The sequence below is a fragment of the Barbus barbus genome (assembly GCF_936440315.1).
Source record: "Barbus barbus genome assembly, chromosome: 41".
Classification (NCBI taxonomy): Eukaryota; Metazoa; Chordata; class Actinopteri; order Cypriniformes; family Cyprinidae; genus Barbus; species Barbus barbus.
The window spans coordinates 4,765,032-4,822,897 of NC_136719.1; the positions used below are offsets into that span (position 1 = coordinate 4,765,032).

General features: G+C 36.2%; 1 protein-coding gene across 2 annotated transcripts; it reads left to right on the forward strand.

The window, feature by feature from the left end:
* Positions 1-260: 260 nt before the first annotated feature.
* LOC306860438 (microphthalmia-associated transcription factor-like) lies at positions 261-46,085 on the forward strand. 2 transcript variants are annotated; one of them, XM_079402156.1, is made up of 10 exons: positions 261-520; positions 19,941-20,184; positions 35,782-36,012; positions 37,257-37,355; positions 40,448-40,565; positions 40,730-40,822; positions 42,027-42,083; positions 42,299-42,374; positions 42,499-42,646; positions 43,729-46,085. In XM_079402156.1, exons 1-10 carry the CDS (start codon positions 417-419, stop codon positions 44,128-44,130), a joined length of 1,572 nt encoding a protein of 523 aa, XP_079258282.1. In that variant the 5' UTR covers positions 261-416; the 3' UTR covers positions 44,131-46,085. The 2 variants fall into 2 exon arrangements, with proteins under 2 accessions (XP_079258282.1, XP_079258283.1); XM_079402157.1 differs by lacking the exons at positions 261-520; positions 19,941-20,184 and adding an exon at positions 24,501-24,721.
* Positions 46,086-57,866: the final 11,781 nt, after the last annotated feature.

Sequence of the window (57,866 nt, forward strand, 5' to 3'; positions counted from 1 at the left end):
AACAACGATTATCTGCGGTGAATACAAATTCTAAAAATAAAATAATAAAAAGTTAAATTCTAACTGAACAAGTAATATGTTCCTGTTCATAGCATGTAGATAACGTCCTTTTTGGTAGCCAAAGTCAAAAACGTCGCTGTTAAGGGTAACGCCACATTTTTGGTGCCAGCCAATCAAAATATGCTGACACACGGCTGTCCTCATTCCTGGGATTTGTAGTTCCACGCTTCATAGGGTCGCGTTCGCCGCAGTCACACAGCTCTCCTAACGGACTACAAAACGAAACTAGCGGACTGCTGGAGCGCACTGACAGCTTGACATCGCGGTGGCTGGCACTTCGTGCGTCTGGAAGTACGGCTCTTGAGCTGACGCATTATTTTCCACCTGGGAGCTGACGAAAGTTGACAACTTTGAAAATGCAGTCGGAATCAGGGATCGTGCCCGACTTTGAAGTCGGAGAGGAATTTCACGAGGAGCCTAAAACGTATTACGAGCTGAAGAGCCAGCCGCTGAAAAACAGGTCAGTGAATGGAGCGTTTGACAAATGCATGTTCTCAGCTGCATGCTTTCAAAAGTGTGGCATGCCCAGAAAACACCGCGTCTGGCATTTGTTTGCATGTTTTATGAGTTATTCTGCTAGTTTAGTGTTTTAATAAGAGTCAGCTGCGCGCTCTCCGTCCACGCGCAGCCGCTCGCGCTGTTGACAGACGCGCTTATTATAATGCGTCGTGTCGGGCGATATATGAGTGTTACAATAGACAACGCCTAAGGATACAACATCATCAGCAAATATTTACTCAAGCAGCTGTGTCTGTATGAAGACTTCACTCTTTCTAAGCACTTTCAGAAACATTATGTAAAGCAGATCTGTAGGTTAAGTGCTTTTAGGATAGCTTTCGCCCTTTTTATTCCGGTCAGTATTTTAGAGTGGGATTATTTTTGGAAGGCAAACACAAACCGATATGTATTTTACATATTTGCTCCTGGGCAATAACATGCATGGATAAAATATAAAACCTATTAAACACAAACTGAACTTTTGTGACCAAAGCAGTGTAAGTTTTGCAACAAACTGAAATAGTTGATTTGAAACACAAATCAGTGTTAATTGATCAATAAGTTGTATACGGTTATTTATGAATTATTATAAATGTTAACATTAAAATGTGACAACTTGCCCCGACCTGACACTGCACTGAGAACTCTTGGTTAAATCTACAGTTATTATACATTATCATGGTTATCTCTTGTTACCAACAGCTATTGCAAAAAATATGATGATATTAGATTTTTATTTTATTTTTACTTTATTTTTTTGAGGATAAAAATAAACATAAATCTAATTTAAGAGTGTTTTGAACTGAATGTTTGAAACTAACATATAAAACCACTCTTATGTGTGACAACTAGCCCCGGGCTCACCATATGAACATATTTTCTAACTAAAATAATTACCTATGATCTCTCTCTCTATTATTTAATGTATTGCAAGCTGTTATAAAGTGCAGCCTGCAGTGTTTCATATGAGGTAGACATTTTGCATATTTACACATTTCTGAAGTCAGTTTATAAAAAAAAAAAACTGCTAATTATTATTATGGGCAGTTAGGTGATATTTGCAACTTTATTTTTGCTTTAATTTTTATTTGATTTGTTTTGCTTTGGTTTTTATTTGACTTTATTTTATTTTACGAAACACCACAGAAATGATCATACAGATGAATTTATAGTCAAAACTGAGACAAAGATGTAAAAGTTTTAACAGACTAAGTGGGTTTTTTTATGCTTTTACTGTTCAGGCAAAAGTTTGACCAGATCAGAGATTGCAGTCAACGTTTTATCAGATTCTACATACATTTTGAACTAAATAAGATATATTAGATTATATTGTCATGCATTGTTGATGTTCAGATGCTTGTGTGACTGCAGTGCTGTGTGAAGTCTTTGAGCTGTAAGTTGATGTGATTTTTTTACATCTTTCTGATATATGTGCATATGCAATCACTCTGGACAGTTTCTGAAGCTTTGCTATCTGAACGTTGATGCACGAGTTCTTCTCCATCAGTGTTATATTTATATCAAACGAATGCAAAGACTCATTGAGGCATGCAAATGATAAGTCATATTTTTGCCCATCAGCACTAAATGCATTTTCCCAGGCTGTTTCACCACGACAGTCTTCCATGCAGCTTCATTGGCAGACGGTGAGATCTTAATTTAGATGAGGCAGACGGCTCTGGCCGCCATGAGGTGAAAATTAGCAACATAAATATAGAAGCGCAGGCTAATACCTCAGATGCTCTGGATGAATTTTGGGGGCTATTTTGGTTTGTTGTTAAAATATTGAGCGTAATAACAGGTGTGTTGGATCACAGCTGGATGCAAAATATGCATGTGATTGTCTTTCAGCTTTGGTGATGTTTTTATAGGGGTCCCACTTCCCACAGTCATGGAAAAACATTGTCAGGGATTTTTGTTATTTTAAGTGAAATACTGCAAATTCATAAAAAATTTCTATAGTGAATGTAATTTTTTTGTTTGTTTCTAGTGTAGCTTTTAAAAATCCACTGGAAAAATAACGGAAATTCTTTAGCCAAAAGTTTTTAGGCCCAAACTCATTTTGCTGTTCAAGTTTGCATAAATGCATGTGCTCAAAATGTATCAGAGCGCAATTCATAATTCAGCTCAAGTATGTGTTCATTCAAAGTGATGCTCTTTCTGGCATTAGTGTCTTTTTCTACTACAGAGGTACCCAAGGTTTTTACTACTAAGGTCCAAAAATCCAATGTGATTGAGGGCAGTGGGTCGAAACAGATGTTCCCTATCTGTCGGTCACTGCGAGTTATGTCTTGACCACATTAGTGAATCCCCTAACGTCGTCATGACATAACGTCTCCGTTCCCTCCATCAGGGAACGAGGGTTACATACGTAACCGAGACGTTATTTTATATCCAACTATATAAAATTACATTTAAAAAAAAAAAATCTGATTCAGTTATATTGTCTTTCAATGCAAAATAGAACAACTTGCAATTCTGTAAATGATTTTTCCCCCATGTAATGCGTCATGAATAATCCTATGAATGGCCAACATATAGTAATAAATGAACAATAACTTGGGTTAAGAGAATGTGTTTTGACATAAAAAAAATCATGCAAACTTCAGAAATAAAGTTAAACTGTTGAGTAATGAATAATGATGAATAATGTCCCCACAAGGACAAGGATTTTGGATATTGCCATCTTTATCCCCCATAACGTAGGGTATACCAGAGCCACACACACACACACATCTGAGTAAGCTCAATTTTAAATATGAGCAAAATTGTATATGTTGTGTTTACTTTTTTGTTGTTATTTAAGAAATGTTTTCATTTTAATCTAGCCTGTAGATATATGTACTGTAAAAGAACAAATATACATTTCACTTAAAACTAGTAAAATAATTACACTTACGGTTTTAAATATGTTTAAAAAGTTTTAAACGCATTGTGTGTCACTAAAGCAGATCATGCTGTCTATTGGCTTTAAATGACACTTTAGTTTTATTCTTTAATTTCTTTAAAATAGCCTGATGCTAATGCACCAAAGTGCTTTTCTCACATGAGTAGAAAACTCTTTGGACGTGTTTGTGACAAACACATCATTTTTTACTTCAGAAGAGTTTTTGAAATGTATGACTGAACTTTTCTCATTTGACAGACCTACGTTTCAAATGAGTTATTATTTACCCGTGGTGTTTAACAGCCAGAGGGAATGCATGTTGTTTTCTAATGAAACCTTTATTGGTGTAAGTTTCTCACCTAGAACACAAAACTTGTACATTTTGACTATTTGACTCTTTTGTAGGTATCATGACATTTGAAATGTTTTACTAAAAGATTAAAGCGACAGCATCTCAACATGAAAGAGATGTACAAGGATGTTTCAACTATCATCATTTCTTAACAATCCTTATAAACTGGTAATGAATTTTCTACGGCAAGTGATATAATGTACAGTTCTCATGTGTGTAAATAGCTGTGCTAAAACATTTATCAGTATTTTTGCATGCCAGCAGATTTTGTTAGTGATGTGTCGCATCTAAGAATCACAATCTTTGGTAAATTACATGTTTCTTACACCATGCTACACCAGTTTGAGTCATATTATCAAGATTTCAGATGGCCGTTCACAATTTGTTTGTTGGACTGTGTATGTTTTTAGGCAAAGACCATTTCTTTTAGGCAAGAAATTAAGCTACAGTCTTTTCTGTTTGAGATATTTCTTTTAGTGCAACTTTGTGTTTGTCCACGATGTGCGAACACATGAAGCATCATGAAAATGAAGTCTTGCCGCTTTACCCTTAAAACTATCACAACTGAAACTAATCAAACTATTGCACTGAAAGCTGCACATTCATTTAAGTTTGAACATGTTAAAATTTCCACACTCTTGTAAAGAGTATTGATAAATTTCATCCATAACTTTCGTACATTCAAGAGACAAAATCACTTAGAAAGAGAGTATAGCAAGACAACAAAATGTTTATAATGCAGATAGAATTCAGAAAATCTGTTTCAAAAACAATTGTGAAAGCTTATTAAACGTGGATTTGTAAATTATATTTTTATTACTCCACTGGATTCAGATAGCAGATGACACGATTCACATTTCTTTTGTTTGGCCGTATTTGTTTTACGACTCCTCCACAAGTTTGCATGGGAAAGAGAGCACATACTTATTCATTTAAGAACATTATTGAACACTTGACTGAACTTTTTATTATTTTGACAAACCTCCGTTTCAAATGATTTCCCTTGAGGTGATTGTCCACAGAAACTTTTTCAACACAACGACATTAAACATTAAAGAATGTCATCAGTCACTATCGCCATCTTCTTTGACTCAAATAAAGCAACATCTCTGGTGTACATAAGCATCTACAATGTGTGCGCGTGCTAAACATCTTGTTTCTCCACTTCTGTCATATTTATTTGATGTAAAGCAAACATATTTTGAGAACTGTGATGTCCCACGCTTTTGTAAAGGATATCGAAAGAATTCAAACATAATCTTTACATAGGAACTATCTTTGCACAAAACGAATTGACTAAAAATCATTGAATTATGAAATGCAAAAGTGTATACATCGTTTAAGAAAAATTGCTATAATGCATACAGGATACAGAAATCATCCTCTTGATCTATTGTGACTGATGTTTTACTAAGTCAGACGATCAGGATTATGGATGACGCGGCTCATATTTTGTTTGTCGGACTGTGTATGTTTTAGGTGAAGACACCTCTTTGTGAGCTGTCATCATAATAGGAAAAATTTCTTGAGAGTGTTTGACAAAGTCGGTATTTCTTTTTTACGAAAATGAAGGCGTGCTGTTGTACACTTACAGCTGAAACATATGTAACCAATGTGCTCAAAGCTACACATTCAGTAAAGTTTAAGGTTGTACACAGTCTTGAAAAGGCTACAGACGAAATATCAAGGAATTGTTTTGTGCTCCCTATGTAACTCAAGAGTTCAAGTCACTAAGAAAATGATCATATGAATACAGGAAACCATAACATTATACTACATTCCCTTTGAAAAGGTTATAGACATAGTCGTTTATACAGGAAATATGTTTGCACAACAGAAATATGTATCAATATAATAAATACCTAGTACTGAAATCCTCTCTTCTAAAATATATTGTTAAAGTTTTAATGTTGATTTTGATGGCCTACCCCATTAGCTGATACCACTCTATACTTTTTCATTTTATTTCAAGATTATTCTCAGAATCTGGTCAATCACGTCGCGAGTGTTTGCAGGAAAACATTATAAGATAATAAAAGGAGACTTCTTCTACAAGAGATTATTTAAACTGAAATCGTGATGTACTGTAGAGCCGTTTCTGGTCTGTCTACAAAGCGGCCGCGAGACACAAGCCCCGTACTGTTTCTCCGTTACATGCACATCTATTTCATTTAGAACACAAAGTTGCACATTACAACTTGAAGATGGTGTGGAAACACTATTTTCTTTGTTGGCGTCTCTAAACATGACTTTAATAAATAAATCCCAGATGTAATGTAGTTAATTCATTGAAAAGTGCATGTTTTTGACCGTTTCAGATGCTCTGCACCAGCACACAGACACATGTTTTCATGTCATCTGACCGAAAGGTTTGATCTTGGGGAAGCACGCACAACAGCAGCTGTGTGTTGTCATGATTGTCTTCAGAATTGATCCACTTTTATTAAAACAATGCGGCATGAAGTTACTGTATTCAACAGCACAGCCCCTTGAAATATTGTAGTATATCTTTTTTTCCCTTCTTAATATCTAAACATGGGACTGGCTTCTATGGTCAGATGAAACTAAAAAATGAGCTTTTTAGCAGCAAACACTCAAGATGGGTTTGGTGAACACAGGAATAAAAAGTACAATGACATACTGCTGTATTTTTGATGTTGTGGGCCTATATTTCTGCTGGAGGTCCTGGACATCTTGTTTAGACACATGGCATCATGGATTCTATCAAATACCAACAGATAAAAAATCAATAAGTGACTGACTCTGTTAGAAATCTTATAATGGGCCATGTTTGGATCTTCCAACTGTACAATAATCCAAACACAAACCTCAAAAACAACACAAAAATGGGTCACTGAGCACAAAACCAAGCTTCTATGGCCATTCCAGTCCTCTAACCTGAACCCTGTAGAAGATGAGTGAGGTGAACTGAAGAGAAGAAGCACCATCATGGAGCTGTGAATCTAAAGGATCTGGAGTGATTCTGGATGAAGGAATGGTCTCTGATCTCTTGTCAGGTGTTCTCTAACCTCATCAGGCATTATAGGAGAAGATTTAGAGCTGTTAAACTGACAAATGGAGGTTTCAAAAAGTATTGAATAAAAGGGTGCCGTTAATTGTGGATTTCTGTAAAATCAACAGGATTAACCATGTAGATTAATTTTCTGTCGCCTTTGATCATATTTACCAAGGGTGCTGATATTTTTGGCCTTGACTGTACATATATTAATATTTAGTACCTGTTCACTATTTGGTTGCTCTATTTAGTTGTAAGCAGATACGTATAACTTGAATTTCAGTAATTTGTAATGCACCATTATGGAGCATCTTTAAACAAAAAAGGGGATTGTTCTGTAATTTTGAGATGATTTATTTTGATACAGTGCTACATGCCCTTGAGTTTTAAGAGGCTGGCATGAATTGCAGCCTGTGTCAGAGGTAGTTCTGCGCTCCTGATATTGGTCTGGCAGCAGGTGGCAGGAGCAGGTGTTTGCCGTCAGCGAGAACATCCTCACATCCTCGACTCGCTCACTAGATGAAGTCCAGCACTCCTCACAATCCTCTCTTTTCTTCAAACTCCTGTTTTCATTCATGGAAATGTTTTTGATTACAATGAGGCGGTCAACCTTTTCTTATAAGGGCAGAGACGGAAGATGATTGTTCTCAGAAGTTGATTAGTTGCATAATAACAGATAAGGACATGCAAGCTGCTTTGGTTTTTTTCATAGCTTTGTCGATTACAAGGCCACTGCGGTTAGGAATTTGACGCAAGACATGGAGGTGGAGGAGTATATTTTTAGGTGGTCATCAGCACAAATCCTTAGTCAGATTTCAAGACTTCCTGTTTTTTTTTTTCTGTGATCCTCCCAGAATTCCCAAAAAAGATTTAGGCGTGAACCTTCAAAGGTGCATGTATATGAACCTCCCTCTGGTGTGCACATTTTTGTTTTGTGGTAAAGTTTCCCTGGGAAAAAAAATACATACTTTTATTCAGCAAAGACACATTCATTTGATCAAATGTTATTATTTTGAATAAATGCTGTTCTTTTGAAAGTTCTATTAATCAAAGAATCCTATAAAAATGATCACAGTTTCCACAAAAATATGAAGCATCGCAACAGTTTTCTACATTTATAATAATCATAAATGTTTCTTGAGCAGTAAATCTGCATATTAGACTGATTTCTGAAAGATCATGTGACATTGAAGACTGGATTAATGATGCTGAAAATACTGCTTTGATTACAGGAATAAATAACATTTTAAAGTATATTCCCATAGAAAACAGTTATTTTAAATTGTAATGATGTTTCACAATATTACTGTTTTTACTGTATTTTTGAGCAATTAAACACAGCCTTGGTGAGCAGAAGAGACTTTATTTTTACTAGATGTAAAGACTTTTTATTTATAACATTAAAACATCTTCCCAACCCCAAACTTTTGAAAGGTAATGTAGCTTTAAAACCTCAGTAAGCATAAATGCCTTAAAACTGAGCCAGTGTAATATATTCCATAAAATACAGGAAGCAGACTGATGAAGTATACAGCATACAGTATTTCCAGTAAAAAATTGTATACATCCTTAAAACAAGACCAGTTTACTTGCAAAAAAGCAAATTAAAGAAAATATTAAGACTTGTTTGGATTTTTGCCTAAAGCCAGAAACATATTTGCCAATAGAGAAAGTAAATGAGGCTTCGAGTTAAATTCTTTGTTTCTGAAGTTTTGTGGTGGCGTGAGATGCAGCATGCTCTTGTGAAATCGGTCTTGTGTCATCTGGGTTATGGGACACGGGGAAGATCGATCGGAGATCTTTTGACAGTGTAGGGAAACTTGAACTAGAGTCTCTAGCGTGGGATAAACAACATAGGTTTATGCAGAGTGCTATTACTAGAGTATTATTATGGTCAAATAACAGATATCTGTACATGCTGGTCTTTTGGTATGTGTTATTCATTCATTTAACTTGTACCACAACATGACTGAATGCTAGTTGTTGTTTTTGCTAAAAATATTAATACAATTATGTTAATTATGAATGATGAATTGGTGCCTTATGCTGTAACAGGCCACATTCGGCTGGTAAATATGACCTCTAAGAGGAACATGTAAAATCAAGTTGCTTGTTATGTTAGATTAAAAAAGGTATTATAAGATAAGTTTGTGATGCTGCATTCATGCCATGCTGTAATTACTGTAAGTATAACCTAGACTTTCTATGTGGAGCTTTTTCACATATTTGAACTAATTTATTAGAAGAATACAAAAAGTAAACAAGGTTTTTAAATGGGCTATTTCTGCTCCAAACCAAAAAATAGGTGTATACATAAGGAGACTGTTACTTATGAGTAAGTCTGAAATACACTGGCACTTTACTATTGCTGGCTGCTCATTCAAACAGATGAGGAAGATAACATATACACTCTTACAGCCATCTACAACAAATTACAATATAAAAACCATGGTGTAAACATTGTCATAATTCATCAACAGTATCGTAATCTTTTGATGTAAAATAATTGATGACAAATCAACGAATCATCGCAGAGAGCTGCTGTAATCAGATAAAATCTCTAGAGAGCTGCGTTCACTCAAAATGTTTCCTCCTCGTCACCTCATTCTGTGAAGTGTGAGTGTGTCAGTGTTTCCAGCAGAGATGATAAAAGTTGAGTGTTGAGTGAGTGAGGACGAATACAGAGAAGAGTGGATTGAGTCAAGCAGTGTGAACAGACGAGCGCTCGCTAACCGGAGTAAAGAAGAGCTATGGTAAATGACACAAGCCCAGAGGTAGGACTTCAGTCTGTTCATTTATAGACTTCAGAGCTGAGATTTACAGATTAGCGTAACAAAGAAATGCTTGTATTTGCTTCTGAACAAATATTGGGCCCATTTCCATTAGAGATGCTAAAAGCTAAACAGTTTGATGTAACTTTTTGATTTGCTTGGGCTCCAAGGTTTGTTCTTAGGCTGATGATACATGGGGCAACTTTTTGAGCACTTTCTCATTGAGAATGGGTAACAAATTTCTATCTGGATACTTCAGATCGGTCGTGGGCCCTGTGTGTCACCTGGTTGCCCGTTGAGAGCAACATTAACTAAAGTTGCCCCTTGTATCATCAGCCTTACAGTAATCTTACAGCGGTGCCTAAACAGTAGCGTGTAGCTAACACAAATGCGTAGGGCCCCGCAGTCAAGGGGGGAATGCTTGCTTAGGGCCCCCAAATCTCTAAATACGCCTCTGATTTCAATTTCATGCACTTTGTAAACCTTTGTAAATATCTGGAAGATTTGCAGTACTTATAGACCAACAATTTGAGTCAATTTGAGATGATTGCATTGATCCTGTAATTATTCCAGCTTAGTTAGGCCTGGAGAAGTTAGACCTACTTGCTCCCAATTTTTTTTTTTTTTCAAAATCTATTGATAATTTTATAGTGAATTGTGAATAAATATTGTGTAAAAATTAACCAAGTAAGTTTTATTCTGATGTAATATCATTAAAGGGGTCATCGAATGCCCATTTTCCACAAGTTGATATGATTCTTTAGGTTCTTAATGAAAAGTCTATAACATACTTTGGTTAAAATTTCTCAATGGTAGTGTAAAAATCACCTTTTTTACCCTGTCAAAAACCCCGCCCCTCTTTTCCGTGGAGTGACGAGCAGTACTGTTTACTTTAGCCACGAAACTTGTTAACTAGCACATTATTAGGAAAGACGATTTGCAAAGATTCTTTAAAAAAAAACTTATACTCACTTCTTCTGTAGATGAAGCTGGATCATGAATGATTCGTGCGAACATAGATGCATTTAGGTAGATCGGGGGTGTATTCCCTATAAAAACAAACATAAGCCTCTGCGTCTTCAGCGGCTCAGATGCTGGGAGTAAATGACTACTGCTATGTTCATTGTTACATCCAACAACAGAACACCTCAGTCGCTTATAGGAGCCATTCTTGTCTACATCTGCTCCGGCTTCGAAACAATGGCGGACTGTTGACAGCTGACTCAGGGCAGATCTACATTAAAATAATCGTGGGAGGGGCCTTGGCCTGTGTGACGTCACACAGCCAAGAATCTGAGATTGGCTTGATTTGAGAAAGGGGTTATCATTTATCGGGATTTTAAAAAAGGACTGGATGGATATTTATCCTTATAGGGTGGTTGTGTACAAACACTGCCAAAACACATTTATGTTCAAACGCCATGTAAAAGTGAATTTTGCAAACGATGATCCCTTTAACTAAAACTATGAAAAAAAATATTCATTGAAATAAAGAAAAAAGTAAGCAAAAAATAAAATAAAATAAATTGAAGCAAAACGGAAATATAACAAAAATGACAAAACATAATAAAATGACTACAACTTAAAAAGGAAACTGAAAATATAAAAATAAAAGCTAATTTAATATTAGAGCAGAATATAAATAATACTAAAATAAGACAGTACATTTAGTAACAGTGTCATCAAATAAAATACTCATGGTTTTATTGTGAACTGTTCATCTGAGCACATTATTCTAATAATAATAAAAATGAATATTGTAATATATAATCAAAATATAATAACTTGCTTCACTTCTGAAACAACTTTTCGGCTGAGGTCGCCACGTCTCGTTGTTAAAATCAAGTCCTGTCTGTTTTATGTTTAGTTAAAAAAGTTATTTGTATTGCACACATTACTTAATGGCGTATTGTGCTGACCTAAATTTAGATATCAGCAATTAAAAAATCATATAGGTCAACCAGCACTTGCTGAATAGACTGGCCTACTATGTGTTAGTTTTAACATAGCACACTTGCATTTGACACCATTGAAAATGAGAGTATGAGGATGAATATCTAAAGTGTATTCCAGTACTGTCCAGTATCATAATTGTGTTTTTGTTGCGTGTTTTCTCAGCGTGTGTGTTGTCTAGGCCTCAGTTGAGCCTGAACTGAAAGACAGATTTCAAGCCCAAGTGAGGAGAGAATGAATCAAATTTAATTATGGAAATGGAAGGCAACAAATCGAATGAAGTGCTCCCCACCCATCCTGTAAATATTACAACAAAGAGCCCCACTATGTGACGGCTGACAACAGACTGTAAACATTACTGAAAAGAGCTCCTTCCTCTTTAATGTTTCTTCTCTTGTTAACATACAGCAAAGCCATTTTACCTTTTCACAGAAACTACATTTGTGTGTGTGTGTGTGTGTGTGTGTGTGTGTGTGTGTGTGTGTGTGTGTGTGTTTGTGTGTGTGTGTGTGTGGTGGAGGCCTGTCGAGCTGTGAAAGGAAAGTGTGCTCTCTTACATGCTTTGTTATAATTAACACACTACTGTTTGCCAGGCGAGTTTGCAGAGAGTTGACAGCTGCACCTGTCCTGCTCCTCCTCCTGCTGCCCGCTCCACCTGTAATGACCGGCGTCTCTCACAGAAGGTGACTGTGAAGGTGAAACGTGACAGAGAAAGCACCCTCTAGTGTAGGTGTTCTCAAAGCAAACCTCAAACCACTACACTGTCAAGTGTATAAACATCACCCACATCTGACGCATTGCTTTGTTAGACGTTTGACAATCATAATGTTATTAGTCGATATAAAGACTAAGTCATTAAAATCATGTTATCATTTTATATTTAGTAATGAATCTCATGAAAACATGTCCATTTTTGTCAATATTTGACCCCACAACCAAAATATACACAAACATATTGCATCAATTTATGCATTGCGTAAAGTAAATAAAGTATGTTCTGTTATATACCTAACATTATTATTTCCTGTTATTTTCAAAGGTAATATTTTCAAATACATCACAAATCAAAACATTTAATACACTCCTGGAATACAGTAAAACATTTACAATAACATTTAATGCCATTTAATGCAGTAAAAATATAAATGAAAATAAAATTAAATGTAAAAATGACTATTAAAGTGTTATTAATGTATTGCAGTAGAAATAATTTATTATAAATATATATACATATTTATTATAATTATTTACTATAAATTATTGAAATTTTATTAATAGACTTTAAGAAAACAAATCAAAAGTGAATATGCAAATATGCAAAGTAAAAAATGCAACCTCATCATTTTCAATTTTATTTATTTTTATATTTCCTACTATTTTCAAAGGTGATTCTCCTGATATCGTCATATAACATAAGAAACAAGTCATTTAAAAAAATAAAATATTTTCCTTTTTTATCTGCCACCTCTCTCTATATATAGTCGATCTGCTAATATCCGTCCCGTGCACTTAAATTGAGCACTGTATCATTACAAGACACGCCCCTTACTGCTGATTGGCTGCAAGTGTGTTTTGTGACTCGGTCCGACACAAAGGCGTTTTTCAAAAAAAATAAAATATAATAAATATGAAGTAATGATAAAGATATTTTTGCATTTTAATAATGATCATTTGAAGGGAAAAGAAAATGAAAATACAGTGTCTGTGCAAGAAAATCCTACTGGTCTGGACAGTTTCCATGAGATTCATTCCTCACATGTGTAGCGGAGCGGTGTGTTCAGCGCTGTGGGCTCGTGTGTGACGAGCGCTGCGTTTCTCCCCGCGTCTCCTCTGTGTACGGATTGGCTGTTGGTGCCTCCCCTTTTGACACGCTTCCATGCAGCACAGCCGGAGCAGCGTGACTCTCAGAGCTGTCCAAGGGCGCACAGTGCACCTTCAGCACACCAAATAAAGATGCAAAGACCCTGCGCTTTTCCCTTTTTAAAGAATAGAATTAGAATAGAGAGTGCTAGTTGGAGGGTCAAATAAAGATTGAACAGATGTGTTATCAGTATGAGGTTCCCTTGATGGTGATTTAATATAAAACAGATTTTGTCAGAGGATTTAGCAGTTGGGAGTATGATTTCTTGATTTTCCCTGAATGCAATGTTGTTGCTGCTCTACGTAAATCTCCTTTTTGACAAGTATTGTTTTCATATGTTATCATGGGACTGGTCTCAGATAGTGCTCTAACAGTACATGGCAGTGCTCTGAGGTGAGTGGAGGAGGTCAGCCTCCTTCTGACGCAGCTCTCTGATTGGCTACTGCAGTGTCCGGGTCTGGGGGTGTGGCCACAAAGGACTGTGTACTCATTGTTTTTCCTGACACACACATACACACATCTACTCATGCCGCACGCACACCAAAATGGAAAATTACCCTGAGCATTGCAAACACACACACACATTCTTTTTATAATGACAGCAGAAAATGTGGCCAGTTGAGAGGCAGAGATTTGCTTGTCATGATAAGGGCTGTTGTGTAGACGTAGTGCTGGCGTTTAGTTTATAAGCTCTTAAGGTAGAGACATGGACTTACTATAGTTTTTCTTGTATATAAGTATTGAAAACATATACTTAATATTATATCCATATTAAAAACTAAAGCCTGTATAACTGAAATTGTAAATAACGGTATAAGTAATTTTATATCATGGTATGTTTCCCTTAAGGTTTTAATAAATTATGAGATGGAAGGAAAAAAAAATATTTTTGGCTCACAAAACTTTTGCTCTCTCTCACAAATGTTTTGTGTTCCCTTGAGAAATGTAGCATTCGCTTGTAAAACGCTTGAATTGCCCAAAAACATTTGCTCACAAAATTTTGTTCTCTTGCAAAAGGTTTGCTTCCCTGAGAAACTTTGCGTTCAAATGTTTGATGTTTCCCTCACAAACTTTGCATTCACTCTTAAAAATGTTGAATACCCTAATGATACTGCATTTACTAACAAAACTTTAGTATGCTCCCTAACAATTTTGCATTTGCTCGCAAAGTTTAGTTGTCTTGCAAAAGTTTAGTTCACCCAACACATTTTTCATTTACTCGCAAAACTTTTGCGTTGTCCCTGACTAACTTTGCATTTGCTTTTAAAACTCTTGAATTGTCCGTGCAGATAGCCTCGTGGCCAGTGTGCCGACATTTAGGCGCTTCAGGCATCCTAAGTTTGAGTCCTGGCTCGTGGACCTTGCAGTTGCTCTTTTCTTGCAAGGAAAATTTAGTAAAAGATTTTAGGAAGAAGTTTTGTGAGCAACTACAAAGTTTCATGGGGAATTCAAAATGTGTACGGTGTTGCATTTGCTTGTAAAATTATTCTTTCCTAAAAGTTTTGCGTTCCCTGAGAATATGTGTTAATATCGGATTTAAGAGTCGGACTCGTAATCCAAAGGTTGCAGGTTCGAGTCTCAGTCCGGCAGGGATTGTAGGTGGGGGGAGTGAATGTCCAGCGCTCTCAATACCACGACTGAGGTGAGACCCTTGATCAAGGCACCGAACCCCCAGCTGCATTGGGTGTGTGTTCACGGTGTGTGTGTGTTCACTACTGTGTGTGTGCGCACTTAGGATGGGTTAAATGCAGAGCACAAATTCCGAGCAAGGGTCACCATACTTGGCCACACGTCACTTCACTAATATTAATATAAATTTATGTGCACAAAAAGCTAAATTTGGTGACAAATCATTTCCATGTTATTTTTCACACTTCCTATAAGAGGTAGGCCACAATGCAAAGCATTTGTTGAAGAGATTGCATAAATAGGTTTCATAATTTTAAACTTAAGTAACATTCATTGGTCAATGGTTTCATGAATTTGGCTTAAGCAAAGCAAACATGCACGTTTATTATAATCAAAGAAACAGATACAGTTGTTTAATATCAAACCCCATCAGTGAAGGGTGTTAAAAGTGCTCTGAAGTGGTTTTAGTCCTGTGTGAGTCACTCATTGACTGCTTTGATTCAGTAGTCATGATTCAGTTGTGCCAGACGAGCTATGATCAGTTTTTAAAATGAGGAACTATGATGCATCAAAAACACGCGTGTTACACACCGCTGACCCAGAATCAATCTTCCTGCATTTCTATCCTTTCTTCTTATTTTTCTTCCCCAATTTTTGCAACTGTTGTGTAAGATTTTATTTATTTGACTCAAATGAAACCGCTGTGAGGGACAGAACATTGAGCTTTTGTTTAAGTTTATGTTGATCATTCAGTGAACAAAAAAGAAACGAAGACATAAAATAAAATCATGTCTTGGCAGAAAATTTCCAGTTGGCAAAAAGCACTGAAAAAAAAACAAAAAGTGACTTCGATCATTAGACAGCTATGCTGACCCAGAATCATTTGTTTGCTATAAACCTAGGGCTAAACTATTAATTGAAATAATACAGAAATCGTGATTTATGGCTTAGTGCTATTATCAAATTGCAAAAGCTGTTACTTAATTAAATAATTACATGCGTTGTGTTTGCTTGCCATAGTAATTATTATTATCAATTTAATTATTTTATCTATATTAATAATCACAACATTTTGGCCAAATTGTGCTTCCCTACATAGAAGTACAGCAAACCTGGCTTTTTAAAATTATTGTTTTTTTGTGTGTGTATTTTAAATCACAATTAGATTTTTTTTTTTGCACAAAACGGTGTTAATTTTGACAGCAAATTTAGATTTAGTCATGGTCTTTTGACAAAAATGCCATTTAATTTTAGTCATATTTTAGTCATCTGAATTGTTTTAGTATAGTTTTAGTTGACCAAATATCATAAATTGTAATGCATTATTATTATTTTTTTTTTAATTATTATTTGATTGTGGTTATTTTAGTACATCAGGTTAAGTTGAAGCTTATAAACTAAATGAAATACTTTTTTTTTTATATATATTTATTTCCTTTTTTTATAAATTTGTTCTATAATTTCAGTTTGCATTTATTTTATTTCAATTAATGAATAATATTTTTATGGTTTTAGTATTTATTAAATAATATTTTGAAAAATGTAGTCTGTCCATCCGATGATGGGGAATCCCAGATAAAATAGTTGTTAATTAAATGGAAATTAAATTAAATTAAACTAAATACAGTTTATGTTCCCAAAATATCAATAATGACCAGGAAAAAAGCTTGAAACACACAGTGACTCTTATTTTGAAATGTCTGCACTGTTGATGACGGAAATAAAATATGCATTCTTACAACCATCTAAAACATATTACCAAATAAATATTGTATAGTAAACATTGTAATAATTCATCAACATTAGTTCATAAGCAATCATTTGGCATAAATGTGCATTGATTACAACCCGCAAACTAGTGCTGTCAATCGATTACAAATTTTAATCGCGTTAATCACAGTCATGATTAATCGCAAATTTAAAATACTAGGATTTACCTGTAAATCTGTTGAAATAAAGAATTGCATGACAAACTAGTTAAAGGAAACAGAACCTTTCACACTTCCGCCAGGTGTGAGACATAATCCTCCTCCTTTCTTTTCAGCCATTATCAGCCTTTATATTGGCAAAAAAACATTTACCAAGCCACGATCGCTTCAATCCCAGGACACATTTACCCAACTATTATCAAAAGTATTTCTAAATAAATACAACAAAACATTTTCTTGCGACCTTACATGAAGTAATATGACAAAAAGCATTATGATATCTTTGGATTCAATTAAAATAGTTGGTGCTTCTTGAGGTGTCGCTCTCATGAAAAATTATTGATTTTCCTTTCATGCCAAAAATCATTAGGACATTAAGTAAAGATCATGTTCCATAAGATATTTTGTAAATTTTCTACTGTAAATATATAAAAACTAAATTTTTCATTAGTAATATGCATTGCTAAGAACTTAAATTAATATTTAGATTTTTTTGCACCCTCAGATTCCAGATTTTCAAATAGTTGTATCTCGGCCAAATATTGTCCGATCCTAACCATACATCAATAGAAAGCTTATTTATTCATCTTTCAGATTATGTATAAATCTCAATTTCCAAAGATTTCTCCTTATGTCTGGTTTTGTGGTCCGGGGTCACATATGTCTGTCAGAAACCGAAATGTAAAGTGGTAGTCAATGAGATTACACGTGTTTAAACCACAATGCTAAGCAAGTGCTGTAGTCTAGCGTTTGACAGGGCCAGACAGGCTAATTAGAGCGATTACTGCACAGCTGGATTGGCTGCTCGGCGGAGGGTGCATCAAAAGGATCAGCGGCTAGAGAGGGCCTCATCTCGACAGCTTCTGCACGGCACATCGTCTGGGTTTCTGGTCGGAAAAACGCGCGGCGTTTGGAGCGAGCAGTTCCTCTATTGAACGATGAAGAGAACTGAAAGTGCACGAGGGAGCGTTGTGCAAGTTCCTCTGCGTTTGTCAGCTGGACCTGGGATCGTTGCGGTGCTGTAGAAGAAACGGATGGCGAAAGAGTGGGAGGAAAACTGGGAGAAAGAAAACATAAACAGCTGCAAAACTCAAAACATCAGCTGATGTAGAGGAAGCCGTTTTGGTTTCATTATTTGGGTTTTCACCTTCAGATATAGCTTTTCTAGGAAAAAAGAGAGTCATATAAGGCTGAGATTAGCTTGAATCGTTGTTACGATTCGTCACATTGAATCAGCATCAGGAAGGTCCGGCCCAGTTCTGTGATTACTCTACACACATCAGCTACACACCGCATATTAACAAGGACAGGCAAAACGTCTGAAAAAAAAAACTTTTTGGAGCGGTAAGCATGCTTGCTCCACAAATTTGAAGCCACTTTGCGTCATTTCCCAATTCCATTTCCTCCTCTTTTTCTCTAATTCTTGTACTCTCTACCATGGATATAAGGCAAAAAGTTTTTTTATAATTTTATGAAGAAAGCATCAGTCATGTTTGCCTCTGAAAAATATGCTGACGTGATTCTATAGGATGCCATGGGTGATTACTAACCTTGCTAAAAACAAGTGTGCTTAATTTTATTGAAAGTGCACTTGTAGTGAACTTCAAATCTTAGAAGTACATTTTTGAAAATATTGTACTTGCAAATTATTAATTAAAAGGCCACTTAAGTGTACTTAAAGAAAATTCACTTTCATCACCGTAACGCACGTTAGTACACTTTTAAAAAATGCACTTTGTAATAAATTCAAATTAAAAGTTTTACTGTAAAGTACGTTTCAAACCATTGTTTTAACAATCTTTTGTCATGTTTTAAAGAAGTACACCTATGTGTTGACTGACATACACATGTTAAAGTATGGGACTGTAATTTTAATTGTAGTGTTATTCAATATTACACTTACAGTTAATATATTTGGTAACGCTTTACTTAAAGCCGTTATGTATAATGCATTATAAAGGGTTATTAAAGGGTATAGTGCATTATAACTAGTCATCTTGTCGTAAATAATTGCAACCAAATTTAAAATGCACAGTGTAACAATGAATTGATAAGTGTTATAATGTATTAACTGTGGTTATAATTATTCATGAGACTGTACAATACATTAAAAGTACTTGCATTATATATAAAGGTGTGTGCTAAATTGCAACTTCATTACAAATGTGCAATAAAAATATATTTAAATACATGACAAATGAGTAGAAATGACATTAAAGTATTTTTAGTTTACAATGATTGCTTGTCAGTGCATTCAGCAGTACAGTAAAAGTACAATACATGTAATTACGAAATTTCATATAAAGATACTTAAGCTCAACTTAATATGAATTCACACACTATAATACATTTTCATATAATTGCAATTAACATGCAATTGAGTGTCTGAAAACGTTACATTCAGTTGCACTGATGTGTTATTTTCATAATAAGTATTCTTTTTAATGCTTTTTGTATGCTAAAGTGTTTTTTTCACAAGGGTAGAGCATTACTATGTGATTGTGTGTGTGTGTCCTGATTATATTGTGTGGTTGCTAAGATTGTGATTGTGTTAAGTTTGCTAGGTGATTGCTTACTAGTGTAAGTCTGAGGGATTTTCTTCACTTATAATATATCATCTAATAGGTAAAAATTTGAATCACTTAAAAGACGCACAATTTTCATATCATTCATGTCCGTAGAACAAACATATGTGGTATAAGTTATGCACTGAAGTTTAATTCTTTGGGGTTTGTTCAAGTTCCTTACCGTTTAGTAGTGATGCTTGTCTTCGCTTAGCATTGCTGTCAGTTGTCATGTTTCCAGTCCAACTCTATCCCTTTGGTCAAACCCATTATGCTTCCTAATGAATCACTACCAGGATCTCAAAATAATTAAATTATCCAGCACCTAGTGTACCAAACACTGTCCCTCTACAGAGCCCCACTTTCCTCCCTGAGTAAACTCTCTCTCTCTGTTTGTGTCTGTGGGTCTGTCTGACTGCAGTAATCCATCTGAGCAGCAGCATGGCTCCTCTAAGCCCCCGCTGGGCTCGTCGGCCGTGACCTCTCGTATCCTGCTCCGCCAGCAGCTGATGCGCGAGCAACTCCAAGAGCAGGAGCGGCGAGAGCAGCAGAGACGGCAGAACTCAGCGTACGCACAGTCCTCCGTCACCCAGAGCCCCGCCATCAACGTCAGCGCACCCGCCGGCCTGCCCAGCGCCACCCAGGTGCCCATGGAAGTGCTGAAGGTAACACAGGCCACAAACATCCTCTTAGGATTTAACGAGAGCACTTTTCTAATTCACTGCATGTTGCCTTTATGTTGTAGTGGCTTCACTTTCTAAGCATGAATGTCTCAAATTGCAACCCGACATGAAGTTTTAAAGTGAATTTAAAGTCTGCATTGAGTGTGATGCAATGTGCACAGCAAAATAAGATGCTATTAAAAAAATGAGCAGCATGATTTTCAGGATGTTGATTTGGTACTGTAGAACGTTTGTTAGAATGAACTTAAACTTACTGTAGAATTTTATCCTTTCATTAACTGAAATAATTTTTACACCAAAATCCTAAAATATTCATCACATTTGTCTTTTCCACAATCTAAGGGAAGTACTAATCTATAGAAGGTTTTTATAAGAGCATTTGTATAGTCTTTTACCATTAAAATCACAATCATTTTATACAATAAAAATGTCTTTGTTGAGTTGTCCGATGCATGAACAAGTGACTCGTTTGAGCCAGTTCTTTTTAATGAATCAAAAACTTACAGCATGGCCAGTGCTTCCAAAATAAATTACTCTTATGAGGCTTTTAAAAAAATGTTTTTATGAAAAGCTCAAAATTTGACTGCATCTATAACACTGCCCTATATTGTGCACCATTACAGATTATTATTTTTTTTTTTCATATTCAAGCAAAATCTGCCAACTTTATAACTGAAATGTGATTTTTTTTTTTTTTGTGAATCAAAAACATACAGCATGACAAACAAAGAATTTAAATATTCAAATTAATAATGAAATTAAATGTGAATCAAGATCTTGACTGAATCTTAATCTTACCCAGCATCACAAAATTGGGCAAATTAAATTAAATGTGAATTATTATTATTTTATTATTATTTAGTCATTTAGCAGACGCTTTTATCCAAAGCGACTTACAGCAATCAATTGTAGTATTAAAACAACTAAAAACAGATCCAAAACTAAAAGCTAAAACTTTATAAATACTACCTATACACATTTTAAAAATAAAGAAATTAAATAAAAATGACAAATGCATACAATAAAATTTCAAAACTTAAAATTTAAATGAAAAAAAAAGCTAAAAACTATTCAAAATATTAAAGAACAAAAGGTATAAGAGTATAATAATGAGTCTAACATAACACTAAGCCAAACACCAAAAAAAAAAAACTATGTACAACCACACACATACATAAATACATATACATACACATTTATAAATTCAATATATATATATATATATATATATATATCATTTCCATTTAGTTTGTTGAAGTATTAAAATAACTCAAATTAAATAAAACTAAAACTTAATAAAAGACCTATACAGACATAATAAATTCAGACATTAACTAAAATTAAAATAGATAACAAATACAAATCACGACAGTATAGTTTAACACTGAGCCAAACACACATGCTAAAAACAACAACTTACACATAGTAAGAAATGGTTATAAAAAGTGAAACAAGTAGAAAAGAGGAGAAATCAAAAGTGATACTTATATCCTTTGCCGGTGTCTCATCCCGGTGGAGTCACACGGTAGAGTCGATGGTCTTTACACTCTTTGGTCATCACATGAGGAGGCCTTCACGCGACAACTGCTGCGACCGCTGCCGCGGTAAACTAAGCTTTTTTATACCCATCTAACAAAATACTAATTGAATTTAGCTGAACACACTTTCCTTATTTTTTCACAACAAATGGCCAAGCCAGCGCAGGCACTGACAAGATACGCAAGACAGAACGAGACCAAATGTGATATCAGCACGTCTCCACTCAGTAAAAAAAAAACAAGCGTAACAAAAATAACAAAAATATCGTGAATAAAATCAAGATCTTATAAATCAATATAAAATTGAACGGAATCTTATTTAGCATCATAAAATAATAACTGCATGGTTACTGCTCAAAACAAATAGTAAAATAGTACAACTGTTTCACTTGAATAAATGGACAAATAAAATGGTACTAAAAGTGTGAAATTATGGCAAATTCGCAATAGAAACTGGCAAATGGTTGGATGGGTGCGTTGTCCTGTTTAAAGGTCCGCTCATACTACACTTATTAGTTCCATTGACTTCCATTCATTCACATGATGCGTATGCAGAAAACAAGAAAAGCAAGCAGATTTTCCGAAGTTCACGTTTGGTGAACTTGCTTTGTGAATTTGTATCATTGAAGACATGAGACCAATAAAAGACCAATAGAAATGGCTTCTTAGCTGAATTAAAGAAACATGACCACATCTGTTGGATTGCAGTGCTGCAGTAAAGTGAAGTAGACTACATGTTTACATTACACTTTGGATGCATTATATGTTGTTATGTTTATATATATATATATATATATATATATATATATATATATATATATATATTGCAACCGCTACAGTGTATATCGTAATTGAGTCTAGTTTGGCCACATTTAACTTGTCCTGCAAGATTCTCTTTAAACTGTTGCTTCACTAAGGTAGTATTTGACCAGAAATGGAAAACTGCACATAGAACGTCTCGGTTCCCTGAAGGAGGGAACGGAGACGTCACGTTGGGTGACCGACAAATTGGAATCTCGCTTAGAGAAACCAATCCACTTCGAGTGTAACTAAACGAGTTTTTGCTGAGGAGCCGAGCCGGTGACCCGGCTGCTCAGCGGTGGAACAGCAGCCATGCCGACGGAAAGTAATGTCTCCGTTCCCTCCTTCAGGGACTGGTCTGGCTCACCCTCCGATGCAGTGATCAACATCCAATCGTCGGGGGGAGCACCAAAAGATACAAGTGGTACCCCACGAAAGGGTCCAGCCTGTTCCTTCGGCAGCTCCACAGGCTGCAAAGTGAAAGTGAAAAAGAAAGTGACGTGACCCATACGGCCAAGTATGGTGACCCATACTCGGAATTCGTGCTCTACATTTTAACCCATCCAAAGTGCACACACACAGCAGTGAACACGCACACACACACCGTGAACACACACCCGGAGCATTTATGCTGCGGTGCCCGGGGAGCAGTTGGGGGTTCGGTGCCTTGCTCAAGGGCACTCTCACCACCCTTTTTTTTGAGGGTGGTGAGAGCGCTGTACATTCACTCCCCCCCCTACAATTCCTGCCGGCCCAAGACTCGAACCCGCAACCTTTGGATTACGAGTCCGACTCTCTAACCACGACTTCCCCAAATGCCGGTGGAAGGAGGAGCCCTCGGAGGTTGGTTCCTCGGAGGGGAATTCCTCACCGTCACCGTAAGATCAGTCCGGCTACTACCAGAAGTAGCGCCCCACCGGCTGCCGCCAGGGGGAGCCCTAGATCTAGGCAGAGGCACAGGCACCCCGCCCCTTTGCAGGAAATGGTCCGCAACTCCATGACGGTAATTTTCCCGCAATGAGAGAATGATTCGTCCACGAAAGCCACCTCAGCGTGCTTAATGCCCAGACACGAGAAGCAGTGATCGTGACCATTACCCAGACAACAACCGCATCCAGAAACGCACGGGTGGAAAGGCATCTTTAAAAAGATGTTCCACCCACGAATGCTCTTTTAGAATTCGCTCTTTTAGTGTGCTGAAGCGCACAGGTGAGATGGCCGCCTGCAACACAAACAGGGGTTAGTGCAGCCTGATGTGTGCAATCCACTCGACACGGAAGAACCACCCCCGCTGAAGCGCCGTAACACCAGCACGAGAGCTTCTTTGAGAGTGTTGACTCTTGTAGGCTCTCATAGCAGAGGTCAGGAGTAGAACGATAAGACCACTCGGCTCCGAAGCGGAAAGCTGAATATGCGCTGCACCTGCTGCCTACTTATACTCACGCTGTGATCAGCGACAGCTGGATGCAATAATCGCATGCCAATGTGCATTGGCTCGTTTAGTTACACTCGAAGTGGATTGGTCTCTCTAAGCGAGATCCCAATTCGTCGGTCACCTGACGTGACTCGGAATGACCGACTGAAAGGGAAAGACAGTTTACGCTACTGCTTGCTATAGCGCCCCTTGTGGTGGCACCGAGAATGCAACACATACTTGCATTGTGTTATGAATTCTGACACACATTGGTTTGTAACAGTTTGAGAAATCGAAGAACTGAAGAAGATTTCACAGCAAAGCCTCAGTTGACCATGTTTTTTACGCTGACATTCACCACAACTTGCTGGCATAAGCATATAATGCATTTGTTCTTCAGCGCTGACTGCTGAATTCAACTTGAACTTGAGTCTTTATCAGCTCAAGCGTGTCTGATTATGATGCTGTCCGTGAGGGAGGGAGGGAGCGGGGTGGGCAGGGGACAGTGAAGTGTGTTAAAACGCATATGGGGATTATCTTTCCCCAGAGAATTCCTCTTTAATGCATGCTGTTCTCCAGCCTCTTGGAATTAGCCATCTTTAATCCTATTTGCTTAGCTACATTCAAAATCTTTTCATAGCTTTGATTCCTTGTTAGTCTGCAGAACTATAGACTGTTACTGATTTCTGTGCTATTGTGCACAGACTGCGATAATTACAACTAAATCTGCCGCATCTCAAAGGACTCGGGCTGCTAATGTCACTTGGTAAGAGCCATTATGTTAAATTTGGTCATTTATCAGGGAAAAGTAAGTGTCTTGCTATCAGCTGTATCTGATAGGCATGGGAAACAGTCATGTGCGTTGATTGTTGTTTTATTCTGGTGCTAGAATATTCAGCTGTATTGATTGTTCAAATATGCATCAATAATAGTGATATTGCATGACTAAGACTCATATTTTTTGTATTTGTCTAGTTTGTGTTTGGTCTTTTTACCTTTGTTAAGGTTGCAGCTAACTAACATGCTCTGGTTAATTTTTAAGTTCAGACAACAAGTTCATGGACAATATTATTCTATCTTACAGTCCTATTTAAGTCATAGTTATTGTTTCTTACTCATACCTTTTGTTCATAGTTATGTTTTTTTTCTTAGATGTATTTTAAATTAATCCTAATTTTAGATTAATTCTAATATTATCAGTCTAATTAATATATATTGCTACTTCAAACCTTCCTTTTTTAACTATTACATTTTTGCTTAGGTGTGTTTTATAAATTAACCTAATTTTAAATTTAATTCAAATTTTCTGGCTGAACTTTATAAATTAATTTAAAATAAGACACTCTTTTACGAGTAGAAATTAAAAGTCAAACATTTTCTCATAGGGAAACATGGCTGTATACTCGATGTTAATTAACTTGTCCTTTGCAGTTTCTATTTTGTTCATATTGTGTTGAAACACCTTAGGGATATTTATGAAGCAATTAATTATCCCATATTTTCATCCTCACACAACAGTTTTTGTTCGACATGTGAAATGTACTATATTTATGTGTGATGCTCCCCTGTCAGCAGAAGCTGATCACACAAATTAAGACTGCTACTGTAGCTTTCCGATCCAAATACTGTATCATTAATGAAAATGAAAGAAAAGTGCATGGTACTTTTGATATTTTATGCTGTAGGTCTAGTGTAATTCATGATTTTTTGTAAACACTAATTTCTAAATTCCAGTGTACATTAACCGATCAACAAGACGGAATATAAATGTTTAAAAAAAGGGGAATATTTTAAATATGTGGCTTACAGAGAGAAAATATGCTGTTGAAACCTCGTGTCGTGTTTGAAAACAATGATACATGAGCGTCTGATTTTGTGTGTGGGTTATATCAAAGGATAAAAAGGGCATGGCATGTACTCCGTAACCTTAACATAGTATTTATGTTCAGTCAGTCGTTACTTATGCTAAGCTGATGATGTGCTGGTCATTCAACCCATCGAACGGCTGTCAACAATTAAAACACACTGCCTCCAATCGAACACATGCTTTTATCTTACCACAAACAAGGTCTTACCACAGCGTTTTGGCTTTTAGCAACAATATATACAATACAGACCAGAAAGAAATAGAGTATAATGCATATTTGAGTTATTCACTGTACCTATTAAAGTACAATGTGACGACATAATATCATAGATTGTAACTTTGTAGCCAAATGTCTCTGAAAAATGGTTCCCTTTTGATTTCTGTTCATTCATAAATGAGTAGAGGAGACAGTTTTAAGAGATTAAAGGGACTGAATTCCTTTGCCAGTTTAGTTTGGATTTTTGGCCCTAATCCTGAAAACTGTATTTATATTTTATCCATATTACATTTTAGTGTAGTTCAACAACAGAAATATATATTCGAATCAAGTCATGACAGGTTAGAACTTGACAAACTTAGAAATGTAGTAAAAGTATTTAGAAAAGAGTAGAAACAATTTGTAGAAACTAAGAAATATAGTAAAAAATATTAAGGAAAGTGTAGAAAAACAAGAATCTTAGAAATATAGTAAAAGTATTTAGAGAAGTGTTGAAAAATAAGTAGAAAGTTAAAAGTATAGTCAAAGTATATAGAAAAGAGTAGAAAAAAATAGTAGAAATTTAGAAATATAGTAAAAGTATTTAGAAAAGAGTAGAAAAAATTAGTAGAAATTTAGAAATATAGTAAAAGTATTTAGAAAAGAGTAGAAAAAATGAGTAGAAATTTAGAAATATAGTAAAAGTATTTAGAAAAGAGTAGAAAAAATGAGTAGAAACTTAGAAATATAGTAAACGTATTTAGCAAGGCATAGAAAAAATGAGTAGAAACTTAGAAATATAGTAAAATTATTTAGAAAAGAGTAGAAAAAATGAGTAGAAACTTAGAAATATAGTAAAAGTATTTAGAAAAGAGTAGAAAAAATGAGTAGAAACTTAGAAATATAGTAAAATTATTTAGAAAAGAGTAGAAAAATGAGTAGAAACTTAGAAATATAGTAAAAGTATTTAGAAAAGAGTAGAAAAAAATTAGTAGAAATTTAGAAATATAGTAAAATTATTTAGAAAAGAGTAGAAAAAAATAGTAGAAATTTAGAAATATAGTAAAATTATTTAGAAAAGAGTAGAAAAAATGAGTAGAAATTTAGAAATATAGTAAAATTATTTAGAAAAGAGTAGAAAAAATTAGTAGAAATTTAGAAATATAGTAAAAGTATTTAGAAAACAGTAGAAAAAATGAGTAGAAATTTAGAAATATAGTAAAAAATATTAAGGAAAATGTAGAAAAACAAGAATCTTAGAAATATAGTAAAAGTATTTAGAGAAGTGTTGAAAAATAAGTAGAAAGTTAAAAGTATAGTCAAATATTTAGAAAAGAGTAGAAAAAAATTGTAGAAACTTAGAAATATAGTAAAAGTATTTAGAAAAGAGTAGAAAAAAATAGTAGAAATTTAGAAATATAGTAAAATTATTTAGAAAAGAGTTGAAAAAATTAGTAGAAATTTAGAAATATAGTAAAAGTATTTAGAAAACAGTAGAAAAAATGAGTAGAAATTTAGAAATATAGTAAAAGTATTTAGAAAACAGTAGAAAAAATGAGTAGAAATTTAGAAATATAGTAAAAGTATTTAGAAAAGAGTAGAAAAAATTAGTAGAAATTTAGAAATATAGTAAAAGTATTTAGAAAAGAGTAGAAAAAATGAGTAGAAATTTAGAAATATAGTAAAAGTATTTAGAAAAGAGTAGAAAAAATGAGTAGAAACTTAGAAATATAGTAAAAGTATTTAGAAAGGCATAGAAAAAATGAGTAGAAACTTAGAAATATAGTAAAATTATTTAGAAAAGAGTAGAAAAAATGAGTAGAAACTTAGAAATATAGTAAAAGTATTTAGAAAAGAGTAGAAAAAATTAGTAGAAACTTAGAAATATAGTAAAATTATTTAGAAAAGAGTAGAAAAAATGAGTAGAAATTTAGAAATATAGTAAAAGTATTTAGAAAAGAGTAGAAAAAATGAGTAGAAATTTAGAAATATAGTAAAAGTATTTAGAAAAGAGTAGAAAAAATGAGTAGAAATTTAGAAATATAGTAAAAGTATTTAGAAAAGAGTAGAAAAAATGAGTAGAAACTTAGAAATATAGTAAAAGTATTTAGAAAGGCATAGAAAAAATGAGTAGAAACTTAGAAATATAGTAAAAGTATTTAGAAAAGAGTAGAAAAAATGAGTAGAAATTTAGAAATATAGTAAAAGTATTTAGAAAAGAGTAGAAAAAATGAGTAGAAACTTAGAAATATAGTAAAAGTATTTAGAAAGGCATAGAAAAAATGAGTAGAAACTTAGAAATATAGTAAAAGTATTTAGAAAAGAGTAGAAAAAATGAGTAGAAACTTAGAAATATAGTAAAATTATTTAGAAAAGAGTAGAAAAAATGAGTAGAAACTTAGAAATATAGTAAAAGTATTTAGAAAAGAGTAGAAAAAATTAGTAGAAATTTAGAAATATAGTAAAAGTATTTAGAAAGGCATAGAAAAAATGAGTAGAAATTTAGAAATATAGTAAAAGTATTTAGAAAAGAGTAGAAAAAATGAGTAGAAATTTAGAAATATAGTAAAAGTATTTAGAAAAGAGTAGAAAAAATGAGTAGAAACTTAGAAATATAGTAAAAGTATTTAGAAAGGCATAGAAAAAATGAGTAGAAACTTAGAAATATAGTAAAAGTATTTAGAAAAGAGTAGAAAAAATGAGTAGAAATTTAGAAATATAGTAAAAGTATTTAGAAAAGAGTAGAAAAAATGAGTAGAAACTTAGAAATATAGTAAAAGTATTTAGAAAGGCATAGAAAAAATGAGTAGAAACTTAGAAATATAGTAAAAGTATTTAGAAAAGAGTAGAAAAAATTAGTAGAAACTTAGAAATATAGTAAAATTATTTAGAAAAGAGTAGAAAAAATGAGTAGAAACTTAGAAATATAGTAAAAGTATTTAGAAAAGAGTAGAAAAAATTAGTAGAAATTTAGAAATATAGTAAAAGTATTTAGAAAGGCATAGAAAAAATGAGTAGAAATTTAGAAATATAGTAAAAAATATTAAGGAAAATGTAGAAAAACAAGAATCTTAGAAATATAGTAAAAGTATTTAGAGAAGTGTTGAAAAATAAGTAGAAAGTTAAAAGTATAGTCAAATATTTAGAAAAGTATAAAAAGAGTGTGTAGAAACTTTAGAAATTAATAGTAAAAATATTAGAAAAATCGAGAGAGTGCAATTGATGATCAGAATCAGAAAGAGCTTTATTGCCAAGTGTTTACACACACAAGGAATTTGTCTTGGTGTTAGGAGTACAGAAGTACAAACATAGTGTAGACAACATATAATTAAGGTAATAAAAACACTAATAATGAAGAGAATAGACAATAAATTATAAATAACGACAGTAATAAAAATAAAAATATACAGAAAAGAAAAATGTCCATAGACAGAACTGTGAATGTGCATGTGTCCTATGTACATTGATACATTTGATACAAGATCTTTGATACATTTCAACCGTTTAAATGGTTTCCCACTGAAATCTATAAATGACAGATTTGAAGTTTTACAAGTTCCTGTTATACAAGAGGAGATGAAAGCTTTTCCTCTCTTTTTTATGAGAATAAAACAGCAAATGATCAAAAGAAAGGAGAAAAAAGAAAGCTTTGAGACTGGCAGTCTCTGACTAGCTTAGTCGCCCCCTTCCCAAAGCGATGCGAAATTAGCTTAGGTGTACCAGGCAGAGCCGCTGGACATGGAAAGTGAAAACATTAAGCTCAGATGAGTTTGTCTAAAGACTGATTGGCCCTTAATTAGCCAAGTGACCTTTGATCATTTCAGAAATAAGTACAGGATCAGGTTTGGGAGCGAGACAAAGGCAAGAACAGACTTCGCACACACCGAACGCTAATTCAGCAAAGAATGCCTGTAATTAGGAGCACTCGTTTCATTCCAGCGCATATTTAACGCTGGGAAGAGGGAAAATAAGCTGGAAATGTGGGATGTAGGATCATAGCCGAGGGATCAATTTCACCATTGCCTATTCACAATATTTCAAAGAAGAAACACAAAACACAAGAAATATGTTTAGCGACACAGCTTATGGATTTGTCTTTTGGCGCCGCCTAATACTGTTTCAGTGAAAAGGAGGTCTTAAACATATAGTTTGTACTAGAATGTGAAACCGTTGCCATTGTATCGTAATCCAAATCTGCTTCTAATAACATCATCATCATCAGTAGTGTGTTGTAGTTACTCTTGAGGAAAAGTCTGAAGCTGTGTCAGAGAGTTAAGATTTTCAGTAAATAGTGACTATCATTATTATCTCTTCACATAACACTTTTGTATGTTTTTAGAAAACTTAGAGAATATTATTAGCACACAAGTCAGTGTGGATACTTTTATGGTACTTTAGTGGTAATTATTGCAATTTTTGGAGCCCAACAGCTTCAGTCTCCATTTATTTGTAGTGTATGGATAAGAGCAGCCTGGACATTCTGCTAAAAATGTTCCTTTGTGTTCTCTGTCTAAAAACAATATGGTTTTGGAATGACATGACGTTGAGTAAATGAAGACAGAATCTTCATTTTTAACCTTAATCACTGAAGCCTTGCCTCAAACTTTGCCATATTTAGACCTTTTTCATGAGCATTTGTGAACTCCATAAGATTGCAGACTTCTAAAGTGTCCATATTGGTACCTTAAAGGTACATAATAATACCTAAAATGTGTGTAGTAGTACCTAAAAGGTACAAAAGTGTACCTTTTGAAAAGGCACTGCCCCAGTGACAGCTTTAGTATCTTTTTTTCTGAGAGTAGGGGGTGTTTTGATTTCAGAAGTGTGAATTTTTTTTTTTGCAGATGACACAGAGTCTGACTATCCAAAACTAAAAATACAGAGAAATTGAACTATTTTTGAAACTCATTTAAAACATTTCAGAAAACTGAATCTGTGTTTTTATCCAGGGATATGTTCATTTTTATTTCCATAGTAGGTCATTGCACACTGAGTCTGACATTTTTGCATGCTTTTTTTCACATTCCTTTCCTGTCAAAATGCTTGCTACGGATGCGAAAACGCAGAAAATCGAACCTGATCCGAATTTTTTTTTTTTAAGGACGAAAGTTTCAGAGGCAGTGTGTAAACGTGATTGACATAACGTGTGGTCATATTTATTTTTTAACGTGCAAAAATTTTGACTCGTGTGCAATGACCTTTAATCTTGAACGCTTGGGGTCAGTAAGATTTTTAACAATGTTTTTGAAACAAATCTTTAATGCACACCAAGGCTTGCTTGCTTGCTAGCTGTATTTATTTATTTATTTCACACAATCCTTCAGAAATCATTATAATGTGCTAAATGGTTCTCAATTATAATTTTTTATTACAATTTATTAGTACATTCCTGCATAATTTATTATTATTTACAATTTAATATTAAAATGATTATTGATACTCCGTTATGTTCTTCTTGTTATAATATCAATGTTTTGGTGCTTAACATTTTTGTGGAAACTGTGATACTTTTTTTCAGAACTCTGATGAATTATGCATGTCTTGGCTCTCACTTTTGATCAGTTGATCATAAAAGTGTAGTAATCTTAATCTTTTTTTATTTATTTTTTTTACTTTTGAACCAATCAGTGTATCATATAGTTTCCACAAAAATATGAAGCAGCACAACTGTTTTCAACATTGATGATAATCAGAAATGTTTCTTGAGCAGGAAAGCAGCATATTAGTATGATTTCTGAAGGATCATGTGACACTGAAGACTGGAGTAATGATGTTCATCAATTATGATGCATCGCAGGAATGAACAACATTTTAAAGTTACATTCAAATAGAAAATAGTTTAAATTTTTAATGCTAACAATATTTTTGATCAAATAAATACAGCCTCGCTGAGCGTAAGAGACTTTTTTCAAAAACATTTAAAGACCTGAATTATTCCAAACTTTTGACTGCTAGTATATAAAGTGTGTTTTGAGTTGTATCATCTATCGGCACCATATCCGTCGAGCATTAGTAAGAACCCCTAGCGCACCCGAGTGAATCAATGAGGGTCTTGTCCATGTTAAGCAAAAACATTTTTATACGCATGTGACATGATAGTTCAGTGCTGCACTAGTGCATCTTCTAAACCCCAGACAATGTGTTCTTGCAGTCTCAGCATTGAGGAGGATGTTCTTGTGACAGTATCTAGCCGGCGGCAAAGACCAGCACACAAGACAAGCAAAGACGAGGCGAAGAAGGCCAAGCTTTGTTAATTGAACTTTGCCCTCTCAATTGCTTGAGCGTGTCCTTTACCAAAAACATGCTTCAGAAACTTTCAACCGCAGGAAATGGTTTGTTATTGAACTTTAGATTTAGGACTTCAGTTGGCACATAATCCAATGCGATTGACTTGAATATAGTTCGTGCAAACAGGAAATACATCATTTACTCAGCTTCATACATAACCAAACACTAATTTAGCAAGGGTTTTAGCAGAAGTTTAGCACAAGCTCTGAGCTGCTATTTTCTGTACATTAAAGTGATCTGAGACTGTAAAGCACCAAAAATAACTGGAAAAAAAAAATTTGCAAACAATAAAATACGGCATATCAAGATGTGTTGCTCCATGCTTGACGTCAATCACAAGACAACCCATGTGCGAGCTATTGTCATCAAACCTGACAAGATACCTCTCAATCCATATTTGCAAAGTTGGATATGTGCAGACAAGTCAAATCTGCTACTTTTGTAGTAAGCAAATGATAACAGACTTGTCCTTTGTTAAAGGACTAATTTTACATTTGATGCCCAAGATTGTAACATCTCGAAAACCATTTTACTTTATAAGTAAGCTTTATTAGCAGCACTACACAGAGCATTCAGTAAGCTGTGGTTAATGCAGGGATGTGTTGAGTTGCATTGGCTCAACCAAAGCTGTAAATGGCCTTTTCAACAAGTCATTCATAAAGTCTCATGATTGTTTATGGATGCCATTCAGAAGTATGCATATATAGCACATGCTTTGAATGTGCTCTGCTTAATTCTTGCCTTGGGGTTGAATTGTCATAGCTTTATGGTTGAAGCTTTGACTTCCTCAACCTCTGACTCCAGTCCATCCCTTCAGGTCAATGCTGAGAATAAACCCCTCTTTTTTCAAGAGAAAACATGGAAGGTCTGCCCAAAGAAGTCTCTTATGTGCACCAATGCTACTTTTATTTAAAAAAATAAAAGTAATATTATGAAATATTATTACAATTTAAAATAACTGTTTTCTATGTGAATATATTTAAAATGTAAAATATAAAATTTCAGTTACTATATTTGAATTGTGATAACACTTTAAGGACCAAAGCTCTATTAACTAGCATGCATATTACTAGCATGCTTATTAGTACTTATAAAACACATATTAATGCCTTATTCTGCATGACCCTATTGTACATCCCTTAACCCTATCTCATACCTAAACTTAACAACTACCTTACTAAATATTAATGCACAGCAAATTAGGAGTTTGTAGAGCAAAAGTCATAGTTAATAGTTAGTGAATAGTGAGAATTGGTCCTTAAAATAAAGTGACCAGAATTATTTATATTTGAATTGTATTTGTTTATTTATTGCTAATTCTCTGTTTCTTAGAGATCATACAATCTTATAATTTAAGCAACGAGTTAAACAACTAGATTTTTGTTATGACAAGCTCAACGGCATGCTATATTATTCTGGTTTTCTGTGCTTTTGCTGGTTGCTAGGTGGTCGCTTACTGTCCCAAGTCTAAAAAGTAAAGCCCCGTTCACACCAAGAACAATAACTATAAAGATAACGATATTAGCGTCCACACCAGCGGACGATATTGTTTGTATATCTAAGCGCACGCACGTCTGCCGCTTTAAATTCTCCAGCTCGTGATACCAGGATGGATTCTGATTGGCTGTAAATGTTTTTATCGTTCATCAGCTGGAAAAAAATATTCTGGAAGTGATTCCAGCAATATCGTTTCTCTGTGCCTTTATTATTAGTTGTGGTGTGGACTCTGTTATTCTTTAATATTGAGAACGATTTTTAGAACTATATCTTTATCGTTATCTTTATAGTTAGCATCGTTGGTGTGAACGGGCCTTACTAGTCTATAAGATATTCTGCTCCCTGGATGAAACATAAGAAAAATAGGTCACACTTTATTTTAAAATTCCTCAGAGAACAGCTGGAAATGTAAGTGACGGTTCAGCTGTGAAAGATCACGCGTGTGTTTCGACAGTCTATCTCACGTTTGCAGCGCTCAGATCTGAATGAGGCAGGCAGAGTCTCTCTTCTGTTCACAGGATGGAGGTGGGAGATGTTTGCGGCTGGAGTCACTATGAGCCACAGAAAGACTCCATTGTTTCAACCTGACATTGACGTCACAGTTGCTCCATAAAGGCATATTTTGACATGAAACTGCACAAGTTCAGTAGTGTTTGTTGTGTCTTGTGTTAATTATCCAACAGACAAAACTAATCAGCTATTCACCCCAACCAGATGCAATCTTTATTGGTCAAGTCAATTTAATAGATATCCGCTTCAGTTGATCAAATAGGATTCATTCACAACAGTAAAGTGATCAAACATAATTATAATAATTTATAAAAGTATAAATTGTATAATACCTATACTAAAACTGCAGTCTGTACTCTAGGGCTTGTCCTGTTTGTCCTGCACACTTGTAAAGTGTGTCAAGTGTGGTTTGAGTCGTGACCCCTGAGTGTAAAGGTCATTGTGTTTGCATGGCTCATGTGGAGGAGGAACTTGAGGACTCTTAAGAGATGAATAACTGAGCTATGAATAGAATGGGAGGCTATTTTGGAAAATTACAGTAATTATTACTGATTTGATGAAGGAACAGTGATTACAGAATTCTTGGAAGTTACATGTGGGATAAAATGATTCAGATTATTGTCTTTAGTGTTTTAATCATGACTAATAATTATTATTATTGGGTTACACTTTATTTTAAGGTGTCCTTGTTGCAGAGAAATTATACATTTAAGTACTGAGTAATATTCATTACTTATTATATGGTTAGGGTTAGGATTAGGGTTACTTGCATGTAATTTTGCATAATTGTTATTATTATAGTAAGTACATGTAACGTGTAACATGGACACCTTAAAATAAAGTGTTACCTATTGTTGTCATTGTTGTTAAGTTATATTATGAAATACATTATTAAAAATAAATATTTTATTACAAATAGTGAATTATTGTTTACATGGTTTTAAGTGTCAAAAGTTAGAACATTTTAGCCTTTGCTGGTTGTTTGTCTGTAATTTTTAGATCTACAAAATAAGAATAATTAATAATCAATCAATAATATTTTTGTGGTTCACTGTGTCTATTTTATTTCACAAAGGGGGAAAAACAGCAACAATTTACATAACAGCACCAATAGAGAAAATAACTAAAAGAGATAATAAACAATGTATATTTCGTGAAATGTTTTACCTAAAGAAAATAGTCTATTCTTACAAAATTTGAAATATTTTTAAGTGCAAGATAAAGTTCTAATTTTAATAAGTGGATCTTTTTTTTAAAAAAAGGTGTGTGGTTTAGTGTGCCTTTTATTTCACACAAATAAAAACAGAAAAAACAGCAACGGTTTACATAACAGGAAAATAAAAAAAATATCGTTTTTATAGGAGTTAACAAAAAAAAAAGAATTAAACTCTTACATGGTACTTCCTCCTCATGTGTGATGTGTGATTATTCCCTGTCTGTGATTCTGACTCTTTCTGTCTGTCTCAAGGTTCAAACGCATCTTGAAAACCCCACGAAGTATCACATCCAGCAGGCTCAGAGGCAGCAGGTGAAGGCGTATCTGTCCACCACACTGGGAGGAAAGCTCGGCTCGCAGGCCCTGAGCTTGCCGTGCCCCAGCCAGGCCCCTGAGCACGGGGGAATGCCTCCGGGGCCGGGCAACAGCGCCCCCAACAGTCCCATGGCCTTGCTGACCCTCAACTCCAACTGCGAGAAAGAGGTAATGACAAAACCCTGTCATATTCCTCTTCAGCGCTTTCTATTTATTTATCAGATTTATTTATATCTGATATTTAAACATTTTATTTATATGAATATCATGTATACAGAACACGTTTACAGAGGGTTCTTCTTTATTTTGAGTCCTTGTTAACTCAATTAATTCACAGCATGTAATTACTATAACATTATTGGATAGGGGTTTGGTTTTTAAGGTTAGTTGCTTGAAATTATCCATCATTTTATGTTGTTGCTATATAAGAGTCATTTTATTTAGGGTACACATCAGGAAAGGTGTAAAAACAGTATGGTTTCTCAATAAAACAACTGTTGATTTTAGTTTATGTATTTTATCAGAACATAGTTTGACAGTTTCATCATTTTGACTCATAATTTCAGTGACAGGCCTTGTCTGGCCGACCGAATGTTGTTTTCTTGATCAGGTTAACCACAAATTTGAATCTTTATTTGAATTGGAAGTCATAAAAATATCACACAAAACTGGGCATAAACATATAATGATCACAGCCAAACCAAAAGGCCCTTTGGTAGGGTTTATACCAGCTGGACTATAACAAGACTGACTGACAGGACTGAGAAGACAAACCAGGCCAGGACAAAATACACAAGAACAATATAAAGGGGAGGAAATGAGGAGGCTAAAAATGAGCCAAGATGTAATACTGAGCACATGGCAAATGAACAAAACAGAAAGCATGTGCTCAACACAAAGACAAGAACAAAACAAGAACGCCATAAACAAGACTAGACAGAGGCGGCAGGATCTTGACAGGTTCGCCAAGAGCACAGCAGACATATTTCCCACAAATCCAGCGGCATCAGTAAATGATGTATAAATAGATAGAGACATTATGAAGATGTCATTTCAGAACTCGTTACCTGCTAATCAATAAAAGTGACTCCAGCCTCACGGTTTGCGTCTCTGTGAACGTCTCGCTGAAGCAGCTGGCGTGGATTGCGTCACAGCTCACGGTGTGAGAGAGATAGAGAGAGAGATGTGCTAAAACAAGTGTTGGTAGATTAGAAAGAGTCTGGCATTGGCACACTGAGAGGAAATACACAGCTCTTTAGGATGTGCGTCAGATTAACCAGTGATTTTCAGCATAGCTATGGGTTGATTTGAACTCTTATTCCAGGGTTAATTGACTTCACTATGCGTTATCCTGTAGCTGAGCGGATGAGCTCTGACAGCTGATGATATTTATTGCTTTTGATTTTTCTCAGATGGACGATGTCATTGACGACATCATTAGTTTGGAATCCAGTTACAATGATGACATCATGGCACTGTCGTTGGACCCCGGACTTCAGATGGCCAACACGGTATATACACTGTTTTACTTTCTTCTGTTACCTCACTTATTCATTTTTACATCTTCAGCTCTTTTAAATACTAATCTGAGTATGTGGAAGGAGGCATATTTTCATACTGTATGTGTATGTTGTGTGATAGTGCTGGTTGCCTGAAGTCACCAGAAACACGTGGACATTTCCAAACCCTTGACTAATGACTACCATAGAAAAATATATCACGCTATTTCATGCTTTTAAGAGCCCTATATAGTTATATAATTACATTATTTATTTATTTATTATTTATTACTTATTTATTTGTTTGCAAAAAGAAAAAAAAACTGTATAACAGTATAATTAATTTTTCTTGCAAAACATTTAATATAATGAAATATTTTATTATATAATTTATTATATAATATTCTGTTTTTATCTTTTATTTTTTATTTTGCAAAGAACAGTAGTAATATAATGAAATATGTGACCTTGGACCACAAAACCAGTCTTAAGTCGCTGGGGTATATTTGTAGGAATAGCCAAAAATGATGTTTTATTAACAAAGTTCGGGAGGAGTGTGTCAGATACTTAGCCTAATTAACACAAGAGGAAGTTAATCAACACCATAAGTATAAATACAGCTGACATACCTCTAGCCACTTGAGTTCTTACCACACTTATACGGGGGGGTACTCTGGGTTCGGGCCATTCCCCAGACAGCACGCCAAATATGCATTACTATACTAATTATATGTGAGTGTGAACTCATGAAATACATTTTATGCGTCAAAATTATAGATTTTTCTTTTATGCCAAAAATCATTAGGACGTTAAGTAAAGATCATGTTCCATGAAGATATTGTGTAAATTTCCTACTGTAAATTTATAAAAACTTAATTTTTGATTAGTGATATGCATTGCTAAGAACTTAATTTGGACAAGTTTAAAGGCAATTTTCTCAATATTTAGATTTTTTTTGGACCCTCAGATTCCATATTTTCAAATAGTTCATAAGAAACCATACATCAATTGAAAACTTATTTATTCCGCTTTCAGATGATGTATAAATATCAATTTCAAAATTTACCCTTATGACTGGTTTTGTTGTCCAGGGTCACATATGTATTTATTTAATTTTGCTTAAAAACAGTTAATATAATGAAATATTCATTGTCTTATATTGTTTTGTTTTATTTAATTTTGCTTGCCAAAACAAAACTGTAGTAATATAATAAAATATGTAATTTATTTAATTTTGCTTGCCAAAAAAAAAAAAACAAGTAATGAAATGAAATATTAATTATTTAATTATATTTTATTGTTTGCTTGCTAAAAGCAAAAAACAGTGCTAATATAATGAAATATGTATATAATTTTGCTGGCAAAAAAACAATTAATATAATGATTTTGTTACGCGGTGCCAAGATGAGATGCGCACGATGAAGATAATCCAAACAGATATTTATTAAATCCACAAGAACAAGGAAGGGTTAACACACACACACACACACACACTCGGGGTAACATTCGACAATAACCGGCAACTCAGAGAACTAAAGGAAGGGAATTTATACAAACGGAAGAGGAACTAATGACTAAATTAACTAGACACAGGTGAACTAACTAAGGCAATCAAGGGGAAACAGAAACTAGGGCTGTGTCCAAATTCAGGGTCTGCATCCTCCTTAGGATCCTTCCTACCCGGTTGAAGGAGGAGGGATCCTCCGACGTCCGCAAAACCCGGAAGTCGGTGTTTGTGAATTTGGACAGCCTACCCTTCTTTCAGTTCCCTCCCTTTACCCGTTCATATCCTGTCGCCTAGCAACCGTGACAGCGCCAAGCAAGAAGCGGGAAAATGGACAAACAAAGAGTTATTCTCCTCATTTTAATTCTTTTGGAAGAAATAAAGCAATTAAATAAATTAAATACTTTCTTTGCTCGTTGTCAGAGAGTTTTTTATATCAGACTACAAGACAGTCACATCCAGGTAAGCCATTATAGCCTATTTGTATTTGTTTTTAAGTATTCTACTAATTTCTCCTACAAATTCATTGAGCCGAAGCATAAACTTTAGCTTGTTTTGTCAGAGAAACTCCTCTCCCACTCCGCTACCGCTCGCTTCGTCCGCCATTACGCTCTGCCGAAAAGAATTATGGGATAGGTAGGACGGGAAAGGATCCACCACACCATCCTTCCAATTCGGGGAAAAGGAGGACGTATTTGTGGGCCGCATTTGAAGGATCCTACGAATTTGGACAGCCTTCGTCGCGGCGCTGTGACGTAACATCCTTCAAATGAGTACTCCGAAGGATGCAGACCCTGAATTTGGACACAGCCTAGGTCAATGAACAAAACCGGCAACCAAAGTCAAGACAGGGTGATGGTGCGACAGATATATAGTTTTGTTTTGTTTTATTTTATTTTGTTTGCAAAAAAACAGTAGTAATGTAATTCAAAATATGTATTCAGTTAAAGTTGTTTGTAAAAAATGGTTACTACAGGGTGGGCCATTTATATGGATGCACCGTAATAACATGGGAATGGTTGGTGATATTAAAGTCCTGTTTGTGGCACATTAGTATATGTGAGGGGGCAAACTTCTCAAGATGGGTGGTGACCATGGTGGCCATTTAGAAGTCGGCCATCTTGGATACAACTTTTGTTTTTTCAATAGGAAGAGGGCCATGTGACACATCAAACTTATTGGTAATGTCACAAGAAAACCAATGGTGTGCTTGGTTTCAACGTAACTTTATTCGTTCATGAGTTATTTACAAGTTTCTGACCACTTATAAAATGTGTTCAATGTGCTGCCCATTGTGTTGGATTGTCAATGCAACCCTCTTCTCAATAACTTTCCCCAATATTGTCTACAAATCTCAAGAACTACAGTGACTCGAGTGTATTTTTATATTAGCAGTGAACTTGGTGAGACTTTGTCTCTTTCTGTCATCTCACACAGTCAGAGCTGTGGCTGGTGTCAGTATAGCAGAAAGCTGTGCGATCCAGCTGTCAACACCTGATCTAATGTCTGTCTGACTGCTGTCTGCAGAGCAATAGTGAATAGTCTTAATTTACTCACTCTCATGTCGAGAGACAAAATATACATGTTCTTGTGTTTCTAGATCCCCGTGTCAGCGAACCTCTTGGACATGTATAGTAACCCAGGCATGCCGCCTCCAGGGATCTCTATCAGTAACTCGTGCCCTGCTAACCTGCTCAACATTAAAAGGGAATTCTCTGGTAAGTGTCATATGAATTAGTTAATGCAGTTTTGCACCGTCTAAGACCCTCCAGGCCTTTTGACGATGTACTGAAATGTGTTTCACCTTTTAAAGTCGGTAGAAATGTCATGTGAATGATGATATGAGTGAGAGATTGAAAACATATGCTCGTATGCTACATAGTTACTCCATCTCCAGCCATGATGCACATGATGGACAAGCCCAGCTCCTGTAGCAAGTATGAGAGCTATCAAAGGCCTGAAGGGTTTCCTGTGGGTACGTTTGAAGATTTCTCTCCTTGTCTGCATGCCTGGTAACAAAACAGAAACATAATCGTTTTATGGATTAGATTTACCCATACTGGCACATTAGGTGTGTTAAGTTTATACATTTTTTACACACTTCAGTGTCACATGATCCTTCAGAAATCATTATAATGTGCTGATTTGCTGCTCAAGAAACATTTCTGATTATTATTATTGTTTCTGATTATCAATGTTGATTTTTCTTCTCGAGTTTATATATTGCAATTTGTACTTTTTTCACAATTCTGAGAGAAAAAAGTCAGAATTTCAAGATACAAATTCAGAATTGTGAGATGTAAATTTGGAATTGTGAGAAAAAAGTTCTTAGTTTATATTTTGACTTTTTTTCCTCAAAATTGTGAGTTATAAATTCTAAGGGGGAAAAATTAGCTCACAATTGCGACTTTGTATCACGCAATTCTAAATTTATAACACGCATTTGCGAGTTTATGTCTTGCAATTTTGACTATTTCTCAGAATCGCAAGTTTATATCATGCAATTCTGAGAAAAAAGTCAAAATTGTGAGAAGTTGTAACTACTTTTTTTATTTTTCATTCAGTGGCAGAAACAAGCTTTCATACTTGTTGAATAATGTATTAAAAAACATACTGAACTCAAACTTTTTAATGGTACTGAGTGTATATACTGTTCAATAGAATTGTTAAATTGTTATAAAATTGTTTTTATTGTAAGTTCAGTCATGTTTAGAATTAAATACTAGCTTACTGCTAAAAAAAAATACTGTGTAGAACAGTATAACAGTAGGTATTATTCCACAATAAACATTTCATTTTTACATTGTCATGGAACTTCGTAAAGTTGTATGTAAGTGGCAACCATCATCTTAGAAATAAATAAATAGTTATTTAGCATTTTTAGTTTGATTTTATGTAAAACTAGGCAAAAAAGGGGGCATGTCTAGCACATTGCATTGTGGGATACAGTATTCCATACAGTGATTTATTGCATATGTAGCAGGTTGCCTGGGTACTTTATGCATATAAAAACTGTTGGTCATAATCTACACAGGAAATGATTTTGTGGAAAAGGGTTTTTGGTGAGGGAAAATATGCTATAAAAGACGACTGCAGTGACATTTCAAGGGTGCCAAAACATATGGCAGATAAACGTCCTGCTTTCAGTTTCTCTTATCACACTCCTTTATCTTTTTCAGAGGCAGAAGTTCGTGCTCTCGTAAAGGAAAGGCAAAAAAAGGACACCCATAACCTAAGTGAGTTTGCTTTGTAGGGAAGCATCCTGAAACACTGTTCCAGGTTTACAACAGAAAACCATTTTCATTCGTCCGTCAGTTTGTAAAAATGACATAATTAAGTTATAGTCTTTGTCCCATAGACTTTGGTTGTAAGTGAATTACTGTAAATGTGATTTTGTTCGAGTTAATAAATACAAGTGTGTAATATAACAGGCATTTTTCATCTGTTTCAGTTGAGAGGCGACGGAGATTCAACATTAACGATCGAATCAAAGAACTGGGGACTATGATTCCTAAATCTAACGACCCGTAAGCACAGCAGTGTTCAGTAGATACACACTTACACATGAGGCAGATGAATACATGCTATTAGTGCTGTTGATAGAGAGTCTATCAGATGTGCTGGTGTCAGCTGCTTGTGTGTGTTGCTCAGGGACATGCGCTGGAACAAGGGCACTATTCTGAAGGCCTCTGTGGATTACATCAGGAAACTTCAGAGAGAGCAGCAGCGTGCCAAAGAGCTGGAGACCCGACAGAGGAAGCTGGAACACGCCAACCGCCACCTGATGCTCAGGATACAGGTCAGTTCAGACACATCCCAGAATGTGTCCCAGACAACTGTCAATATGCAACTATAAAATACTACTATAACATGCAGTGGAATGGCATACGGAAATAGTGAAGCATATTTATTATGGAAATAATACACTTTAACCTCTGGGCCTCTTCATTCAAACGGTGACCGAAGTCATGAAATGTCTTTTTTTCTTCTGGAAAATTGTTGTTCCGAACCTGTATGTGTTTTTCTCAGCTGTTGAACACAGAAGAAGATATTTTGAAGAATGTTGGAGAATTTTGAAGAACATTTTTCAAAATATCTTCTTTTGTGTTAAACAGGAGAAAGAAATTCAGTGTACTTAAGTGGCCAGTTACTTTATTAATATTAAATTAAATATTAAATATAATTATTTTTTTAATTATAGTTTTAAGATTGAAATATACTACAAGTGCACATTCAGTACAGTTAAGTGTTTCTTTTTTTCACTAGGGTAAATTTCGATGTCTAGAATGTTGTAGAATTAAACTAAATGTTGTAGAATTTTTTTTTTTTAATAATTATGATTTTAAAAGTGAAGTTTAAAACACTTAAAATAGTCACCTTGAATTTTTTTTTATTATTATTATTAATGATTTGTCCTTTCACTTCAAAAAGGCACAAGGGTTATTAGCCGTCAATATTAAAAATTTTTGTATTATTGCATGGTCTGTCTGAATACTGGATTCTGATTGGTTGGCAGGTATGCAGTAAAACCGTTTAATGCACAGGTAGTTTAATCACCGCTCCATATTAATGCACTGCTTTAATTGATGCACACTAACCAACACGCATCTCTCGCTCGCGCACACACACACACACACACACACACACACATGGAGAGAGAGAGAGAGAGAGAGAGATCGCAGATTGCGCTGCACACACACACAAATTTACAATGCTTCCCTGCAATTTTTATTAATAAAATAAAAGATAGATGCTAGATTGCTACATTATATTCCCCAGCAACGATTTAGATATATCCAGAAAAGAGGCAATTTGTGGGTTCATTAATTTAGTTACAGTTCAATTAATGCTTTGTTGTCTATCTGTTGAATACTAATCCAGGAGTTGGAAATCCAGGCTCGTGCTCACGGACTGGCCGTTGTCTCGTCTACACTCTGCTCATCAGAGCTAGCAGCCCGGCCCATCAAACAGGAGCAGGTCCTGGGCAACTGCACCCAGGACATGTACCCTCATGTACACCCATCTTGCCCCGACATGGGCCGCTCCAGCACCCTAGACCTTAACGACGGCACAATCACCTTTAACGACTCTGGCACTTCCACCGATGCTTATGGTCTTGTCCCAAAGGCGCATGGCGCTAAACTCGACGACATCCTGATGGACGACACATTGTCATCTGTAGCAACAAGCGACCCACTCCTCACCTCCGCCTCGTCCGGAGCCTCGAACGAAAGCAGCTGTAAGGACAGCGTGAACATGGAGGAAATCGAGCATGTTTGTTAGTGCAAGGAAACCATTCAGGGCCGCTGGTCATTGTGGTGATTTTCCGGTAACACCATTTACTGCTAAGGAAGAAGCATGGCCTGTTTTGTCAAGTGCAAAGTAATATTATTTTTACGTTTACACTCATTTTATTTTATTGTATTTTAACCTTATTCCAGTTTCATCTACCCAAATTTCATTGTGTTATAATAATATCAAAATAATCAAGGTCAGTATCATAAAAAGATTGATTTGTGTAACTTCACATAGGTGTGTTAGAGTACAATTTAATCAACTTTGGGATAATATAAAAGTGCACTTGAAAGGTGATTTCTTTGGTTGTACAGTAGCGTGTTTGCGCACAGTTTAGAAGAATATTTCTCTTTTTTTATATATCCTTGTAAAGGAATGAGCATAATGCTTCCCATTTAACGTGTAGATATTAAGTGAAAGACAGTTGATGTTTCAAGGGATAGTTCACCCAAAAATGAAAATATTTTGTTAATTTCCTCACCCTCAGGTCATCCAAGATGCAGGTGACTTTTTTTCTTCAGTAGAACAGTAAAGAAGATTTTCAGCTGAAACTGTGGTCCTTGGTGATTCATAAAATGCAAGTCAAGGGCTGCCGTCACTTTGAAAGTCGAAAAAGCATATCAGGCAACACAAAATTAATAACCATGTCTCCTGATGATATATTGAGGTCTTATGAAGTGAAACGATCAGTCTGTGCAAAAATTTACAATATTATTACCTGTAATCCAAAGCCTCAGACAAACGTTCGGTTCGTGAATGAATCATTCTTTTGAACTGATTCTTTTTAGTGAACTAGTTGAACCAATTCACCAAATCAGACTGAACCGTCTTAAACAGTTCATGGCTCAAGCAGTACATATTTACAAGTTACTCAATCAAAACTCACTTTCAAATGCCCGACAGTCACTCCGAGTCGAAATGAGCCAAAATAGCGGCGAGTATCTGATCCTATGATGAATGAACTGATTCAGTGCTTCAGTTCCTCCAACAGTCACTGAACTGAGGAAACAGTTCGACTGAAGCCAGTGATGTGAGCATGCGTGAAACAAGCACTTCAATGAAGGGGCCAAATTAAAGTTTTTATGGTTTCTCATTGTAAAAAGGTGAAGGAAGTAAATTATAATTTTTTTTTTCATTTTTGGGTGAAACGCTCCCTTAGCATAGCTACATTAATCGTAACTAATTCATAAATGTTGTGAAAATTTCTGTTGAATGTTAAGGAAACTTTTGAGCAAATGCTCTACAAATCGTTTCTTCCAGATGAACACACACACAACCAATCGATGGACAAAGTATGTTTGCTATGAGGCTGATCTGAAACAGCTGACCCTAAATGATCTCATTCAATTATTAATCATTGGCAATATTCTCTCAGTATTAATGTTTCTGGTCCAGGAGAATTTCTCGTATTTGTGGAATAATCTTTAGACACAGAGGCTGGAGAAATGCACATGTGGAAGGACAGTTTGCACACAGCATTTGACAAATCCAATAGATTTCCAGATGTCCTGTGGAATGTGCCACGCAATATTCAGTTTTAACTCTGCTGAAAGCCTTCAAAAACTTTTCTTATGGTTATATGCAGTGCCTATATAGTTCACCTCATGCATTTCTTAAGATACCCTGAGGATGCTTTTTAACACAGTGCATCTCACAGTGCATAGCTTGAAATAATCCATAAGAATGTGAAATAATTTCATAACACAAATGAAGAGTCATGAAGTAATTCAAACCATGAAATTCCAATTTATTACCCTTAAAACATTTTTTAATCTAACATTTTAATTAATTTCTGTTTTAATATGCCATACATTTTAATTACACTGGCCCAGATTTTCATTTTTTTTTATATATATATATATATATATATATATTAAAGAGAAAGATCTGGGATTTTTTATATATTGGTGGTAAAAACACTGGAAGAATGATATGTTGAAGATAAAAAAAAAAAGAAAAGACAATATTTTTTCTCTCTTTTATTCTAACACTTGTTTGGGTTTTTAAATTCGTACATGGTGTAAAATGACTGACTATGTTTGTAATAATAAGCTGTACTGTTACTGTATATTTCTACTGTGCTCAACTCAGATGTACTGATGTTTGCCTTTGAGTAGCATCCAATTTGTGCCACTATTTTGATCATGTAGGTGCAACTATTATGTGTTGTTTCATAGAACTATGCAAAGATAACTTTCAGTTGAGAAATCAACCTGTGTATAATGGAAAGATGTTGTAAGAGTGTAGCGTAGGTAACATAGTCAGACCACTGTAAAGTGCCTTACATTACAAATCTGTCACTTAAAGCAATAGTTCACACAAAACATTCTGTCATCAGTGACTCATCCTCATGTTGTTCCAAACCTGAATGGCTTTATTTCTATGGTGGAACACAGAAAGAGATATTTAGCAGAGAATTCATGCTGCTCTTTTCCATTCAATGAAAGTGAATGGGGACTGGGATTTATGGATGCCTGTTTCCACCACAAAATAAAACAATAATTAAAAACTTAATTTCAACTTAATATCCCACAATTCTGACTTGTTTTCTTGCAATTCTGAGATCAGAAATAAATATAACTGTTAGATATCAACTCATCATTTAATATAAACTTAAAACTAAAAACTTTTTCTCGTAATTTCAAGTTTCGCGCAATGTTTTTTCTTCGCAGCGGACAAAAAAAGGTAATTGCGAGTTTATATCTCACAATTCTGAGTTTGCTTCTCAGAACTGAGAGTTTGTCTTTTTCTGTTTTTGTTCCCGAATAAAAAATATATATACGGTAATTTGAAATTTATCTCACAATTCTGTAATTGCAAGTTTTTATCTTACAATTTGGACTTTCGTTCTCAGTTTTGTGAGTTTATATCATGCAATTCTAAGTTTATATCTTGTAATTCAGTTTGTTGGATTGTTTCTGCTGCAAAATTAAAAATAAAAACTTTTTTTCTTTTTACTTTTACAACTTTTAAATTTTTTGTAATTCTGAGGGGGAAAAAATATGAATTGCAAGAAAGTTATAGTTACCCATTTATTTTGTTATTCCATGCTGAAACAGGCTTCCACAGGGACTGCCCATTTCCAAAAAGGACAAAAAAATAAACCCTAAATTTGTAAAAATGTACAGTACATGGGTTTGTAGCGACATTGTAGGACATGTTCCTAATTTTCAGTTTTGTGTGAACTATCCCTTTAAATGAAATGTTCTATTCTATATTTGTGATTTTAGACTTAGACTGTGGAACCTAACGGGTTCGGTCCTCGTGTGAAGTAGAGGGGACGATCTCTCAGTAGGACCACCAAACCTAGATAATATTGACCCGTGGGTTTTGATCACGATTGTATCGTATTCTGGCTTAAAGCTGGTGTCTTGAAGCACTACAAAACTTTCAAGAATAGTGTATTGCATAAACTCCTTCCCCTATAGACAGAAACTACTAAAAGTCGTCCTCTGAATGTAATGTTACACAGTGTTGACTACTAAAATGTTGCCAAATTCCAAGTGGAGTCTAAATATGCAGTGAAACTGTTATGTATCTCGTTGTGGATTTATTGCAAAACTGGCTGTTGCAATTTTTTCTGAGCAATAACTTAGACAATCAGGTAACAGGTAAAGCACAAGGCTCCTGTATGAATGCATATGTATCAGTGACGTCAATGAAAGGTGCCTTCAAAACAGGCTTCCGTGGAACTTCATCCAAACATCTTTTAATAAGAAACAGTCTTTTATAGAAGTGTCTTGGCTAAAGATGGTTTTCGTTTTGTTAATATACTTTTGTATTATATTTTTGAAGCTTAACCAAACATTATTTAAGAAAGAACTTAAGATAGCTTGTAATGTTGATTTTTTTTTTTGGTGGAATTTCTTATAAAGCATTAATTTCCTATGAATTCAGTACTGGAAGCCGGCCCACTTTAAACCTGTTGGGAAAGTCAACTTTCACGCAAACCGTGAAGCTTCCGCTGGGAGGCTTTATGAGGAAAGCAGCATTTCATTGTTGGGTTTTAAAGCTTGTCAAGTGTATTGGGAAGGAAAATGTTACAGATATTGAAATAAAACCGAGTGGTTTTCACAATTTCTGGAGGTTTTCATTCATGATTTGGTGTTTCATTTTGCAGCACAGATGTTTTTCTTGGTTCAGGAATATAATCAGACTCAACATTGCCAGTGCTGTGTTATTCTGGTTTCATGGTGGTTTCACACTGTTCATCACACCATTTCTTGAACGCTTGGCACACAATGCTCTCTTCTGTGTCATTGAAGATTCCTGAAAAGGACAGAAATGAAACAGACTACAGTATGTCTCAGTCTTATGGTGTTTGCTAAAATGTGCCCTGAGCACTTAAAGTTGGGCTGAACTCTAAAGGTTCTTTATTGGCATTTTTAGTTCCATGAAGAACCTTTAACATCTGCGGAATCTCTCCATTTCACAAAAGGTTCTTTATAGTGGAAAAGGGTCTTTAGATTATTTAAATGTTGTTTCTTTTAATAACTGTATACTGAAATGTTCTTTGGGGAACCAAAAATGGTTCTTCTAGACATGGCATCTCTGTGAAACCCTCCTCATGGAAGATTTATTTTTAAGAGTACAGACAGTTTTTGTTTAGCTGTGAAGCTCTATAATACCTGGATTAATCTGTCAGCATCCCCACTCATCTAAATGCAAGTTGCATAAAGTTAGCATAAAATTATCTAATAATTATTGATTGATAAAAAAAATACGTCAATAAGTGAATCACCTACATGGCAACTTTCGAATGCTTGCAGAATTGTGTATTTCTTAGTGTTTTTGAAACACGGCTTCATGAAGCTTCGAAACATTTACGATCTTTAGTTTCAAATCAGCAGTTCAGAGCTTGATTCAAACTTGTTATGTGATTTCAGCAAATGAGAGATTGTTACATCTTACTACTTTGAACCTTGGCAAATTTTGGATGAATTAATCAAAGGTAGGTCAGTACACAATCAAATTTTGTGTGGATGAGCGCCGCAGAAAATGTTCTGAAAGCATTAAACACATTTTTTAAACACACTATTATTAAGATTAATAATTATTTTTATTATGACATTTTTATTTTTATCATGAAAATTTCAATAAACCATTAAAATGGAATCAAGAAAAATTCAAATAGAGAACAGAACTTTGGCAGGGGGAAAGAAAAAAAACAGAAATTGTAAAAATATGTAATGGATTTAAATGGATATGTACTAGCTAGTACATACTATGATGTACTAGCATCATTGTGCAACAATCTTAAGTTCTTTAGCCAGCGTTAGCATTGCTATGTATTTTCAGTTACGATACCACAATGGCGTTATCTATCGTGGATAGAGACCTATAAAGAGTGGTTTACACCAAAATTAATTCCTTTACATGTCCAACAAAGAATAAGTAATATGAACGTTACTAATAACATTAATGGGTTCTTTTTCTAACTTCGCTCGGTGTTTCACTATGGGAATCTCTTTGGGCTTGACCAACTGTTGCATAATGACACTCCTATGACACCACGTCTGTCTTTGCCAAAGTCATTCGTGCTTTCTTCCCGTGGGAGACTGCTGCAAGCTCTCTCAGCACATTCTGACTTTGCTGATTTCGCTAAACTGTTCAACAGGCGGGCCATTATTGGAATCCGTCACCGAACGTGAGGTCAGTTGTACTGGATTGTGTTGAGTGACATCATTTACATTAGAATAGTGTCCGCGTCAAGGCGAGCTACTTTAATCGGCCTACTGCATATTAAAGTACTGCTGTAGGTGACGCTGAGTCAACTAGGGCTTCACGCATCAAGGCGAGCTCTTAGAAGATTTACTTAGCTAAAACCGACAGGCTAACGTGTCGTGACGAGTCTGAGGTTTACTCAATTCTCAGCCATTATGTCGACGGCCATCACCCCCGTCAAAGGGAATGAGTCGAAGATCAGGGAGGCTGCATCCCGCTCAAACGTCGCTGGCGGATCCAAAAACATGTGCTCACTGTGCGTCAATGCCGGTGAAAATCCTGGAAAGGAGGCTGAGAGTGGTGGTGGCTAACAAGCAGGACCCATGTCTGTCCGGACCGGCCACACAATCTTCGGCGACTGACCATCTGACGCGAGCCAGTACGAGCTGGGTGGAAATGATGGATGCAGAATCTCCAGATATGCCTCTGCTGTTTGAGGGCCTGCTCACGCAGGAGGAGGGAGAACCCGGGGACGAGGATGCAGAGGGCAATGCTAACACTGATCTCCTTGATTTAGACATGGACGACGAGGAGGAGGAAGACAATTCCCTCTTCCCAGTCCAACAGTCTAGGCTTCCTAGCGCCAACAACTCGGCTTCTGCAACAAGTCGACAGTAACTTGCAAGAGGTGTGCAAGCGAGCCATTGCGAAATTGGGCCTAGCTTGGCCCGCAGCCAGAGACGCCGAAGAGGAGGAGAGGGACCTTTACGATGGGAAAAGGTTGCCTCCCGCTCAGCCTGCAGCGAGACAACTCCTGCCTGCTGTGCACGCTTGCATGAAGGAAATGTCCCATTATTGGTCTAGCCCTTTTAAAAGCAAGCTCCCTACTAAGGGCCATTCCATGTTGGAGATTCAGGGGATGGGAGAGCTGGGGTTGGCCGGACCTCCAGCGGTAGAGTCTTCAGTGGCTTATCATCTCCATCCTAATCGGCGCTCTATGTCTGCCTCCTCTCAGATCTCTCTTTCAAGTAAAATGGAGCGGTTGACCGCGTCGATATATCAGAGGATGTATAAATATGCGGGGCAGTCTGCGTGCTTGCTGAACGCTGTGACTTTACTGTCAGCATATCAAACGGAGATTTTGGAGGAGATGGAGCGGCAGTTGGACTCAGGAACGCCGAATCTAGCACTCTGGGACAAAGTTTGCATCGTGAATGATCTGATTCTGCGCTCTTCCCGCGGCGTGGTTCAGGGCTGTGGCCGCGTGATGGGCCTGGCTGTGTCAGGTGAGAGAGCGTTATGGCTAAACCTTGTTGGGCTTGGGCGACGCACAGAAGCAGTAGGTAATGGTCACGGCTTACGATCCAACTAAAGGGCTCTTTGGCCCAGCTCTTGAAAAAATGAGGGAGACCAGCACCCTCAGGAAACAGGAGGACGAAGCGTTTAACCTCTGTTTGCCGCGTAAGCCAGCGCTGCGACCATCCTCTCAGCGAGAGGGAGACCAATGAGCACTAGGGCTCAAAGACCTGGTCACGGCAGGCAGCAAGCTGGCCAGCGCTCATGACCGGATGGCTCTGGGCCGTGGGAAAAGTATTAATTTGTGGCCGTGGCGGCTAAAAACCCCTCGTCCCACCCTGAGGAGAGGGAGAAGAAGCGTGCGACCTGACACGCAGGTATTCCCCGGCCCTTCTCTCTCCGCCCGCAAAGAGGAGAAGGTGGGAATACAGCCCTCTTGTTCTGAGTTTGGTAAGGGCCCGTTCGGTGAGCTCTCCTCAAAGTCTGAGAGACGGGGAAGCTCAGAGTCATATTCAACAGTGTCACCAAGCACTCACTCCGTGTGTTCAAACACCGTTCAGTTTGGGGAAATTGAAAATAAAGAATGCATCATCGCATCCAAGCCACGCGCTGAGGGCGATATGCTCCCCGAGTTCAGAAAACACATCAATAAATGTTGCACTATCGCAGCCAGGCAAGCAGCTGAGGGCGATATGCTCAAGAGACTCAAACACATGAAAGGTATGAGATGCGCTTCTCCAGTCTCACCGCTGGAGGGAGCGCTTGCTCCTTCAGTGGGAGCCTGCACTGCCGCAGTGATGATGTCATCACTGTGCGAAGCCAGCCGGGCGGAAGTGTTTGTCTCTGACCGAATAGCCAATTGGCGGTCATGCGTGGTTCATCCGTGGGTTTTGTCAACAATTTTCAAGGGGATTCATTCAGAATGTTAATACACAAAGTGCTTTGTCGATCGAATCGTCCAAACGATTGGTTTGTGACAATCGATCGGTCAGACGCTTATTTTCATATAGACATTTACCCCTCTCACAAGAAATTCCTCAGATTTGCATACCAAGGCACAGCATACGAGTTACAAACCATTCCCTTTGGGCTAGCTTTAGCTCCAAGGATTTTTACCAAGTGTGTGGAATCTGCCTTGTTTCCGTTAAGAAATGAGGGAATAAGGATATTGTCCTACACAGACGATTATCTGATATGCTCGTCATAGAGAAAGCAAGCAGTGAAAGACGCAGAGATGGTGCTAAATCATCTCAGCAGCATGGGTTTAAGGATCAACATGATAAAGAGCCGCTTGCAGCCCTCGCAACAGACAGAATATTTGGGGCTCAGCATAGACTCCCTCTCTTATCGTGTCAAACTGACAGAGGGGAGAGTCGCCCACTTTCAGATGGGAAAAGTGGTTCCATACAGACTGTGCTTACGAAAGCTGGGTTTAATGGCTTCTGTGATTTCAGTAGTACATTTGGGACTGCTCAAGATGAGGGATTACCAGTGCTGGATCTCACAGTTACGCCTGTGCTCTCGGCAGCATCTCAGCTGGCCGGTGAGAATCACTCACGCGTGTGTCAGAGCGCTCAGGAATTGGAAAAGCCCCGCGATTCTCAGAACGGGGATTCCCTTGGGGGTGCTGACTCTAATGGGCAGAGCTGTGAACGGCGTGTGGCCTCTGCAGCTGATTCACAAACATAAATTATTTCGAGTTGCTAGCAGTGTGGTTAGCACTGAAACATTTTTTGAGCTTCATCAGAGGGCAGCATGTGTGTTAGTGAAGACCGACAATTCCACAGTGGTTGCTTACATCAATTGGCAGGGGGGCACACGCTCCCTATAGCTGCATCAGTTGGCGAATAGGCTGATCGTGTTGAGTGACACAAGGCTTTTATCCCTCAGGGCAACCCACGTTCCAGGGATTTTAAACAGAGAAGCAGATTTATTATCCAGGGGAAACCCCTTGTATGGGGAGTGGAAACTCCATCCCCAGGTGGTGGTCCAGATATGGCAGAGGTACTGTCAGGCGGCCGTAGATCTCTTCGCCTCGCAAGAAAACGCTCAATGTCCTCTGTATTTCTCTCTAGCAGACAAAAATGCACCACTGGGTGTGGATGCTCTAGCCCACCCATGGCCTGACGTCCTTCTTTACGCATTCCCTCCTGAGCTTAATTTCCCCCACTCTATAGCCAGAGTGAGGGAACAGGGTCTGTCATTAATACTGATAGCTCTATGTTGGCCATGCCGACATTGGGTGGCCGAGATAGTCCAACTGCTTTCAGGCCAGCCGTGGCCCCTCCCTCCCTCAGGCGGGGGGAGAAATTTACCACCCTCACCCAGACAGGATAGCTCTCTGGGCTTGTCCCGTGAGAGGTGGAATTTGACCAAAGCAGGTCTGCCCTCATCAGTCATACATACTATACAGAATGCAAGAGCCTCCTCTACTCGCTCACTTTATAGCAATACATGGCGAGTCTTTGAAAGATGGTGTGAACAGACTCATATTATCCCTTTTGAATGCTCAGTGGGGGATATTTTATGCTTTCTCCAAGATCTTCTAGATAAGGGGAAGGCTTTCTCCACCATTAAGGTGTATTTAGCAGCTATTTCAGCTTGTCATGTAGGTTTTGATGAGAAATCGGCAGGTCAGCACCCCTTGATAAGTCGTTTTATGAAAGGGGCATGCCGTATACGTCCAGTGTCCAGACAGGTGGTGTCCTTTATGAGATTTATCCATCGTCCTAGAAGCCCTTTCTCAACACACCTTTGAGCAATTGGAGGGAATTGGTCTTAAGTTTCTCACTTTTAAGACAGTGCTGCTCATAGCTTCAGTAACGGCTAAGCGTGTGAGTGACGTACATGCTTTGTCTGTTAGCCTGTCTTGTTTACAGTTTGCTCCAGGGCTCACTAAGGTTTCCTTTCGCCCTAACCCGGCTTTTGTGCCTAAGGTAGTTGACTCAGCCTATAGGTGCCTATCGACTGAACTGGAAGCTTTTCACCCTCCTCCATTCTCTTCTCCAGGGGAGCAGAGGTTGAATTCATTATGTCTGGTACGGGCACTTCATACGTATGTGAAAAGAACAGCAGGTTTTAGGACTCATGACCAGCTGTTTGTGTCATGGTCTACTCCTCACAAGGGGAAGCTGTTGTCTCGTCAACGGCTGTCTCATTGGATCATAGAGGCTATTTCTTTAGCCTATATTTGCAAGGGGCTTCGACCACCTAGGGGCTTGAAAGCCCACTCCACCCGGGGGATTGCTACATACTTACTCAGGGGAGTTCCTGTTCAAGATATTTGTTCAGCAGTAAGAAGTTGGGCTACGCCACATACTTTTGTGCGGTTCTATAGACTGGACGTGTCTGAGCCTTCCTTAGCACACGCAGTGCTGGGAGCCGGTAGTTCCGCGCCCATTTAACTGTTATGGTGGTTAGCAGTGGTGTGGGTGCAATCCGGGAGTGGTCTATGTCTCCCATAGTGAAACACAGAGCGAAGTTAGAAAAAGAACGATGGGTTACTTAACGTAAACCCGGGTTCTTTGATAACAGAGTGAAGTTTTTCACTAGCACTTCCCTCCTTGCACGGGTACGGGAAGAAATCTCTCTATAATGACTTTGGCAGGGGTCGACCTGAATGATATAGGTGGGGCGGAGCCTGGTCAAAGACAGACGTTATGTCATAGGAGCTTCCGCAGTTGGTCACGCCCAAAGCGATTCCAATAGTGAAACGCCTCACTCTCCCGGGTTTACGTTAAGTAACTCATCGGTAATGAACCGCCTTTTTAAAAATTATTTTGTACTGTTCTCTGAGGTCCACTTATAATGTTATCAAGATGTTTACATCAAAAAAATAATTTAGAAGTAATAGGCTATTTTTTCTGACCAAGTTCTTACTGACGCGTCTGGATCTTCATTAAAAATAAAGTTCATCCACTGGAAAGACTGATTTTCCACAACTTGGCACTGAACAGCTAAAGTTATTCCTATTTTAAAAAATGGAGATTGTCACTGTTTTTCCAACTTCAGACCAATTTATCTTCTTTCCCAGTTCTCGAAAATTTTAGAAAAAATATTTGTGCGTAGGCTTGATAATTTTATAGATAAACAAATTATTGAGTGATCATCAGTATGGTTTTAGAACAAACAGGTCGACCTCAATGGCTGTGATGGAACTGGTAGAAGAGATTTCTTCTTCAATCGATAATAATGAATATACTGTGGGGGTGTTCCTAGATTTAAAAAAGCTTTTGACACTATCGATTATGGGTTATTAATGATGAAATGATTATTAATGATGAAACTGGAGAGATATGGTATAAGAGGGAAAGCTTTTGCTTGGATAAAAAGTTACCTCGATGACAGACATCAATTTGTACAAATTAATCATGTTAAATCAGATTTAATGAAAGTTACTTGTGGTGTGCCGCAAGGTTCGGTGCTTGGCCCCAAGTTGTTTGTACTGTACATAAATTATATTTGTAAAGTGTCTAAAGTATTAAAAATGGTTTTGTTTGCTGATGATACTAATTTATATTGTAAATTTAGCTTCTGAATACAGTGGAAATAGAATTGAGTTTTTAAAAAAGATTTGATGATAACAGACTTTCACTGAATTTAAGTAAAACAAAGTTTATAATATTCAGTAATCGACAAAGTAACAAAGTGAAACTAATGATAAATAATGAGTAAATAGAAAGAGTGTACGAAAACAAATTTTTGGGTGTTATAATTGATCATAAATTATGTTGGAAATCACATATTAATCATGTTCTGAACTTTCTGAAACTTACATGATATTTTTATAGCACAATGACCTTTTATATGTCACAAGATCAAGGGAATTTTGATTTCTCAGTGCATGACCTCTTTAAATCTTTTCAACGTGTGTATGATGTACGCATATTTACGCTCATTTTTTTTAGTCCCTGTCAGTCTTTTGTCTTCAGACATACAGGCACTGATTCTTCTTTGTCTCAGCTGGTAATAAGTGTGCTTCTTTGTCTAAATTTCGTGCTTCACATCACTGAACACTTTTTATAGAAAACTATTATTGGTACAGTCTTAATTTCATTATACAGCATTCAGATTACCCTTTACAAAAACACTATTTCCTAATGTGTAAAACTGTTTGAATTTGCATCAAACAACTGAATACACATTTCATGTTTGAGGGCAAAAGTATAGTTCTTCTTTTTATATTTCACATACTTGCTTTTCCCAGTGCTGTGGGTAGAGGCATTCTCAGAAATCCTCCTGAGTGCTTGAGTCGCTCAGTAAGGGACTTCTGTACTAGATCCAGAGTGCAGACAGAATGCCACACAGGAAGATCTAGACTCCGCATACACTCAATGATATGTCTTTTCTCCTCTTCTGTCAGAAAGACCCTTTTGTGAGCCACATAGACCATGAAAGCCATGTCAATGTTCACCTCTCCATGCAGAAGCGCAGGAAGTATTTTCTGTATCAAAGAAAAGAGTGACTCCAGTTAGAGTAATTCAAGACTGACACAGTGTGCAGTTTTAGTTTGAGTCCTAATATAAAGCACCATTTCAAGCTCTGGACTGATGATATGGCCAAAGTCCACCAGCCAGTCCAGATTGTCCTCCCACAGGTTTGGGGCAAGTTCCTCCAGCATGGTTTCAATGGCCAGTCTCGTGGACACACTCGCTGCGTCCGTATGCAAATTTTCTGGCACTCTCCCTGATGGTTGGAAACTGGAGTCCAACAAATGTCTGCATCCTTCTCCAAAAGTTCAAAGAGTCCTCTGTGTTTAATCAGCGCCATCTGTAGGGGATCACTAGCATTGGAGAGACAAGACCTCAATTAGACTTCACAATAATGCTCAAAATTCTGGATTTGGTAAGAATTGTAAGTGTTTTTCAAATAAGTCTGCAGGGCTTTTCTGTTTTCTATATGAATATATTCTAAAATGTAGTTTATTCCTGTGATGCAAAGCTGAATTTTCAGCATCATTACTCCAGTCTTCAGTATCACATGATCCTTCAGAAGTTGGTTTATTAAGATGTTGGTTAGTTAATGTGAAAAATAGTTTTTCCAGCTTATTTCCTGCTTGTGCAAACTGTGACATTTTGATTAATAGAAAGTTCAAATTAACAGCAATTATATGAAATAGAAATCTTTCACTATATCTCACACTTTCACAAATTTATCTTTCACTTAATGTCTATTTATTGTTTATCCATTTATTTATTTAAGAATTACTTTTTGGTAGAAATGATATGGCAGTTAATTTGTACCAAAAGTATTGAATATAGCAAAAAGTCTAAATTTAGAGAAAATAAAAACACTTTCAAAGAGAAAAATACATTAAAGTCAAAATTTTAGCTTTAAGGGGATAGTTCACCTTCAGTTACTGGTCCCCATTGACTTCAATGGTATGGGAACAAAAACACAATGCAACTCAATGGAGACCAACTGAAGGTGAACTATCCCATTAATCTTAACAAATAAACACATCCTTTAATATATATTTCCTCCAATCAGCATTCATAATTGACCTTACAGAGTGTATGCATTTATGCATCTAGATTTATGTTAGTCAACAGATCAAAATAAGTCTACTTCTTTAATGCACAATTAATTAAAAGATTAAGATTATTAAAACGATGATTTAAAATGTACTTTACTACAAACATTATTACAAAATGCCATTTTTAAAGTGTGCTTAAGAGTGTTAAGAAAGTGTGCTCTATTTAAGGACACTTAAGTAGCTTTTTATTTCATTAATATTATGTGCAAGTACAGTTTTTTTTATATAT

What these genes read in the sequence shown, in the direction of transcription:
- LOC306860438 (XM_079402156.1), top strand. Translation starts at nt 417, where the DNA reads ATGCAGTCGGAATCAGGGATCGTGCCCGACTTTGAAGTCGGAGAGGAA. An exon ending in ACTCCAACTGCGAGAAAGAG is followed by an intron (nt 36,013 to 37,256) that starts GTAATGACAAAA and finishes GATTTTTCTCAG; the next exon opens with ATGGACGATGTCATTGACGA. An exon ending in ACCTGATGCTCAGGATACAG is followed by an intron (nt 42,647 to 43,728) that starts GTCAGTTCAGAC and finishes ATACTAATCCAG; the next exon opens with GAGTTGGAAATCCAGGCTCG.